At 44.3% G+C, this 72,089-nt stretch overlaps 1 protein-coding gene and 2 pseudogenes across 2 annotated transcripts; 1 reads left to right on the top strand and 2 right to left on the bottom strand.

Moving 5' to 3' along the window:
- Positions 1-3,805: 3,805 nt before the first annotated feature.
- LOC112632418 lies at positions 3,806-4,780 on the bottom strand (annotated as a pseudogene).
- Positions 4,781-27,667: 22,887 nt separating this feature from the next.
- LOC112611829 lies at positions 27,668-30,430 on the bottom strand (annotated as a pseudogene).
- Positions 30,431-41,125: 10,695 nt separating this feature from the next.
- CD2 (CD2 molecule) lies at positions 41,126-56,604 on the top strand. Of its 2 annotated transcripts, none has more exons than XM_025393509.1 (5): positions 41,126-41,294; positions 41,433-41,753; positions 47,438-47,668; positions 51,760-51,960; positions 55,838-56,604. In XM_025393509.1, the coding sequence occupies exons 1-5, from the start codon at positions 41,234-41,236 to the stop codon at positions 56,155-56,157; spliced, it is 1,134 nt and encodes a 377-aa protein (XP_025249294.1). In that variant the 5' UTR covers positions 41,126-41,233; the 3' UTR covers positions 56,158-56,604. The 2 variants fall into 2 exon arrangements, with proteins under 2 accessions (XP_025249294.1, XP_025249305.1); XM_025393520.1 differs by having other exon boundaries at positions 51,838-51,960.
- Positions 56,605-72,089: the final 15,485 nt, after the last annotated feature.

Consider the following 72,089-nt stretch of genomic DNA (forward strand, 5'->3'; position numbering starts at 1 on the left):
AAGGGGAGAGGATTGCTCGAGCCTGGGAGTTCGAGACCAGCCTAGGCAACATAGCGAGATGCTATCTCTATTTTACTTTTTAAAAAGTGAAAGAAAGAACAAGGCAGAGAATAACTAACAACAATTAAAAGATGTTGTGAATTTCAGGATCCTCAGACTCAGATTTAGAAATGCCCAGTGATGAAAATGTACCTACCTTAAGCAGTCTGATGGCTTGGCGTGCAGAATATGTCTTTGTGGGCAGAAAAAGCTTCTCTGGGCTGAAAAAAATAGAAAAATGGGTCCCCTCTCCCCACCCACAAGGCAGGCAGATACCTTAGAAGACAGCGATCCCAGTTGGTGGGCAGGTCCTTGTCAGGTAAGGGTTTGGTTAGTAGGTGGTACCTTTGTGTCGAGAAAAAGACATGCCTTTCTCCCAGCAAGGGCAGCCCCCAGCAGGATGCACAGCTTGGCCGCGCTCTGTTGGACAAAGCTGCACTGTCTTCCTACAGGGCTTCTATCTTGTCCTGTGGCGTGAGCCAACACAACTGCACGCAGTCTAAGTGCCCTCAAATCAGGTCTACTCTGCCTGGAATCCCAGCCCCACCCCTCCCAAGACCCAGAAAGGGGAAGGGATTCTCAAGCTGCCTCCCTGCACTTATTTCTTACCGAACACCTGCTCCTCCCTGGTGACCAATGATGGGACATCTATTCCCCCAGGAAACCCGGCCCTCACTCCAGGCCTATGATCTCATCCTGTGGCACCCAGTACAACAGTCCCATCAGAACACAATAGTCTCAAGGGCTTTGGGGTCATTATACTTCAATAATGCCACTTGAAGGGCAGAAACTGTCCATTGAACACACTTAGTTCTCTTTCATAAGCTGTCTTCTAGGGAGAGGTGAATATTCTGCCTGAATGTCCTTCTGTAGTCCTCTGGGCTGGCCGCTCTTGCAAACAATTGCTCTGGCAAAAAACATTCTCCACTCTGCAAGGATAAGCAAACACTGTAATTCACTACATTCCTACTGAGTTAAGAAATATTTCACTCCTTCCTGGAAAGCAAGAAAATTATAGAGACGTAGCTCAGGCTTGACCATATTCAAAAACATACACGACCAACACAAAACGTTTATCATCCAAACCTAAAATCATCATCCAGAATAATGATGACTTTATAATTGTTCCAAAGAGCACACTGGGCACTTGTTACAGGCACATGTATGTAACAAAAAGACCCATGAAGTGTGACCCAAGGGCTGACTGTCCAGATGAATTCTGTGATGGTTAATATTAGGTGTCGACTTGATGGGATTGAGGGATGCCTAGATGGCTGGTGAAGCACTTTTTCTGGGTGTGTCTGTGAGGGTGTTTCTAGAGAAGACTGACATATGAGTCAGTGGACTGGGAGAGGAAGACCCGCCTTCACTGTGGATGGGCACTCTCTGGTCGGCTGCCAGCGCGGCAGAACAAAGCAGGCAGAAGAAAGCAGGCAGAAGAAAGCAGGCAGAAGGGGCATGCAGCTTGCTGGGGCTTTCTCTTTCTCTCTCCCTTCCAGAGCAGGCCGTCTTTTCTCCTTCTGCCTTTGGGCATCTGACTCCAGGTTATTCAGCTTTTGCACTCTGGGACTTGTACCAGTGGCCTCTGGGGTGTTCTCAGCCCTTCAGTCTCAGACTGGGAGCTGCACTGTCAGCTTTCCCTGTTTTGAGGCTTAGGGCTTGGACTGAGACACACTACCGGTTTTTCTCATTCCCCAGCTTGCAAGCCCTATTGTGGGACTTTGCCTTTGTGTGAGCCAATTCTCCCTAATAAACTCATATATATACACACACACATGTATACAATTACTCAAGGTTCTCCAGAGGGACAGAACCAATAGGATACATGTATATATGTGTGTATATATACACAAATGTATACAATCCTATATATATGTATACGTATCCTATGTATATGTATCCTATTGGTTCTGTCCCCCTGGAGAACCCTGAGTAATTGACCATCTTCTTTCTGAACAAAAATTAATGCTGGTTTGAATGGCAGTTTCTTCCAGATTCTACTCATATGGTTCTTAATGACAATGATAGGGTTCAGAATAAAAAAGTAGTTAAAGAAATGTAAAAGAGCTTCATGCAATTGGAGGCGGTGTCAAGTTTCTTGGCCCGAAAACATTTTACCCTTGGGTGCTAAGAAATCTTGCAAATGTGTTGCTTAGTTCTACCAATGATCTTTGTGGGACTGTAGTGAGCAAAACTGGTGCCATAGCACTGGACCCAGGCAAACGTCCTAAGTGCAAGAAATAGAAGGTGAATCCTGGAGATTACAGAACAGCAAATGACCTAGATTCTGGGTCATATTTACAAATAAATTGTTTAAAGAGAATTTATGAGCACCTACACAAGGAAGTAGTGATTACCAGTGTAACTAAAATGCAGGTTAGTTGCTCACTGCATGTGGAGTCCAGCTAACAAGAGCAAGGTCTGATACAAAAAAAAGCGAATTGATTCCAAAGTTAGCTTGGGGAAGGCGCACAAAGGGTCCTACCTTAAAATGTGCTGCTTCACTTTGGGAGCAGAAAGCAGGGATTTTTATAGGGTAAGGGAGGAAATGAGCAAGGGCAGGGGTGCCCCTCCTAGCTTGGTGTTGAGTTGGCACCTTCCTGGGCAGAAGTAAGTTGAAAAAGTGGCCAAGCGGGTGTGCTTTCGATTTGCCCTCCTGGTGGATGGAAGCCCTGAGGCAACCCTGGGAAGATGGAAGTTCTGAGGCAACCTCTGGAAGGAAAAGTTCCTTGGTGGGTGTGCTTTGGTCTGCAAATCGACCGTCAGCTCTCCAGGAGAGATCTGTCTTGGAGCACACAGTTAGAAAAACTTGCCCTGTAGGGAATGTCGGGTGAGGGGGAGGAGAATGGTTGTATTTGCATTTCTGAAAGGCTAAGGGAGCCAGGGAAATGAGAAAAGAAGAGAGCGAGAAGGAAAAAAACAAACCACCTCTAGAAAAACAGGGGTGCTGGGTTATACTAGGAGCTAGTATAGATTCACCCATAATGTTAAAGGCAAAGTAACCACTTCTCCTTTTTGAGAGGACTGTTCAACTCGGCAGACTCTGAGGTAGTGTGTATGTTTCAAGGAAGAGAACAAGGCTTTCACTCCATTTCTGACTTTTTAAATTAGAGGTTGTACATCCATGGCTTGTGGTTTCTTGTGTTTTATTTGGCTCTGCCCAGCATTTATGACACTTTTAATTCAGTTGCCAACATTTAAAAACAGGGAGTGGGGCAAATCCTATTCTTGTGCCCAGTTATCCCTTACCCTTCCTTTGTTGCCTATGGGAGAGGTGCAGGTCCTCTCCCTACTCCCTCAGGCCTGGACAGGGGGCTTGCTTTGGCTAACAGGATGTAAGCAGAAGTGATCTGTGCCGCCTGGTGAGCAGTGGCTTGAAGAAGCACCACATGGGTCTGCGGGCCCTCTTCTCCCTCAGTCGCAAAACAATGTGTTCAGGATGGGTCTGCTTTACAGCTGGATCCTGGAACAAGAAGACATGCAGAGCAGAGCCACAGCTGCTGACAACATGAGCAGAAATGAACTTTTTTTTTTTCAATCCTATTGTAAATGGAGTTTTTTTTTTTCCTGAGCACAGGGGACTTTATTGATGATATATGACAAGGTGGGGCTCCCTAGGTTCCTCCCTCTTCAGGGGATCTGCGTGGAAACTGTGAGGCGGGAAGATTCTCAGTGTAGTGGGGTACTGAGTGTGGCAGAAACTCCCCAGCAGTGAGGGCCTGTCTTTTCCTCTCATGCTGTCACTGGGGCTGGTGGTCTGGGGGTCTTACTCCTTGGAGGCCATGTGGGCCATGAGGTCCACTACCCTGTTGCTGTAGCCAAATTCATTGTTATACCCGGAAATAAGCTTGACAAAGTGGTCATTGAGGGCAATGCCAGCCCCAGCATCAAAGGTGGAGGAGTGGGTGTCGCAGTTGAAGTCAGAGGAGACAAGCCTGGTTCTTAGCGTAGCCCAGGATGCCCTTGAGGGGGCCCTCGGATGCTACTTCACCACCTTCTTGATGTCATCATATGTGGCAGGTTTTTCCAGGCAGCAGGTCAGGTTCATGACCAACACGTTGTCACTGGGGACTCAGAAGGCCATGCCAGTGAGCTTCCCATTCAGCTCAGGGATGACCTTGCCCACAGACTTGGCAGTAGAGGCAGGGATGATGTTCTGGAGAGCCCTGTGGCTGTCACAACAGAGTTTCCCGGAGGAGTCATCCACAGTTGTCTGGGTGGCAGTGATGGTGTGGACTGTGGTCATGTGTCCCTCCACGGTACCAAAGTTGTCATGGATGACCTTGGCCTGGTGTGCTAAGCAGTTGATGGCACAGGGTGCGTTGCTGACTAACTTGGGGCTGTTGTCCTACTTCTCATGGTTCAAGCCCATCATGAACATGGGGGCATCAGCAGAGAGGACAGAGATGATGACCCCTTTGGCTCCCCACTGCAAATGAGCCCCAGCCTTCTCCATGATGATGAAGACGCCAGTGGACTTCACAACATACTCAGTGCCAGCATCACCCCATTTGATTTTCGTGGAATCTAGCTCCTGGATGATGATAATGGGATTTCTATTGATGACAAGCTTCCTGTTCTCAGCTTTGACGGTGCCATGGAATTCGCCATGGGTGGAATCATACTGGAACATGTAGACCATGTAGTTGAGGTCAATGAAGCAGTCTTTGATGGCAACAATATCCACTTTACCAGAGTTAAAAGCAGCCCTGGTGACCAGGCACCCAATACAGCCAAACCCATTTGAGTCCAGGCTTCAGCTTCACCATGATGTCTCAGGGATGCAGCTGGCGCTGCACGAGAAGATGCAGCTGTCTGTTGAATGGGAGGAGCAGAGAGCTGGGATTTTCTTAATTGCTTTTTCATCCCCTGCCCGAGACAGAGTCTTGCTCTGCCGCCCAGGCTGGAGTTCAGTGGTGTAACCCCCACCTCCCCGGTTCAAGCAATTCTCTTGCCTCAGCCTCCTGAGTAGCTGGGATTACAAGCATGTACCGCTACAATGCCAGGCTAATTTTTGTATTTTTAGTAGAGATGGGGTTTCACTATGTTGCCCAGGCTGGTCTCAAACTCTTGACCTTGTAATCTGCCCACCTTGACCTCCCAAAGTGCTGGGATTACAGGTGTTAGCCACCGCTCCCGGCCCTCTCAATTGTTTTTTTAGAAAATTTGTTGTTAGTGTATAGAAACACTACTGATTTTTGATGTTGATTTTGTATCTTGAAACTGAAAAATTTGTTTATCAGTTCTAACAATTTTTGGCAGAGTCTTTAGGATTTTCTCTGTGTAAGACCAGATTGCCAGCCAATAGAGGCAATTTCACATCTTCCTTTCCTATTTGGATGCCTTTTGTGTCTTTTCCTTTCCTAACTGCTCTGGCTAGAACTTCTAGCACTATGTTGAACACAAGTGTCAGGAGTGACGTCCTTGCCTTTTTCCTGAGCTTAGAAGAAAAACTCTCAGCTTTTCACCATTGAGTGTGGTGTTAGCTATAGCCTTGTCATATGTGGCCTTTATTGTGTTGAGGTACATTTCTTCGGTTGAGAGTTTTAATCATGAAAAGATGTTGGGTTTTATCAAATTTTTTTTTTCTGTATCGAGATGATGGTTTTTGCCCTTCATTCTGTTAATATGGTGTATCACATTTATTGATTTGTGTATGTTGAACCATCTTTGCACCCCAGGGGTAAATCTCATTTGATCATGGTGATCATGATCCTTTTATGTGCTGTTGAATCCAATTTGCTAGTATTTTGTTGACAATTTTTACATCTATGTTCATCAGGGATATTGGCCTGTAATTTTATTTTCTTGTAGTGTCCTTGTCTGGCTTTAATACCAGGGTAAAGGCAGGCTTGAAAAATGAATTTGAAAGTATTTCCTCTGCTTCAATTTTTTGGAAGAGTTTGAGAAGAATTGATATTTTTCTTCTTTAAATATTAGGTAGAATTCAGCTATAAAGCCATCTATTCCTAGGCTGTTCTTTGATGGGGAGCTTTTTATTACTGATTCAATCCCCTTACTAATTATTGATCTATTCAGATTTTCTATTTCTTCATGATTCAGTTTGGTAGGTTGTATGTGTCTAGAAATGTATCCATTTCAGCTAGATTGGATTTCAAAAAAATCCAATTTTTTGGCAAATAATTGTTCATAGTCATTTCTTATGAACCCCTGTATTTCTGTAGCACCAGAAATACAAACTAAATAGTTTCTACACAGCAAAGGAACCAACTAACAGAATAAAGAGGCAACCCATAAACAGGGAGAAAATATTTGCAAACAATTCATCTGTTAAGGAGTTAATATCAAAAACACATAAGGAACTCAAACAACTCAACGACAAGAAAACAATCCAATATTTTAAGTGGGAAAAGGACCTGAATAGACATTTCTCAACAGAAGATGTACAAATGGCCAACAGCAGGGAAATGCAAATTAAAACCTCAATGAGATATCACTTCACACCTGTTTCTAACAGGCTATTATAAGAGAGACAAAAAAGAAATGTTGGTGAGGATGTGGAAAAAAAAGGAACCCTTGTACACTGACTGTGGAAATGTAAATTAGTACAGCCATTATGGAAAACAATATGGAGCTTTCTCAAAAAACAGAAATTAGAATGACCAGATGACCCAGTAATCCAACTTCTGGGTATATATCCAAAGAAATTGAAATCAGTCTGTTGAAGATATATCTGCACTCTCCTTCTCACTTCAGTATCATTCACAATAACCAAGACATGGAATCAATCTAAGTGTCTATCAACCAGTGAATGGATAAAGAATATGTAGTATGTACACACAATATACACAATAGAATACTATTCAGCCTTTGAAAAGAAGGAAATTCTGTCATTTGTGATAACATGGGTGAACCTGGATAATATAATGCTAAATGAAATGAAACAGGCACAGAAAAGCACATACAGCATGATCTCACTTATATGTGGAATCTAAAAAAGTTGAATTTCTAGAAGTAGAGAGTCAAACGGTGGCTACAAAAGGCTGAGGAGTGCAGTGGGGTGGGGAACAAGTAGTGTTGATCAAAGGGTACAAAGTTTCAATTATACAAGAGAAAGATATTTTAAGACGGTCTCAGCATGGCACAGCGTGGTGACCATAGTTAGTAATAATATATTATAGACTTCAAAATTGCTGAAAGAGTAGACTTTAAATGTTCTCGTTATGAAAGATGATAAGTATGTGAGGTGGCAGATATGTTAATTAGCTTAATATAGTCATTCCGCAATATATACATATATCAAAGCATCACATTGAACCCCAGACCTTCTAAGCTTCTAACTGAAATCTCCATGCCACTCATGTATAACAAGAGGCACAGGGAACCTATAAAAGCCACTTATGGGCACCTGTTTCAGACATTTGTTCAAATATTTGACATGATTTGCAAAACTCTGTTTGACTTGGCCTCTGTTCTCAACCTCACTCATACACCCACCTCCTTGTATTTCTCATTCCAGCCACCCTGAACATCTGTAAACTCCTTGAATGCAGAATGTTCTCTCACAGCACAGGAGCTTTGCACAAACCATATGAGAAACAAGGGCTATCTTGAATCTTGACCTTCTCCCAGTTTTTATGACTCATTGTTGGAAGCCAGACCCCTAGAGTTCACCCACTGCTCAGCTCCAAGTATTTTTTACATACCCTGAGAGACCCCGCTCCATCCTTTCTCTCATTCCTGGAATTCTCAACAAGTGCCACATGGGTGGGTGAGCTCAGGGAAAATTATCAAGAGTTCTGCTGTTGTGTAGACACTGCCACATGAAAGCTACCAAGCATCTGGGAGCAAACCAAGAGTCTCGGAAGATCTCCTGTTGACATTTGGGTAGCTACAGATACCCGTTCCTGACATCTCCTCTGTCTTCCTTGGCCTCTCCTGGGAAGGATGTACCCCAATCAGCTGAAATGCAGCTGATTCTCCTGGAGAATGCTAACCCCAATCAGCTGAAATGCAGCTGCTTTGTCTATACACCCTGAATGTCCCCTCTCTGGCCACCCCTCTGATGCTAAGGCCCTAGACACTTCATTTAAAACATGATCGACCTGGTACCTGGGCCTCCCAAATATCCTCCCTTTTGGTTGGACCTCAAGGTCCTTGGCCTATGCCTCAGCACTGGCTTGTGGTAATAGTTCATCGGGGCTCCACCATCCCTATAGGAACCCCTCTGGATGGTGAAAAAAGGCAGAACATGAAGCCCAATCAAGGTTTCAAGATGTCATTGCATGAAACCTTTGCCTTCTCCTGGAGTCCGAGGTTTTAGGAAACTAGATCTAGATGGCACCCACCCCCTCAACTTGGCACAGGGAGAAAGAAAGTGAAAATAGCTTCCCAGGCTCCCATGGCTAGAGCTAGGGCACATGGTTTGCATTGTCTCACAACAATTTGGTGCTGGGTTCCTGGACCATCCCTAGGACATCTGGATAATATTTGCCTCACCTGGCCTCTAATCTCACATCCATGCCAATCTTTTTTACAGGCTGCTGCCAGAAAGAGCCTCATAAAATGCACATCTGATTGTGCCATCGGCCCGCTTGAACCTCTCTTGCTTGGTTCCCATTGCTTTCAGCATACAGTTCAAACTTCCTAGTATAACAAACAAGTCTGTTCATGATCTGGGCCCCACAGGCCTGTCTGCCGTCCCCTCCCTTCCCCGCCACCTTCCTCTAGGTTCATGCTCTATCATACTGCTCAGGGCTCCTCCAACCCACCAGGCTGTGGAACTTTACCTGCTCTTCCTGATTCCAGGAGCGCCTCTTCTGGATTCTCCTTCTTGCCGAGTCCTCCTAGGGATTGTCTAGCTTTCCCTGACCCACAGGCTAATCATGATGCTCATCCGTGAGCCTCAGAGATCCCTGCAGAACACACGGCCATGCTCCCAGTGTGTGCCACCTGTTTCCCAGTCTCAAGCCTCCATGGACTTGCAGCACCTTGACAGTTGGGCCCCCCCATGCCTGGTGCATGTATTGTCTCTGGCATCAAATAATACCTAATATTAAAAACTGCAAAACAAAATCACCCCACTTGTGTCATTCTGCTTTCTTCTCTCCTCTCTACCGCCTACCCTAAACCTTGCTATTTTCCCCATTCATCCTTGTGTACATAATCAGGAAGACAGCCAGCTTGCTGGTCTGTTCACTCATTTCTTTACGTGTCCATCAAACATTTATGGCACCCCCACACTGTGACAGCCACCATACTAAGTGGTGGGGGCATGTGGAAATACCCGACCAGATGGCAGCCTTCATGGAACTTACATTCTAATGGAGGGAGAAAGACAGCAAACAACTCAGGCACCGAGCCACGAGCTGGTAAAGTCTATGCCAAGCAAAGTGTACTAAACGGAAAAGGAAAAGAGGGTCAGGCAGAGAGGAATGCTGGGGTGGGTGAGCTGCTCTTTTATCTGGGGTAACCTGGGGAAATTGCTCGTATAAGATGCTGTCAGAACAGAGATCTGAAGGAAGTGGAAAGTCATGCAAGTATTTGCGGAAGAGCATTTCGGGCAAAGGGAACAGCAGGAGCAAAGGCCCTATGTGAGTTGCACTACTACTAACTGTCATGACAAACACATCCCCAAACTTCACAATAAGAGCACAGCACAGTAAATGTTTATTTCTTGCTCATGCTCCAGTTCAACATGATGTTGCTGGTTGATGGACAGTAGTCTTCATTTGGGTCCTGACATCCAAACGACTTCCATCTCGTGGCTTTCTCATTTCCAAGGGTCCAAAACTCCTCCCCAATAAGTGGGCAGATGGGGAGTAGAGAAGGCACAGATGGTTCTTAAGTCACCCCCTCCTCACACCCCCAGTAGAAGTGACAAGCACCACTTCGTGTCATGTTCCGCTGGGGAGAACCAGTCCTCAGCCACACCTGAATGCTGAGGCATCTCTCCGGGCAGCTGCCTCCAGCAGCAAGGGCACACTATGATGGGCATTTTTGGTGGTAAGTGAGCCACCTCTGCCTCTGAGTGGAGACAGTGCTGCCAGTTCGAGCTCAGCAAGAAGGCTAGGATGGCCGGAGAATCTGATATAGGGCCTTGCAGGCCACTTGAAGGCCTTTGGATTTTACTGTCTATGAAATGGGAAGCACTTGAAGGGCTTTGAGTAAGGGAGTGACATGAAATGGCTTATGTTTCAAAGGGGCGCACTCTAGCTGTGCTGAGGAGAATAGACTGCAGGTAGCCAGGAGGTAGATGGCTAGGCAGAAAGAAGGTAGGGCTGTCATGCAGGGCAGAGATGGTCAACTGGGCCAGGTGAGAGGGAAAGGTCAGTGCCAGCCCTCCTACAGAGATAGGGCGGAGACCTCTAATTTAGTCCAGCTCCTACCTTCTAAGCCAGGGGTCAATAAACTTTGGAAAAGGTCATCTATTAAGTACTTTAGGCTTTGCAGGCCATATAGTGTCTGCTATAACTACTCACCTTTACTGTTGTCTCATGAAAGCAGCCATAAATCATGAGCATGACAGTGTTCCAATAAAACTTTATTAACAAAAACAGATGGTCAACTGCAAAGTTTGCTGATTCCTGTTAAACCAATCACAAATGGTGCTGGTCTTCTCTCATCACACATTTCTAATCAAGGCATCAGTGGTGGCCACAGAAAACAGCTGAGAACTCTGGACTTTGTCACTGCTTGAAGTTTGTGCGCCAGCCACTCCCAGTGAACTGAATTTCTTGTAGTAACACTGTGGCACAAGAATGAATCACAGCTTTCCACTGTCTTTGAGCAAGTTCTCTCTTGACAAGGAAAATGACTTTTGGCAAGACCTTTTCATTACAGTTCAGGCTCATCAGCTATTTGTCTATAACTAAATACCTTTATTATGTGTAATTAAGGTAGCAACTGAGAAAAGATGCAAATGTGTTCTGAAAAACCTTACTTTGCAGCACCTACGAGCTTTGCAACCTTTTAAAAGTACAGGTTTACACTGAAACACATTTGGCATGTGCTGAAATAGGGCAACTAGAGAACAGCTAAAGAGCAGAACTAAAAGATAAGAGGGTTTTGTGTTCAGGAATTCATGCTGTCTAGTGCTCACCCTGTGAGCTGAGCTGACTGCAGACACCAGGGAACACCCTCCCCACCAAGCCTGCCGTGCCCTCCACAATGGTCTCCTGCCCCAGAGTGAAAAGTATCGTCGCAGCAGAAATATCACAAGCGGCCACTTTCACCTTTGGTTGGTATTTTCTTTTTCAGAATTTCTTCCGTCTCTTTGTACGTGTATGGCTGGGCTATATAATATAACAAGAAAAGGCAGCTGGAAAACAGGAAAAGAGGCTAGGGCAAGAAAAAATTTTCTCGTCATCCTATTTGTGATGATGAATGAAAATCAATAATGATCCATTCCTCTGGCACAGCATTGTCCAACAGAACTTTCTGTGATGTTATAAATGTTCTACGGCTTTGCTGCCCAAGATGGTAACCACTAGCCACAAAAAATGAAATAATGAAAAAAATAATAAAGTTATTTTTTTCTTCCACTGATCTTGTGTTCTACGTGTTCCACGGCTACTGAGCTCTTGAAATGTAAGCAGCATGGTTGAAGAGCTGAATTTTAAATTTGACTTTGCTTTAATTAATTTAAATCTAAGGGCATATAGCTACGTGGAACCGGTGACACTGTATGGGACAGCACAGCTGCAGTGGGTTGGTTAAGATCCTGGGCTCAGAAGTCAGATAAACACAGGTTTCCATCCTGGTCCCCACTCACTAACTGTGATCAGTTACGGTCACTTATCCTTAGCTCCCTCATTTTCAGGACGGGCACAATTGTGCCTACCTCGTGGAGCATTTATGAGGATGAGGTAAGAAGGTGGAGATAAAGCACTTCACGCAGTGCCTGGCAGAAGGTTAATGCTCAATAAATGTTCAGTGTGCGGTTATTTCCTAGGAAGCTAGCTCCTCAAAGGGCTCGTACCACTCTCTAGACATTGCAGAGAGGTGGTGCTAACGCCTCAGTGCTGGTGTCTTCCCTGGAAGCTTCCCTCGTCCTAAGTGATATCACATAAAGTCGACTCAGGGGAGGGACAGAGTTGGAACAAAGGGAGAGTCAAAGGCCACTAAATCAAACTTCTCACTATCTCTGAAACTTCCCTGGGGAGGCGAAGACTGCTAGTTGCTCATTCAATATTTGAGTGACCATGTACCCTAATAAAAGACCACAACGCCCAGGCTATCTTACAGTTAAGGGTGGTCAATAAGATGCAAGCAGACATTGTTAAATCTAAATGTAGATCTCAGGACTTCCAGGAAGTCTTAAGAGGGGTCAGATGGTTTATCTGTTCTCTCTTGTCTTTTTTCCCTTCACCTTTCTGCCTACCTCCCTCCAGCAGCCTTAAGGAAGTGTCTTTGAGGATGGGAGCCCTGTAATACTAATGATGGCAGAGCAAAAATAAAAGAGGCCCGGGCTCATGGACACCATGAAATCACGGCACCAACCTGGGCCTACCCACCTTCAGATTTCTTTTATGTGAAAGAAACCACTTGTCTTGGTCTGTTTTGTGCTGCTATCACAGAATACCTGAGACTGGTAATTTATAAAGAACAGAGGTTTATTTCTTACAGTTCTAAAGCCTGGGAAGTACAAGGTACAGGGGCCTCCATCGGATGAGGGGCTTCTTGCCGTAATATCCCATGGTGGAAGGTGGAAGGGCAAGAGAGCATGGACACGAGAGAGACCAGGAAGCTGTCCAAGCTTATCTTTTTATCCAGGAACATACCCCTGTGAGAAAAGCACTAATCTATTCACGAGGGCAGAGCCTCTTACAAATCCCGCCTCCCAATAATGTTGGTTTGGGGATTCAGTTTCTAACACATGAACTTTGTGGGACACATTCAAACCAATAGGACCTCCATACCATGTTTAAGGCATTATTACTTTTGTTTTCTCTTATGTGTAGCAGCTATGAGCTAGCTATTTCTAAGCAGTGATTAATTCTACAAGTCCAGATTATTATGACATATATTCAATGAAAGAAAGGGCTTGAGAAAATCAGTCCAGTCTTTATTCCTTCATCCTGCCTGCAGGGGGCGTCTAAGTCTGTGAACAACATTAGAGATCGCCTATTATAGTCAATCTTTTTTTTTTAATCTTTAAACCTGTTCATTATTTTTTCTTCCATTGATCTCATGTTCCAAAATATGTTTCTCTACTATCAGTTAAGTTCTATTGGTTTTTTGGTCATGAAAAACGTTTAACAAGCTGGATGTGGTGGTGCATGCCTATAGTCCTAGTCCTAGCTACTTGGGAGACTGAGTCAGGAGGATTGCTTGAACCCAGGAGTTTGAGGCTGTAGTGAGCTATGATTGCATCATTGCACTCCAGCCTAGACAATAAAGTCAGACCCTGTCTCAATAAAATAAACAAAAAACAAACATTTAACAACCATAGTGGATTTTGTTTTGTTTCATTTTGTGGGCTGGCCAGCAGCTGATCTCCTTCTTATATTTGGGGAATCCTAATAAAATAGAGTTTTTGACAGCCTTATACTTGTTGTCCCTGTCCTTCAGCAGCTGGGCAAGAGCACACAAGACTTAAGATTTGCCAACTCGGCTAGGCGCGGTGGCTAATGCCTGTAATCCCAGCACTTTGGGAGGCCGAGGTGGGTGGATCACCTGAGGTCGGGAGTTTGAGACCAGCCTGACCAACATGCAGAAATCCCATTTCTACCAAAAATACAAAATTAGCTGGGAATGGTGGTGCATGCCTCCCAGCTACTCAGGAGGCTGAGGCAGGAGAATCCCTTGAACCCTGGAAGCAGAGGTTGCAGTGAGCCGAGATCGCGCCATGGCACTCCAGCCTGCACAATAAGAGCAAAACTCTGTCTAAAAAAAAAAAAAAAATTGCCAACTGGATGGTCTCAACCTGGGACTTTGCATCTGGAGCAAGTAACACAAAGCAGCAACCATGGTTTGGAATGCAGTCTGCTGGGTAGTGGCATCCCATGTCCTGGTGGATTCCATGGGTCAGTGCCTGGTGTCCAGTGGCATCCCAACCATGCCACTTCTGTGATGTGACCTTGGCTGAGCTCCTCATTGCTCAGCTTTTCCTGGCTACTGCCCATGTCCAGAGTCTAGTCCTCCTGCCTTTTCGTTTGCTCTGGAGCTGGCAGACATTTTCCCGAAGCAATTATTTTCCGCTTAAGTCAACTAGATTTAGTTTCTATTGCATGCAGCCAAGAATCTTGATGGATACACATGCTAAGCAACATGATTTTATCTACAATACCCACAGAGTTGACATCATTCAACCAGAGCAAGAGACAGTGTTCATATTAGCCAACATAGCCTTAACTGGCAACACACACACTTTCTTTTGAGCTTTTAAAAACATTGCTCCATTTCTATCATCATAGACCCCCAAGGAGAAGGCACCCCAGCCTCCTGGAAACCACTGATATCATTGCATATCCTAATATTACAGATGAGAAAATGGAATCTCAGAGAGTTGAAGTGAATTGCTTGATGTGTCAGGCTATAGAAAGAACTTCTCGTGAGGGTCATTAGCCATTCATTCATATACTACTCTTGGCCTGTGGACATGATGTCTCAAGGAACTCAGAGTCAGGTAGGAGAGATGGGTGATTCTTGGGGAAACAAAAAGGATTCAAATAACATGGAAATGAGCAGGTTAGGATATTCAGAAAGAGATATTTAAATGATAATGAAAACAGAAGGGATGTTACATCCCTTAAGCTTAAGTTACTTAAGCTTCAAGAACTCAAGCATAGTGGTAAAAGCAGGGACACAGCAAGATGGCCACGAACACTGCAGATGTTCACCTCTGCAAATGAGAAAGTCAGCCCAGACAAGATGGGGTTCTGGAGGCGTGAATCCAAGAAGTTTGGTAGAAAGCTGCCACAGCCAGACAGCAAAGTCATTATATGCTTGTGTTCTCCTTTAAGAACATGTGATGTGAAAACATCTGAACTTGCAAAATAGACTTTTGAGACTATTATTGTCTTTAAAGAGGACTCTTCACTTTAAAGATAAGAAGACATCTATTTTTTAAGTTGCACTAATTTTTTCTTAGCTTATTTATTGTCTACAACAACATATTGAGAAGAGGCATTTTTATCCCCATTTCATGGATGAGAAACTAGGGCTCAAGTACATTAAGTCACCAGTAAAGATCACGCAGCTTGTAAGAAGAAGACCCAAAGGTCCTGTGTTTTCTGTTCTACCAAGCCAACTCCCACAGAGTGACTTTCGATAATGAACATTTGAAATGCATTTGGAAGGCACTTGTGATTGAAGAGACTCAATTTGCGAAGATTAGATTTGCACACGATTTTGAGAACACATCCATCGCACAAAGCATTATGCAACAATATAAGGATAAATGCCATGGATCGCATGCAAAAAAGAGGAAAATAATAGAGGAAGCGCAGTTAATTAATGCAGTAGGAGCTGAAACACTACAGGAGCAGATGAACATACACTCCCAGAATATGATACAATAAGCGGCTTCATTAGGAAGACAATTTATGTGGTCGGAAAGATAATAGCAAGAGAAAGAGGAAAATGTAAAAACAAATTAGTCTACTAGAAAACACTGATTTGAAGATATTTTATAATGATTGATTTGTAAGAAATCTCTCTGCAATAAACATCAGTGGAACCCTTGCTTTTAGAGGTCTTAAAAAATAGGTCAGTATCTCTGGGTTAGACAGGTTTAGGTGTGATTTTCCTCTGCAAGGAAACAAACCAGCTGGGTGTTTTCAAAGGCTCCCTTTAGTTTATGATTCTAAGGTTCCGCTTATGGGAGCTTTCTATGACAGTCATTTTTTAAAGCTGGTTAACTCGTGGCTTTATTTTTATTCCCCCTCTAAATTCCCCACAGGGCTTTAACTAAATCAGACCACATTTGGAGTTCTGTGTTGCTTTCTGGGCACCACATTTTAAAAGGGACATTGACCTACTCTCCCTCCAGAGAATGGAACCAAGACAAATGAATGGAAGTTGCTCAGAGATAAATTTCAATTCAATACAAGAAAACCCTATCTCCTTCTATCAGAATCCTCTGACAATGGAACCGGCTGCTTTTTGAGACAGTTTGCTCCTAGGACTGGAAACACTGAAGCAGAGGGTATCTGAACTACTGTCAAAACTGCTCTGGAAAAGATTATTTTTTTAACTAAGTTTCCTCCCAATTTCAACACTTTATGATTGATTGATCATGTAACTCTTCAATATGTTTTTGCCAAGTCGAAGCTCCTTTTAGTTCTTTTATCTTAATTATTAGCCTCTCCTTCACTCCACCCCCATCTCCATCCCCAAAAGTTAGTAAACACAATACAGAATGACAAAAGTTAAAACACCAAGGCCACATTGTCTGACAGTGCCATGTCCCTCCACTGGGGGAGCTGGACATGACATGGCCTGTTGACTGTCAAACTAGCAGTTTGTGGGTCAATCAGGGTGATGGTGGCAGCAGTGGTACCTCCAATGGCCCCTTGGGCACATCTACATGCAAGAACAAGGTGAGTTAAGGGTTGGGTGAGGCTCACCATGGGTCCTCTTCTAGGGCTTTCCATCTTAGTTAGTGCATCCCCATCCAGATACGTGATCCCAAACCCCAAGGTGTTCCATTTGATACCTTCCTCTCCATACCCTGACTCCACACCATCATATTCAACTCATCACTACATCCTGCCCTTTTTTTTTTTTCTGTCTTCACTGCCTCTGCACTAATCCAAGCCCCAGGCTCATCTGTCACCTGGACCTGTATTCACGTCACATGACCCACTCCAAATTATATACACATCGAAACCGGAGTGATTTGTTAAAAATTCGAACCTACCTGCTAAGCAGGTCACCTGCTGCTTAGACCTCTCAGCAGCTTCCCATTGCTGCTGAGGTAGAGAATAGGACTTGGCCTCCTTGGCCCTGCCTTCCCCGAGACTGAGACCACGTACTTCCCCAGCTCCCCACTGTAGCCAGTCACTGTCAGAACGGCCATCAGCAGTTACCTATTGCTTTGGGTAAGCAGTGTCCTCACATTTCAGTTTTCTTTTGTAATGCAATTAAGGGACGTGAAAGTGGCCTAATCCTTGAGGTTAGCCAAAAGTTGAACCTATTCCTACAACTCTTTCTCTAGCAAGAAATATCCGAATTATGAGGGAATTTTAGGCAGCCAGAGGGTTTAGCTGGAAAGATTTAGAAAGAAAAAGGAATGATTTATATGCTGGATATTACAGGCGCTTTGTGCCTCTTGGCCTCTGCACACTGGCTTCCTGCTGTCTGAAGAGTGCACCTTTGCCAGTTGTCCAAATTCTAGTCATCCTTCAGGAGCAAGCACAAGAAACTCTTAGAAGCTTTCTTCACTGGCCTATGGGAGCAACACTGCTCACTCCTCCTCTGAGCTGGCAAGGCACCTTGTCCATACATCCACCATTATTGCATGCACCACACCATATTGCAAAGGTGTGTGTGTGTGTATGTCTCCCTCCTGGGCTGTGAGTTCATGAAGAGCAGCACTGTGTCTCACATCTTTGTATCCCCAGTGCCTGTTGTAGAACAGGGCTTTATGAGTAAGACTTTTGGTTGCAAGTCACAGAAACCAATGTGATCTCCCCTCAAGCAAAAAAAGGACAAGCCATTTTTGTTCCCTCAGCATGCTCTGTACTTCCTTCCATTTCTCATGAAGCGTGACAATCTTGTCGGTGCGCTTTTCATAGGGAAGAACTCAACAGATGTGCACTGAACACAGGGTGGTGAGCGCTGGAGGCAGAAGGAGAGAGAAGGAATGGGAAGAGAGGGGTGATGTGGAAGCCCAGTGGAACCTGCCTCTCTGTTTATCCTGGAGCAGTCATGATGGCTCCAAGGTCACCATTCTCTGAAGACCCTGGCCTGGTTCTCCTTCCCATTCTCCCCTCCTCACTCACTGTCTTTCCCCAGAAAGTGGGGAAGTTCTGTCAATTGGTTGCACTCAGAATTTCAGGCATCCTGCCCACCAGCCCAGTGCCAATGCGGGGCTGGGCTGTTCCCTGAGCCCATGGCGGTTACGTCCCAGGAAGGTGCCTGGAGAGTTTGAGGACCGCACGGTGCAGACACCTCCTCCCTGCCAGTGTCTACTTAACTCTTCTCTCAAGTTGTTCTTACTTTTTTTTTGGGTCCTTACTCTTTAATTGCTCAGTTTCTTTCCTTTGTTTTCCTAGTTAAAGGCTAACAAAAAAAGAACTGGGTATTTTAGCCATTTGTGGTCATCATTAATTTCATGGTCCTCTGCATTTATTAAGTCTTATTTCCTCTCCATAATCTTCTTTCCCCCTGATATTTGTAAAAGCACATCGTATTCTCCTTAATTGCTTTGGCTGGCATGATCTAATTCTGATTTTTCACCACCCTTATCTTTTCCTGGGAAGCTTTAACCGACGCAGCACATTCTTGTTTAATTCTTTCCTTTTTCTCAGTAGACAGGAGAGTATTTCTTTCTCCATAGATTTCCTACCAGTCTTTGGGAGAAGTTGTGCTGATTAGATTTTGCCTCTCCTTTAGGAGTCCTGGGCTGGGGCCGGGCGCGGTGGCTGACGCCTGTAATCCTAGCACTTTGGGAGGCTGAGGTGGGTGGATCACTTGAGGTCAAGAGTTTGAGACCCGCTTGGCCAACATGGTGAAACCCCGTCTTTACTAAAAATACAAAAATTAGCCAGGTGTGGTGGCGCACACCTGTAGTCCCAGCAACTCAGGAGGCTGAGTCAGGAGAATCACATGAACCCAGGAGGCGGAGGCTGCAGAGCACTGAGATCACTCCACTGCACTCCAGCCTGGGCAACAGAGTGACACTCTGTCTCAAAAAAAAGAAAAGAAAAAAAAAGGCCTCAGCCGGGCTTCCCCTCCTTTCCACAGGCTCCTCTCCTGAAACCAAATCACCCAGTCTTCCATTTGCAGACAGACAAAGTACTCTTTTGCCCCTCAGCGGCAGGTAACTCTTTCCCTTGCTGTTTCACTGCTTAAACAGAAGGCTGTGCCTGGGGCAAGAAGGAAGAAGGGAAACCACGCAGTGAGATGGACTTCCTCTTAGCAGCTCTGGTACACAGACTGAAGGTGAAGCAAACAACAGCAAAGATGCTAGGGACGTCAAGGGATTGAGGGCCATGGATAATTAAGTGCTCCTAGTCAAAGACCTTCAAACTTCACTTTTGATTTGTTCAGAGCCAGATGCCAATGCCCGTCCCTCTGTCTATGACCTGCAGGCACCACAGCTATAGTTTCCCCTGAGCATTGTGCTTATTCTTCTCATTTAACGCCTATTTGGCACTGCCCTGACTTTTGGTTAATCATTTCTGTGTCTGTCTCTCTTACATCGTAAATTTTTTTTTTTTTACATCGTAAAATTTAACTCATCTCACTCCTTTGCAACCCACGCATACTTTGAATCCCATAGTCTCTATTTCTATTAACATCATTGCCTAGATTATTCTGGAACCATCTACAGCCTCCTTTCTCCCTCAGCCTTCACATGTAATAGGTCACCAAATTGCATTCTTATGAGTACCCTCCTTTCCATTCACATTAGATGCCTTCATTAAACTTTCTCTGGATGCATTGGACATTGTGGTGGCCAGCTTACACCCAGCCCCCTTTCTCTCAATAACCACCCTTGGCTTTCTTTCCATCACCACATCTCCCCATTTACTCAAGGGAGCCAACTACCCAGAACTCTAGGAATGAAGGCTGTGGTTTAGGCCTAACACAGTCAGCATAATTCCACCCCACTCCCCGACCTCCCTGCTATTCTTATTGGTTCAGGCTGAGCACATGACCCAGTTCAAGCCAATGAGGCTAGAGAGGACATTTATTGAAGACTTTGTGAACAAAAAGGTTCCTTGCTCTTCTGAGCACTCCCAGAGTTGAGCCAGGTGCTGGAAGCCATCTTCCTCACTGTATGGGAAGAGGCTATCTGAAAATGAAGCCAATGCGGAAGAAAGCACAGACAAGAGATATGGAAAGATGAAGAGTCCCCATTTTATTATTCAAGTGCATGGATCCAGCTGTGCCTGAACCACTCCTACATCTTTGTTGTGCATCCACATTCTACATCCAATCCATAAGAAGATCCCACCAGCACTGCCTTTGAGAATATTCAGAATCCATTCTATGCCTGCTGTTACCTTCCTAGTCCTTTTGCTGAGACTACTGCGGTAGCCCTCACACTGGTCTCCCTGCTTCCACAAGTGGCCCAGGAGATCCTTTTAAAACCATAAGTTGGATCACACTACTACTCTGCTCAGAACCCCCTTACAGCTCCCCATCCAACTCCAAGATCCTCACCATGACTCTCAGGCCCTGCATGGCCTGGCTGCTCCCCCATCCTCCTCTCTTACCACTCTAGCCCTCGCTCAGCCCACTACATCCTCACGAGCATTTTAGCTCCCACTTCAGGGCCTTTGCACTTGCTGATCTATCTCCCTGGAATGCTCTTCCACCAGATAGCTGCATGGTTTGCTCTCTCTTTCTTTCAGGGTTCTACTCAACTGTTACCTTTTCTGTTAGGCCATCCTTGACTCCTCCTTCCTACAACAGCACTTCCTTATAATTCTGTATTCCCTTGCCTTGCTTTATCTTATTTATAGCACTTACAACCACCTGAAAAAATTATATATTGTCAACCGAAGAATGACAAGATTCATACATTTGGAAAGGAGAGCTGTATTTTTCTGCAGGTGACCATTCTGACAGGCTGGAAGTGTAGCCTCTGGCCAGAAGTCAGAAGCAAGGATGGGAAGAATAAGGGTGGGAAGAATAAGACAAGGATTTATGCTGAAGAGGGGGGTCAAATATACATAATCAACAGGTTATAGGAGGAGCTATAAATAGTCGCAAACGGGAGGCGTGGCATGCATAGCAGGCTAATGTGTGCAACATGCACCCCATGTTCACTCTGGGGTGGAAACTCAACATTTAAATGTATTACAGTTAGGTTCTATAAGTCAAAAGGTGAAGCAGGGGACACAAAGGCCCTCTGTGTGCAACCTCTATAGACTGGCCAAAACCACCCCATGGTCAGTGGTCTCTAATGAGGAAGGAACACTGATCAGTTGTTGTATTGAAACAGGGCTGGTTTCTGTTTAACCCTTAGGGAAAAAAGCCTAATAGTAGTTAGCAGAAGGGGGTGTAAGGAGATGTGTCTGACTTCCCACTCTGTCATGGCTGGGAAGTCAGTTTTTAAGGTTTCTCTGAGGTCTCTTTGGCCAGGCAGGGGTCCATTCAGTTGGTTGGAGGACTTGGGATTTCATTTTTATTTCTCAGTGTATATGTGGTTATTGTTATCTGTATCTCCCCTTTAGAACATGCACCCTTCCTAGAGCAGCAGCTGGCATGTGGCAGGTACTCAGCAGAGTGTTGTCAACTTACTGATTGGATGAATTAACACATGAGCTAATCATTTTCCTATTTTTGCATGAGGTATTTTCAGTTGAGTTTCCACCACTTACAAAGTATTCTCATACAGCATTTAATTAATGTGTTTGCTTAAAAAGTGGACCAATGAATACCTTAGCTTAGGTTGGGTTGTAGGTTACATCCTCATAGATAGCAATACCTGACATGTGACTGTCCCTTTTGAGTGCCAAGACACCACATTCAGGGCCTTCTTACATACTTACATTGGTTTTACAACATCAACAGGGCAAATATTGCCTTCCCCCCATATTTCAGGAAAAGCGAAGTGGTTTGGTGGAGTTAAGCAGCAAAGCAGGGACTGGAGCCCGCATCTTGTCCCCAGCCCACAGCTCTTGCCACATCTCAGTTTTGCATTTCTGTCCATAGTTCTGCGGCTTTATAGCGTGGCATTCACCCACAGGCCTGGGGGAGTGCTATGAAATACTGTTCCATGTGATACCTACTTATCTAACGTTTCCAATTCCCTCTTCCCTGAAAGCCAATAAAATTCTAAATTTTTTCCACATGCCACTGTGGGCTTTTTGGGAAAAAGAAAAGCAAGCATATGGCTCTCAGAAAATCAAACTGCTTTGTGAAATAAAAATCTCCCTCCTTCCCTCCTTCCTTCCACCCTCCCAGCTACCCCATGGTATAACATTCTTTGGAGTTTCATTTTACATGTTGAGGCTGGGACAACAGACACACGTGTGTGCCTGCCTTGAGTGGTCATAATACATTGCAAAAAATCCTTCTGCAACCCCTCTCTTCCAGAGTGGTTTTTTCCTTCCTCAGCTATTCCCCACGGATGACATTAGCTCCCTTTTTAATTCCTTTCCCCTCGCTGCACGCTCTGATGTTACTTACCAACCCCCAGTGGATATGCAGAGGCTTATTCAGTGTCACATGTAATAGATAAAACAGCGGGGGCTTCTAATCGGAAAATGTTTTGCAGGCTGCAAAAGACTATGGAAAACCACAAAGCTACCAATATGGTCCAGAGTTTATTAATACATATTTGGCACAAGTGTGGCACACAACACTGCCCTGTCCCCCATGGGGAATTAGTTACATGTTTACAGATATAGCCCTTGGTGGAAGGGGGGCGAGGATATAGCCTCCTTCCCAGGAACCTCCTGCAGAGCTTTTTTATCTGAGGTTCAGCGACACCCAGGTAGGATGCCTTTTCATGTGGGCACAGCGTTAGAGGTTGCTTGAGTCTTCTTCCTATTTTATTTTTTAAATTTTTATTTATTTATTTATTTATTTTTATTTTTTATTTTTTTTTGTAGTGATGGGATCTTGCTCTGTTGCCCCAGCTGGTTTCACACTCTTGGGCTCAAGTGATCCTTGCACCTTGGCCTCCCAAAGTGCTAGGATTACAGGTGTGAGCCCGGCTTGTAGTGGTATTTTTAAGAGGCTACCAATTCCTTTACACACTCCCATCAAGAGGTGGGATCAACGTCTCCTCTGCTAAAATCTGGGCTCTGTGACCCCTCCAACCAAGTGAGTGCAGTGGGAGGACGCTATGGCCTCTCAAGGCTGTGTCAGAAGGGGCCAGGCCCACTCCACCTGTGGCTTTTGGGATGCTCGCTGCGGCCCCTTTTCTGGATACTCCTAAGCAGGAAGCTTCCACATTGCAAGGAGCCTAGTCTCATGGAGAGGCCTTGTGGGGTGCTCTGGGTGACTATCCTCCAGCCTCCAGGCACAGGCCCCAGGCATGCAAGTGAGGCCACTCTCTCGGAGGCACCACTCACGCTCGGAGCCCCAGCCCACCCAGCGCTCAACCATTTGCATCACCCTGGCCATTCAAGTCTTCCCCGCATCACTCCAGACACAGTAGAGCAGTGAAGAGCCGGGCCCACAGGTTCTGTGAATGTAACAAGACAGCCGTTTCATGCCCCTGAGTGTGTGTGGGGTGGTTGCAGCAGGAGGAAGCACAGCACACAGCCAGGTGAATGCTGAGCGTTAAAAGGGCCCTGGGTGCATTCCAAGAGCTAGACCTCCCAGGCCCCCTGGCTGTACTGCCCACACCTCATCAAATCTATAGGACCAGACTGCAGAAAAGACTCCTTGTCCATTGTTAAAACCCTGCAAAAAGAGCCAGACTGTATGGAAGTCAGCACTGACTCGCTCCCACTCTGAACAAGGCCTGCTGTGACCTCCTACTCGACCTGCCTGTCCCTCCTGGGCCTCTCTGGCCTCCTCTCCTTCCACCTTCCCTCACTCACTCCCCAGCAATGCTGGCCTCCTCCTCTGGCTCCACACACACCAGATATGGTCCCACCTCAGGGCCTTTGTTCCTGCAGTTCCCCCTGCCTGGACCGTCCCTCCTTGTGTATTTGCCTGTCTGTCTCCCTCAATTCCTTTAGGCCAGGGATCCCCAAGCCCCGGCCGCAGACTGGTACCTGTCTGTGGCCTCTTAGGAACTCTGCCACAACATTAGCTTCCCCAAGGAGTGCGAGCCCTATTGTGAACTGTGCGTTTGAGGAATCTAGGTTGCGTTCCTTATGAGAGTCTAATGCCTGATGATGGGAGGTGAAACGGTTTCATCCTGAAGCCATCCTCCCCGAACTCCCCCGGTTCCTTGGAAAAATTGTCTTCTACAAAACTGGCCCCTAGTGCCAAGAAGGTTGGAAACTGCTGCTTTCGGCCTTTACTGAGAGCCACCTCCTCCCTCAGTCCTTTGTGGCCATGCTCTCCAAAAGAGCAAATCCCCACCCACGTCCCCAATTTGCATGACTCTTTTTCTACTTTATTTTTCTCTTGAATACTTGTCACTATCTAAATACTTCTATTTTACTTATTGTTCTTGTTTGTTATGCCTTTCCCACTAAAGCATAAGTTCAATATCCACAGAAATACATCCCCAGGGCCTAGAAGAATACCTGGCACAAGGAAAGTAGGCAGTCAATATCCATTGAAGAAATAAATGAATATTATGTGACAAAGTTATGCTTTTGCTCTTATCCTGAGAAGGAGAGTATATGCCTATTACAATAAATATTTGTTAAGTGAATAAATGGGAGACATGCAGGATGGCTGGTTTATTGCTGCCTTTAGAAAACAGGATGAATTCCATCTTGCCGAGATCTCCTCCAACCTCCCTCCCTCTCCAGCTTCACCACCTGCCTCCCTCCTCTGCCCAACCAGAGCAGGTATCCTCTGGTTCAGTGCACTGAAGCCTGGCTTCTGCCAGTTCCTCTGCCTGGAAGGTCCTGCATCTACCTCTTTGTGAACTTACATCCTGTTTGTCTCTTCAGGAGCAGCTCAGGTACCACCTAGCTGGAGTCCCTTTGACCTCTGGTGAATTCCATGTGCAGTTCTCCCAGGTCCTGAGGTCCCTGGTTATCTGGCTCATCTCCTTCATCAGTCTGAATCCCAGAGAAGAGCAGGTGCTGCTCTGCCCTGTTCGTATCTGTAGTCCTTACTCCCCTTCACTCATAGGCAGCTACAGGTACAGATGGGGTCTGGAGAATTTGGGGATGTGTTGGAGGGATGGGGTGAGAGAGGAGGTCAGGAGAACTCCATGTTCATATCCGCTTCTGTCAGAGTTTGAGAAGTGCAACAATAGCAGTAGAACTAACTGACATGCCCCTGTGACAGTGAAAAGAACACAGGACTTGGAATCAGAAAGCCTGGTCTCATCTCCTTTCCGAGTCTCTTTAGACAAACCATTTACCTTTCCCAAACCTTGGTTTCTTCATCTACAAAAATGTTTATGCCACAAGGATATTGTTTGGATGAAAGGGCATCATTCTTGAGGGGGGAAAAGTGTAAACTGAAAAACACTATGCAAATGTAAACGAATGTGCAAAAGTTAGGTGTTCTAACCAGTGAAATTGACAAGAGTGCGGCTCAGGTTGCTGCCAGAGGGTGGCAGCAGCAGGCAGGGACTTTGGCCCACCGTCGTTTGAAAAAAAGCAACCCTGGAAGCTGCCAGAAAGGGATACTTTCACTGGGTTACCCTGAGATGATCAGCTCATCTGACTGTGAAGAGATTGCCCTCTCTCCTGGAGTGGGATCCGGCCAGGGCTGAACCAAATCCCAGAAGTCTTCCTTTGAGTGATTTTCCCCAGATGATTCTTATGGCCACCCTCACCATCACAATGCTGTCCTGAAAATTCCAGCATTCGGTGTAGGATTTTTGTTGGTGACCTCATCTAGCCTTCACCACAAACTTTTGAGTTTAAGTGAGCAGGCCAGATTATAACTCCTTCCCCCAGATCACCATTTTATTTTTTTAATTTTAAAAAAATTTTTATTTTTGTAGAGACAGGGTCTCACTCTGTTGCCCAGGCTGGTCTTGAACTCAGGCCTCAAGCGATCCACCTGCCTCGACCTCCCAAAGTGTTGGGATTACAGGCGTGAGCCACAGCACCTGGCCGTACCTCACCATTTCAGACACGACAAAACTGAGGCCCAAAGAGGTTGCTTTGAAGATCACACAGATACTAAATAGGAAAAAATTAGAATTCACATTTTAAGCCTGGGTTTTTTTTAGCTTGAATTCCATTACATCATCACTTCTTTCACCTGCTTGCTCAGTTATTCATACAACCAGCACTTTTTGGGCTCTTGCAGTTTGCTGGAGAGCTGCATAGACTTCCTACTACTTAGCCATGGTGGCCACTCTCCTGGCCTAGGAGAGCCGACGTCTCCCATCTTTTCTGCTCAGAGCTAGGGCCTCAGTCTATCTTCCTCTACTCTGGGCAGCAGGCGCCACCTCCTTGGTGTTCTGGGGCTCATATCCCAAGCCCAACAGCTGAGAAGGGCCCTGTCTCCCCCTGCTCCCTACATCACAGCTTCTTAGATCACAATCTCACAGGCTCTGCTGGCTTTCTATTTAGGCAATCCTGAGAAATAACTAGGAAGAGGAGGGTAACAAAAACAAAAGTAAAAAGCAGAGAAAAGTAATGCATACCTAAGGAATCATATAAAGTTTCCTAGTTCTTCTCAGTCTACAGTCCATGACTTATTTGCTACGAAGTCTCCAGGCCCTGAGCTTGAACTTTCCTGGCTTATTTCCCAAGGTGAAACTTCTCTATTATTTTGTCTCTTCTTTTATTCTTTTAAGTTGGCCTCATTATCAGGCACATAGAGGCAATCTGAGAGGAAAGCTGACATTTGTCGAGCATCTCCTAGGGGCCAGGCATTGTGTTAGACCCTGGACACACATCACTTCATTTGACCTCACAATAGGCTTGAAAACAAAGCATTTGTCTTCTTTTACAAATGTGGAAACTGAGATGCAAAGACATGAAATGACATGCCTAGATTCGTGTATCTAGTATGTGGTGACTCAAAGCTCTTTTCCCTAAAAGCACATGATTATACAGCTAGCAACAAGCATGTACCCCTTCTTCTCTCAGAGGTGTTTACCGCTTGGGGGACTTCCAAGGTGAGTGACTCTCACATCCGGAACCCAGGCTTCACACAGGAACTGGCACCGTGGGTCAAGTCTGAACTCTCTGCTTTGTGGGTGGGAAGCCCAAGAGGAAAAGAAAACTCAGTTTTTGCCTTGGAGGAGACACCACCTGACAACAGAACAAGCTCTCAGAGACGGGCTTTTTGGCTGGAAAAGAGCACGTCTGCCGCCATGGTGCATGCATTGGTGGCTGATTACATTAGGCTGCTTTTATGAGAACACCCACCTCTTTGCCTGGCAGTGGCAATGTTTGTGGAATCATACTGATACTGCAATTCTGCTGTGATCATCTAGATACAACCAAGCTAAACATCAGTAGGACCTGGCCACAGACACACAGTGTAGCCTTTCAGATCATCACTGAAGCTCTGGCAAATGTCAGGGTTTTTTTCTTTTTTAATTCATTTTATAAGCACTTTGTTTTATTGCACAGAAGCAATTGAAACTGGACTCCAGTAGCAAGTGTGCCCTGGCATCATTCAGTGGCCAGTGCCCAGCCCCACCTGGACCACTCTTCCAGAATAGAGAGCTCTGGGCAAGGGCTTGACCACTGCTTTGAAAAATAGAAGGCATTTGGGAATAGGTTAAGACATCTCAAGCATAATGTGTTTCTAGCTGCTCATTCATTATTGCGGTCATCTGTCAGTTGCACATAGAGGCAATAAATGCACTTATTTGGAAAGGAGGGGGGCAGATTTTACAGTCAAGTGTTTACGTATGGCATTTGGCATGTATCACATTCGGCTACATAAGCCATCATAACATAATTATCCATCGCCTGGGGAGGGCATGGGGGCAGGGGGCTGGGAGTGCCCTCTCTTGCTAACATATTGCTAACAGAAGTTCCTGTTTCAAGAAAGAGGCCCTGTCATCTAAGCAGTTTCTTCTTACATAAAGAGAAAAAAAGTGAAAATTGCATTACTCCGATCCTTGAGCTCCGGGACCCTTCTGAGTTTCTTTGGCTGTTCCAGACATTCCTTTCTCCCTGCCTTACTTCCCCTTGGCAGCCTTGTCTTCTGTGGCCTTCTCTGGAGGCCTGCTGTCTTTTTGGTCTGTGCTGGAGGATTTTTCAGCCTTTTCCGCCTTAGGTTCGCTGAGCTCCTTTGAGAGGGTGGGTCGTCTTTGGCTTTGGTCTCTGTCTTGGGTTTCTCCTCAGGCTTCTTGACCTCAGTGGCGTTCTCCTCCTTGGTGTCTTTTTTCTCCAGTGCTGCTGCTGCCTCCTCCTTCTCTGCTGGTTTTCTGGTTTCTTTGGCCTTGGCATCATCTGGTTCCTTCTTGACCACCTCTGTCTTCTCTTTGGGTTTAGCGTCTTCCTCTACCTCCACCTTGGCAGGAGCTTCCTTCTCTGGGGTGGCTGCTTTTTTCTTATCTTCAGCCTCTTCCTTCTTGGCTTCAACTTTGGATTCTTTGGGCTTTTCGATGGCAGCTTCCTTCTTCTCCTCCACCACGGGCTTTGGAGCCTCCTTGTTGGGTGCCTTCTCTTTCTTGCTGTCCTTCTTCTCCGTTTTTGGTGTGACAGGAGCTTTCTCTTCCTCTGCCTTCTCTGGGGTCTCTTTGACTTTCACCTCCTGGGGCTTCTCCCACCCCTTCACTGGGGACTTCACCTCTTCCTTCTATGGGATCTCCTTCTCAGGGGCCTTGGCATCCTTTTTCAGGGGAGACTTCGCCTTCTCTGGGAACTTGACCTCCTCCTTGACAGGGCTTTTGGCCTTTTTGGGGGATTTATCTGCAGAGGGCCTTGCTTCCTCCTTTGCTGGAGTGTTGGCTTCTGGAGATTTCACATCAAGAGTCTTGGCCTTCTCAGGGGACTTTGCTTCTTCCTTCACTGGGGACTTGGCCTTCTTTGGAGACTTGGCCTCAGCCAGTGACTTTGCCTCTTCCTTTGCTGGGGACTTGGCCTTCCCGGGGGACTTGACCTCAGCTGGAGATTTTACTTCCTCTTTCTCTGGGGGCTCGGCCTTAGCCAATGACTTTGCCTCTTCCTTCGCTGGGGACGTGGCTTCCTTCTCTGGGTATGTGGCCTCTTCTTCTGGGGGAGACTTTGCTGCTTCTTCTCCCCCTTTTGTCTCCTCCTCTTCACCCCCTTCTTCCTCCTTGCCCTCCTCGTCTTCGGCCTCTTTCTCCTCTTCAGTCACTTTTTCAGTCACTTGGGTCTCCTCCATCTGTTCCTCCACAATCACAGTCTCCTTCTCAGACTTCTCTACCACTTTGATCTTCTCTTTGCTTTAGACCTTTATGTAAGTGGACGTGGAGGGAATTTTGGGGAGTCCTTCTGGAAGCGAGAAAGGAATCGGGCCAAAGTCAATCTGACATTCCTCACCTTCCAGGAGTTTTCTGTAAGCGGCTATCTCTATATCCAGAGCCATCTTGACATCGAGCAGGTCCTGGTATTCTCGCAGCTGGGCCCTCGTCTCCCACTTGGTGTTCCTCAGCTTGGCGTCCAGCTGCTGAATGACTTCCTGGTAGGAGGCAATGTCGGCCTGATAAGGGTCCTCCAGCTCAGAGGGCTGCCTCTCCAGTGAGTCCATGGTGCTTTTCAGTGCGTCCAGCTCTGTGGTCTGGGCCCGAAGCTGACGCTGGTACTCAGTTATCTCCCCCTGCACTGAGCGCATGTCGTCTGTGTTCACCTTGGCTGCCTCCAACTGTCGGTCCAATCTCACTTGGAACCACTCCTCGGACTGCAGCGTGCTTTGCACTGCGTGGCCTTCGAGCTGCCGCAGATCTCCTGCAGCGCTGATGCGCCTACATCACGCCACACTTGAGGGCGTCCCCCAACGTGGCCTGCACCTGCGCCTGTGCCTGCCAGGCGCTGCAGCGCTGATCTCGCCGGGCAGCTAGCCCACCTCCTCCTGATGGTGGCGCCGCAGGTAGCTGCTACTCCTCCTGCAGTGCCTGCGCCTTCTTCTGCAGTTCCACGCCCGCCGCCTCGGCCTCCCGCAAGAAGCCCGCGAGTGGGCCACATCCTTGGCCTCCTCGCGCTGCTGGGCCTTTATGTGGAGGCACTGATGCACATGTGCGAAGTCCTCCAGCAGGTGCTCCTGCTCCAGGCGCAGCAGATAGCGCGGTGCCCAGGTACAGCACCTTGCGGCGCATCTCTCAGACCTCGCGTTTATACAGCTCGCCCGTGGCAGTGCGGCCCACCTGCTGCTGTCGCGCGCCGCCGCCTCACCCTCCAGGCTGCAATTGTTCACGACTGGCTGCCGCACCCTGTCGATGTAGCCGGTGAAGCGGTGCTTCAGCGCCTGCAGCTGCTCCTTCTCACTGCGCACCGCGGCCGCAGCCGAAGCCACCACTCTGCCCTCCCATCCCATCCCATTGCTCAGCGTGTCCAGCCAGTCGGTGCTCCGGGCAGCAGGCGCCCCAGAAGTGGCTGGGCGAGGCGGACACGGAGCTCATGGACATCCGCGTCCACGAGTAGAAGCCACTGGAGGAGTCGGCGGCCAAGCGCCTCCCGCTTGTGCTGCCCTTTAGGGCCAGCTTGTAGCGGAGGGTGCCCCCGCCGTGCAGCCTCACGAACAGGGCGCCCAGCAGTGCGTTCGAGCCACCAAAGCTCATCATCTCATCATGGTTTGAGCAGGTGCCCGGGGCCAGGATAGGGTGGGAGGCACTCAAATGTCAGTTTATAGTAAAAATGAGGCCGGGCGTAATCCCAGCACTTTGGAAGGCCGAGGCTGGCGGATCATTAGGTCAGTAGTTCGAGACCAGCCTAGCCAATATGGTGAAACCCCATCTCCACTAAAAATACAAAAATTAGCTGGATGTGGTAGTGCACACCTGTAGTCCCAGCTACTCAGGAGACTGAGGCAGGAGAGTCGCTTGAATCCATAGAGGGACGTTGCAGTGAGCTGAGATCGCACCACTGCACTCCAGCCTGGGCAACAGAGCAAGACTCCATCTTAAAAAAAAAAAAATGCTAGACACTTGACTCCTTTTTTGTGTTTGTCCCCTGAATCTGTGAGAAGGTGTAATAAGGGTGCAAGTGGAGGCACCAAAGAGAGGAGATGGAAGTTAGGCAGGAAGGTGAGGTGGGATGCAGGGATTGCTGCAACTAAGGACAAGTGAGGTGTGTGAGGCAAAGGTAACAGTGAGGTCTCAGGAAGAAGCAAGCAGTGTCTCCGAGTTTGGAGCACAGGTCCAAGGGGCTAGGGATTAGGTGATAAAAGTGTGGAGGGAGGAGACAGGCACAACCCAGAACCTCCCAGGGCTTAGAGTCCTCCACTGAAATATGAGGAGATCTAATCCTATTTGGAATTTCTTTCTCTTCCAAAATCTCACAGTTGAAAAGATTCAGTTGGGTGTGAAGTACAGAAGTGGCAATTTTGACCGTAGTCCTGCCAGAAATAACATGTTCCTCTTCAAAGCTTCCTTGGTCTTTCTTAACCAGTAACAAGCACTTCTTTCTCTGCTTAATCTGTAAGGAACACTTGTTTCTCTACTTAATCTGTAACTAGCAAACCTCTTACTCTGTAAATAACCCTTCCCACCTAGTTGGTAATGGAAAGCCTCTCTGTTCCCACCTAATTGGCCTTACTCAATTTCAAACACTAGCCAATCAGATCAGCTTAGACTGTGCCTGACTCCACCCAGTGGGGAAAGGACACAGAAATAGAAACTGTGTTAGGGATAAAAACCCCTGCCCTACCCCACTTGGTGTGCTCTTGCAATCAGAGGGATACAGGCAACACCCTTCTGCAGAAGTAAATGTGCCTTGCTGAGAAATTTTTTATCTAAGTGCTGTTTTTTCCCTGTGGCATCAAGCACTTGTTTCTAACAATTTCTCCGGGATCCCATTCTCCTCGGAGGAAGTGTCTTAATTATTTGCTTTTTGGGGGAGAAAAGAGCCATGATCTGCAGGACTGCTGTGATAGTCTGGGAGCATGAACATCCTCCCGGTCAAAATATCCCTGCATCCCAAGACCTCCAAAGGGATAATGACAATGCAGCCCACTGAGAAAACATGAAAGACCTTAGGGAAAGGATGGTTAAAGGGATTTGGGAATCAGTGCCTCAAACCCCAAATACTTCCCAAGCATTTAATATACAGCAGGGAAAAAACGAAGGGCCCATGGAGTTTTTAAACAGACTAAAAGAACAGATGAGAAAATATGCAGGCTTAGACATAGAGGATCCCCTTGGGCAGGGGATGTTAAAGCTCCATTTTGTCGCTAATAGTTGGCCAGATATCACAAAGAAATTACAAAAAAATAGAGAACTGGAAAGATTGGCCTATACAGGAACTTTTGAGGGAGGCCCAAAAAGTGTATGTAAGAAGGGATGAAGAAAAGCAAAAACAAAAAGCAAAAATCATGCTCTCTGCTCTACAACAACATACCCAAGGGGCCAAAACCTGTAAAGAATTTAAGTCCCCACTTGCTAGGCCATATAAATGGTATGAAAAAGCAAAGCAAGGGAATTTAAAAATAAGGAGAGAAAGAGAGCCGAACAAATGTTTCAAATGTGGAAGAATAGGTCACTTCAAAAGGGAATGTCCTGAATGGGAAAAAGAAAAGGAAGTCATCCCATTTATGGCCTTTGAGGAAGAATAGGGAAGTCAGGGACTCTGTTTCTTTTATCTTGAGTCCCACCAAGAGCCCTTGATAAATTCAGAGGTGGGACCCAAACCTGAGCTCATTACCTTTTACACTTGATCTTAGCCAAAAGGCCGAGAAGCGATAGCTCATTACCTTTTTAATTGACTCGGGGCAGCTTGCTCCTCTGTTTGTTATCCTCCATCTGGTATACTTTGTTCACAAGAACTCCTGATCTCAGGAGTAAAAGGAGAAGGATTTAAAGCAAAAATCTTAGAAGAAACAAAAGTCATGAACTGTCACCCCAGGACCAACTCCCACCAGAGTAATGTTAAAGAAAAAAGCTTAATCTGACTGTCCCTTTTTCCTCTTCTCTTTCCCTTAGCTACCCCACATCTCATTATTAATGTAACCAGGTCAAAGTCACCCCGAATCATTACTTTTGATGCTTGTCTTGTTATACCCTGTGGAGACTTGCAAAGTCAAAGGCAGCTCTTTACTTCAGAAAAGTGTCTTTGCCCTTCTTGGAAATTCTCAGATTGGGCAGATTCAATTAACTGGACAGTTCCCTTAGACTTGGGATATTATAAAGAAAATTCTGTTAACTGGGAATCTTGTCCTCTGAAAACAGAGCTTCTCTGCCATAGCTGGTCCAATATTCTATGGACTACCAAAAATCAGGGTTGGACCTCCCCAACAAGTCTGTGTGTCCCTAAAACCATACATTCCTTTCACTAAAGGAAGCACCACCCCCCCTCCCCCCAATTGTCAGCAAAACCAATATAATCCAGTACAGATATCCATTACTATCTCAACTTCTCAGAATTCCTCCCCTTCATTAAGTTGTTTCTATGGTATAGGAGCAGAGGTCACAGGAGCAGACTCTATAGGATTTGTCAAAATGCATTTCATCACCCCCTCATCCCCTCCTCCCTCTCCTTCTAAACCTTCTAATCAAACTATTAGTTTCTCCCTACCCAATAGTAACACCAAAGTAGCCACTGTAGAAGTTAAAGATTTAAAACAAACCCTAGCTATTGAAATGGGCTACCAAGATGCAAAAGCCTGGCTAGAATTGATTAAATATTCCATTCACACACTAAACAAAGCAATTGTTACGCTTGTGCAACAGGCAGGCCAGAGACCCAAATTGTCCCCTTTCCACTTGGATGGTCCTCTGACCAACAGGGTATGAGTGGTATGGTAGCTCTCTTCCAAAACCCCACAGCCTGGGGCAATAAGGCATGCCAAACTCTAGTGGGATGCAGTAAGTCTAAGCCTTTTCAGGAGCTAACGAATCAGTCTGCCCTTGTTGCAGTAGACCACTACTAGGTACTTTGTCAAGTGACTGGATCGACACTTGCACCCTAATTCAATTGATCATCCCTTTCATCCTGGCATTTCATCAACCAAGCAAAAAAGACAATCATAAAAAAGAAGTACCCCCCCACCACAGGTCCTTTGACTCTCACATTTATATAGAGGCCATCAGAGTTCCACAAGGAGTGCCAAATGAATTTAAAACTCAAAATCAAATAGCTGCAGGATTTGAATCTATTTTGTTCTCATGGGTGACTGTAAACAAAAATGTAGACTGGATAAATTACATTTACTATCATCAACAGTGGTTTGTCAATTATACTAGGGATACCATTAAAGGAATAGCTGAACAATTAGGCCCTACCAGCCAAATGGTCTGGGAAAATAGAATAGCCCTGGACATGATATTGGCTGAGAAAGGTGGGGTCTGTGTCATGATTGGGGTCCAATGCTGTTCTTTTATCCCTAACAACACAGCCCCTGATGGAACAATTACAAAAGCCTTACAGGGCCTTACCACTCTAGCAAATGAATTAGCTGAATTCTGGAATAGATGACCCCTTCTCTGGTCTCATGGAAAAATGGTTTGGAAAATGGAAGGGACTCATAACCTCAATCTTTACCCCCATTGCAATCATTATAGGTGTACTCATTCTTGTAGGTTGCCACATCATACCTTGTATTCGTAGATTAGTGCAAAGGCTTATAGAAAAAACCCTCACAGGCCGGGCGCGGTGGCTCAAGCCTGTAATCCCAGCACTTTGGGAGGCCGAGATGGGCGGATCATGAGGTCAGGAGATCGAGACCATCCTGGCTAACACGGTGAAACCCCGTCTCTACTAAAAAATACAAAAAACTAGCCGGGCGAGGCAGTGGGTGCCTGTAGTCCCAGCTACTTGGGAGGCTGAGGCAGGAGAATGGCGTAAACCCGGGAGGCGGAGCTTGCAGTGAGCTGAGATCGTGCCACTGCACTCCAGCCTGGGCGACAGAGCGAGACTCCGTCTCAAAAAAAAAAAAAAAAAAAAGGAAAAGCCCTCACAAAACCCCCTCTATTCTCCCTCATCCTACTCAGATAAGTTCCTACTCCTAAATGACCAAGAGGACTAACAAAGCCAGGATATGTTAAGAAAATTTGAAGAAGAAGAACTATAAAGTCAAGAGGGGGAAATTTGCCAAAAATAATAAGTTCCTCTTCAAAGCTTCCTTGGTCTTTCTTAATCTATAATGAGCACTTGTTACTCTGCTTAATCTGTAATGAGCACTTATTTCTCTGCTTAATCTGTAACTAGCAAACCTCTTACTCTGTAAACAACCCTTCTCGCCTAGTTGGTAATGGACAGCCTCTCCCTTCCTGCCTAATTGGCCTTATTCAATTTCAAACACTAGCCATTTGGGTCAGCTTAGACTGTGTAGTCTGACTCCAGCCAGTGGGGAAAGGACACAGAAACAGGAACTGTGTTAGGGATAAAAACCCCTGTGCTACCCTGCTCAGTGTGCTCTTAAAATCAGAGGGACGCAGGCAGCACCCTTCTGCAGAAGTAAATGTGCCTTGCTGAGAAATCTTCTAAGTGCTGGTTTTTCCTTCTAGCATGGAGTACTTATTTCTATCAGTCCTGACTTGACCTGAGCCTTGTTAAGGCTCTCCTTTGACAAAGGGAAAGGGAGGTAGAAGTCAAGACCATCAATATTTTACTAATCAGGGAATAAGAGGTCAACCTAAAGTAAGACCTCCAAAAATGTTTTCTTCCTTCTCTGCTTCTTATTCTCCTCCCTGTAGTGTACTTCTGCAGGAGTGTGAGTTTAGGTAAGAAAAAGAATCAGTGAAGATAGAGCAAGAGCCAACCCGTACATTGCAGCAAGAGTGGCGAGGGAGGAACTGGAATGAGTCACCAAGTACATGGTCCCCTGAAATGCAAAGACTCAAAGGCAGGGACTGCACCTGCCTCAGCACTCAGAACGTTTACTGAAGTGGTAGGTCCACTTAATTAAACAGAATTCAACTGAAGGACAATACATGTTCAATCTAGATATATTAGAATAGCAACAGCAAGCAAGGAGAACAGAATAGTATCTATTATTCCACCACACAGGAACCAGCACCCTGGGGACATTCTGCAAGAGACTCACCCAACACATGCTTTTCGAGAAATAAAATGGGACTATATTGTTGATTGTGAAGGGTACCAGAAGATGCTGATGTAGGACAGGTAAGCCCCATTGGGGCTTAGCCTGGGAGTGTTCTTGGCTTCACTCAGGAAAGAATAAAGGGTGAGCTGGTGGTGTTAGACTGCAACTTTTATTGAGCAGCAGCAGAGGTACTGCTCCTTGCAGAGCAGGTATACACTACAGTCAGAGCAGGTATACACTACACTACACTACTGCCTGGAGTATCAGCTTAAAGGTAGTTTTGCAGTCCCATTTGTACCCATTGTAATTATATGCAAATTAAAGGGCAGATTATGCAGAGATTTCTAGGAAAAGGGTGGTAACTTCTGGGTCTCCAGGTCATTGTCTTGGAAAAAGGTGGTAAAGGTTGGGTATTGCCATGGCAACAGTAAACCAAAATGGCACACTGGTGGGCATGTCCTATGGAAAGCTGCTTCCACCCATCTCTGTTTTAGCTAGTCCTCAATTTGGTTCAGTGTCCAAGCCCCACCTCCAGAGTCAAGTTCCACCTCCTACTTCAGTGCCACCCTAAAACATGCCTTTTTAGCATATGGGTTATTTTGAGCAAAAGGCCATCATGAACCAGCAGAGGCAGTAAAAGCTTTAAAAACACGGCACGAGATTTTTCTTTTGTAAAGAAAATTTACAATTTCTGAAGAAAATACCCATTTGTAAAAGGTATCTCCCTCTCCTGTATCCAGAAGAGGAGGACTCTTAACAACTCTTATCAATGGAGAAGGCATTGGCTTCAATCTGCCAACAAACCTTACTAAATAACTCATTGTTTACCACACTTTTCCTGGTTATTCAATAACCTGCCCCTCCCACCTAGAAGCCCCAAATCCCTTTTTGTTTGTTTAGCCTAAGATACTCTACAAGTCCAAGTTCTAACATCCCTTTGGGTTACTCACCACTGGGTGCTCCCATGTTTATGAGGGATACACATCTTAATCAACTTCAATGTTTCCCTTGTTAACCTGCCTTTTCCCAGTCTAGTTTACAGGGTTCCAGCCAGAGAATCTAAGATGAGCAGAAGAAAAAGATTACTTTTCTCCTCTCCTACAATTGGGATCTGTTTTTGTCATATTCCACAGCTTGTCTATGTCATGATTTACTTAACCAATTTCCTTCTCTTAGACATTTAAATTGTTTCCAATTTTGGCTTTAAAATACTGCAGTGTATAAATTTATAGCCAAGTCTAGTACATAGCCTTCATTATTTCCTTATGATAAAATCATCCTTGTGGACTTGTTAGAAATCCACATATTTTTGATACTTCTAATTCACACTGACAAATTGCCCACCAGAAACTATACCTATTTGCAATTCTCCTATATACGAGAACGCTATATACAAGAACGCCCACTTTCACCATCATCAACACTATGTTTTCATTTTTCAAATGAAGATGAAAAATGCATCCATGTTAAAACTGACATTCCTTTATTCATAAATAGAAACAAAATTCTTCTTTTGTGGATTGCTTCTTTTATGACTTTGACCTATTTTAATATTAAGGTGTCTATCTTTTCTATGTTTACAAGAAAAATTTAATATTAAAAATTTAATGTTTACCAGGCACGGTGGCCCACATCTGTCATCCCAACACTTTGGGAGGCCAAGGTGGGAGGATCACTTGAGCTCAGGAGTTCAAGATCAGCCTGGGCAACATAGTGAGACCCCAGTCTCTACAAAAAATTAAAAAAAAATAGCCAGGCATGGTGCCACATGTCTGTATTCCCAGCTACTCAGGAGGCTGAGGCAGGAAGATCACTTGAGCTCAGGAGGTCAAGGCTGCAGTATATTGTGATCATGCCACTGCACTCCTTCCTGAAACAGAGCAAAACCCTGTCTCTAAAATTAAAAAAAAATTGTTATGCCTTTGTCATGTATCTTGCAAGTAATTTGCTCCTTTTAGTGCATTCTTTTAATTTTTTATGGAAAAATACAAAGTTTTCACATTTTACAGAGTCAGATCTACCGATCTCTTTCTTTTTCATGGTTTCTGCCCTTGAAGCCATGCTCATCACTCAGAGTAGAATTAGTTTTAGAGGAGCAAAATCAATGTTTCAAATAGAGGAGCAGAAAGCTGCTCTTCACATGCTCCATGAGGAAAGTGAGAGGAAGAGAGGGCAAGCGCACTCAAAAGCTGAGACGGGGGAGAGGATGGCCAGCGCCACCTTCTCTCCACCAGGCCTTGACAGACTGGAGTTGGACAGCGGCTGGTGGGTCAGCCACTCACAAGCAGGGAAGCTCTGTGCTGCTCCTCTGGGTTGGCAGATACTTTTGAAAAAATATGTGTGCCCTAAGCATCCTTTCTTAAAAAGACATTTTTTATTACAAAAAAAGTGTTTACTTCCAAAATTTTAAACTTCACAGAAATTAATAAAATGTGAAAGAAAAATAAAATGCCAGGACCCCAATTCATTATGCCAAAAGGAAAAAATAAACTGAAAGTTGAGTCACGCAAGAAACTGCCTTTCCTTGAGTTCCTAAGCAGACAACTACAGACAAAAAGCTGCTGTCTCCAGGGGTAGCTACTCTATGTTCACCTTATCTTATGAAAGTGCCAATTTACTGAGCATGAGAAGAATACACAATTGACCATTCCCCTACCTGCTTCTTTTCTCTTGCAACATATGGATTCAGTAATGTGACCGTATCCTCCCTCCTTCCCCTCTGACCGGCTTTTCCCCTTTAAATACTGAAGCCTTCAAAATCATGTTGAGAAAAAGGCACAAACCACAGATTGTTCCTGTGGTTCTGTGTTCCTTTTTGTCCTTAATGTTGATGAAGTAAACTTCTAAATTGATTGAGACCTGTCTCAAGTATTTTTTGGTTTACAAAGGTAAGAAGTGAAGATTTCATTTCGGTTCTCTCGCAGTCTAATACCTGAAAGACAAGCACTGTAAAAAAATTCACCATCAGCCCTTTCAGGCTTTTTTCTCACACATACCTTAATGACAACAGAGTATGATACAGTATACTGGTATACCCGTAGCATAGTATAAGCACAGTATCATATATAAAAAGGACTAATCCTATAGATATTGTTTTGCAATTTACTCTTTTCATGTGATTTTCCAAAAGCATCTTTCCATGTCTTACTTTTAGGCCTATGTTACACTATTTTGATGCTTATGCAATATTTCATAATATGAATATACTATAATTTTACTGGTTTGCAATTTTTTATTACAAAAATGATACAACGAATGTCCTTGAACAGCATTTTAACACAGCCGTGCTTTCATTTGTGTGGGATGGATTTCTGAAGTTAAAATCACTCAGTGAAAAAAAGACAAATTTTAAAGTTTGGTGGAAGTGATAAATTCCTTTCCCCAGAAGGTATTGATTTATATTCCCTCTGATGTTGTATGAAGGTTCATTTCTCCACACATTCATGTTAATCATGTAAATTATCATTTTTCCTAATTTTGCCAATCTGATGGTGAAAAATGGTATTTTATAGCTAAGATATATGCATATAATTTTGGTGACATTGGACTCCTCTTGCGGGTTTGATATTTCTTCTGTGAAGTACTTCTTCTGTAAGCTGATCATTTATATCCTTTGCCCATTTTAAAAACTATTTTGTATTGATTGATAAGAATTATTTCTATGTTTTGAATATTAATAATTTTATACATATCGCAAGTATTTTGTCATGCCTTTTCATTTTGTTCCTTATTTCTTCATCTGCACATAAATCTTACTTCTTTACATCATCAATTGTGTTCATCCTTTCCTTCTTACTTTGGATTATGTGTTATATGTAGATAGGCCTTCTGTACTCAAGCTATAAGAATATCTTTCTGTATTGTCCTTTTAGCATTTTAATTAATTAATTATTTTATTTTATTTTATTTTTTTGAGACAGAGTCTCACTCTGCCACCCAGGCTGGAGTGCAGTGGCACCATCCTGGCTCACTGCAACCTCTGCTTCCCAGGTTCAAGCACTTCGCCTGCCTCAGCCTCCTGAGTAGCTGGAATTACAGGCACACGTCACCATGCCTGGCTAATTTTTGTAGTTTTAGTAGAGATGGGGTTTCACCACGTTGGCCAGGTTGGTCTTGAACTCCTGACCTAAGGTGAGGAGGTCCGCCTCGGCCTCCCAGAGTGCTGGGATTATAGCTGTGAGCCGCCACGCCCGGCCTCCTTTTAGCATTATTGTAGTATTTTTGCATTTAAAATTTTAATTCAACTCTTGTGCATTATTGTGGAAGATGCTCATACAACCATGAGGTAAATATTTGGGCTTCCTTTTACCCGGTAATAGCAAACAACTGCTTTGACTTAATTTCATTTCCTCGGCAACTTTCTGACAGATAATATCCATATTTGTACTTAGAGTTGAAAAAGAAAACGAGCACCTCTTTTACAGTTTTTACTCACTGTGACCTAAAGAATTGTAACGCTGAAAATGTGCTTTGGAAGTCTGTCATGGTTATTCCTCTTTTTAGGCATCTTTTCAGGGCACATGCATCTCTGCATCATTGTCTCTTTCCTTGTGTCACAAATTTCTGTTCTCTTTTTCTCTCCCTCATTTCTTTTTTCTCCTAATCTCTCCTTTTTCTTAACCACCTATAATGTTAATCACTTTAAATGCTTTTGACTCGTTTGTTTTGGTGGTTTAATTGTATTTCATAGTCTCCATGCTTCTTTGTTTTGGAACAAGTTTCTATTTACCTAACTGTGAATTTCACTAGAGTTGTAAAATGTACGCTGAACATAGGATTTGGGGATTGCAAGCATTTACAGCTGATACTTAATTTCTTTCTTTTCATCACAAAAACGATTTTAGAACATGAAAAATATCTTTGGAGTAACAAAAAAATCAATTTCCTAATCATTTTATGGGCATACTTTTCAATATTTATAATCATATAGGATAAATATTTGCATTCTGCTATTGGCTTGTGAACATTTACCTATATTTCTCTGTGGTCTTGTTAGGGACAGTATACCTAAGTGGATAAAAGGCTGGGTGGTTGAATTTGGCTTCTTGTTTACAAAAGACTGATCCTTAGTCATCTACTTAGCCTCTATGTTCTTTTTCTCTTTCACTGAGATGAGAAAATCCATCCATCCCAATTTTTTGTGAGGATTAAAATGCGGTAAGAAAACACACACTCATAAACACATCTGCTTTGGTAAAGGAGCACATCAGAAGGTCTGGCTTGTGCGCGCTCTCGCTCTCTGTGTATGTGTGCTGTGTTTTATGTTACTGTAAAAGATGTAAAGAGAGGCACGTGGTTAAGTTCTCGGGGTGTGGACTCCACCAGTCTCACTTCAGTTCCTTTTGCATGAAGAGCTCAGAATCAAAAGAGGAAACTAACTCCTAAGATGAGCCTTCCATGTAAAATTGTAACCAGCTTCCTTCTAATTTTCCACGTTTCTTCCAAAGGTAAGTTGGTGGATGGGTCTCCACTGTCACGGTTAGAAGCTTCTTCTTCGGAGACCCTGAAGTAAGCATAAGAGCCAAAGAAGTCCCAACCCAACTTTCCCTGGAGGTGACTCTCAGTAACTCTTTTGCTTTTTCTAGGTGCAGTCTCCAAAGAGATTAGGAATGCTTTGGAAACCTGGGGAGCGCTGGGTCAGGACATCGACTTGGACATTCCTAGTTTTCAAATGAGTGATGATATTGATGATATAAAATGGGAGAAAACTTCAGACAAGAAAAAGATTGCACAATTCAGAAAAGAGAAGGAGACTTTCGAGGAAAAAGATGCATATAAGCTATTTAAAAACGGAACTCTGAAAATTAAGCATCTGAAGATCCATGATCAGGATAGCTACAAGGTATCAATATACGATACAAAAGGAAAAAATGTGTTGGAAAAAACATTTGATTTGAAGATTCAAGGTAAGTGTTCATTCCCTTAATTGCTTTATTTCAGTGTGGGTGCTATTTGGCAAGTTGGAAAATAGCATTTATAATATTCCCCAGCGCTGACCTCTGCCTCCAGGGGGGCTGTACAGGAAATCAGATGCATGTCTCCTGCCTCAGTGGAGACTGTGGTCCAATGCTGGAATGGGATCCACACATCTGATAGACACATCTGAAGTCTACCTGCCTACAACTCTCTCTTCAGGTGGTTACAGGAATGTGGGGCTGGGTGAAGAACCTGGATTAAGGTGGCATTAATCAGGAGAGGGACACAGGTGGGCAGAGAGAAAAGGCAACTGTTCCAGGTTGCTGATGAATGGGCAAGTTAAGAGTGGGACGGGAAGAGGCTGACTGGAGAGCAGCGGGCCTTTCATCAACAGAGCCCATTTCAAACCAGGGTGCCCTGAAGGAAGAGTTATATGGCAGAAAAGGCCTGGAAACAACATATTTAAGGATGAACAGCCCTCGTTTTGGATCTGCTTGTCAGAGCGATCCAAGGTGATAGGTGATTTTTGCTAATATGTGTAGAAGATGCACAAGGTGTGGCTTTATTTATCTCTACCTGTACTGGGAGGGCAGGAGTGGATATTGAGGATGGGGTTAGGGAGACTAGTCAGAAAGCTGCTGCCGTGATCCAAGGGAAGTGAGGACCAATTAAATCAGATGTTTTTGCATGCGGCCTGGGTATCATTAGGTTATAAAGCTCCCTGGGGGATTATAATGAGCAGCCAAAGTCAGTCACCACTGGCCGAGACCAAAGGGTGCCTGTAAAATGGGAAGAATGAGGATAATAAGGGTCAGGCATAGAGAAAGGTGGCTTGGGCAAGGGAGAGAAGGAAGAGAAAGTGGAATCGAAACGCCATTGAAGTTGAAAGCCCAGGGGATGCTGGGGAGGGAGTCATAAGAAGGAAAAAGAAGAAGCTGCGCTTGACTTGGGGAGGCAGACAGGAACCCCAGAATGAACACAGGCCAGCCATTCAGTGAGCAAATAAGCATTTCTGTGCTTCACACAGAAAATGTCACCAGAAACAGGGTTCCCTCCTTCTTCCTCTCTGTCTCCAGCCCCGTCTTCAGCACCTGGGCCTACCAGCAATCCCAGATAGTGTCAGATTGCCCAGTCCAGCAATCCCAGACACTGTCAGCTCCCCTGCAGTGACAACTTTCCACACCCTAGTCCTGCAACCCTGAGTGGGAGCACCTTGTAGAAATGTAGTGGGGTTGAGCATGGTGCTCAAAAGGGCCCCTGATTATAGGCTCTGGAAACCACAGATCTCAGGACTCCAAACAGCACAAAATTTGAGTGTCCTGTTTTGAGTGTGAGCCCTACGCGGGAGACCATGCTGGTGTTTTCACATTTGGGTCGCATTTAGCATTGCGGTGGAAATAATGGCTACCAGCTAAGAGTCAGGTGCTTGCTTACATGATCTTACTTAAAGCTCCCAACAATACTGAGACATAGCTGTTATTATCTCCTTGTTATATGTAAGAAAACAGAGACCCAGTCAGAAGCAGCTTGTCCAAGGTCTCATTGCTTGACAGGAGCAAAGTCAGGATTCAAACTCAGAGGTCTTTTTGGCAAGGATGATGGCCTTTTCTCTTTTTTTCCAAGCAGCTTCATTGAGATAATTCACCTAGCATTCAATTTGTCCATATACTAAAATGGCCTTTAGTATATTCAGAGTTTTGTAACCATCACCACAATCAACATTTTCATTGCCCCCAAAAGAAACCCTTCACCTTTTAGCCTAAAGACAGCGACTTGCTTTGTGTGTGTGCACACCAATGTCATACAACATCTTGATTCAACTTGTAGCTGGGCACTATTACCAGACTTAAGGTCACCACGGCCTTGGGCAAATTCCCTATCTGCTCTGAGTCTGATTTTTGAATGACAACTTCAAGGGATATTCAATGAGACAATGTGTGTACAAGTGCCCTGCAGTGCCTGGGGCACAATACCTGTTTGCTCAGTGCTAATGCCCTCCCACATCTCTTTGTTTCTCCAAGCTTCTCTTTGTTTTTTTTTGTGTGTGTGTGTGTGTAAGATGGAGTCTTGCTCTGTTGCCCAGGCTGGAGTGCACCAGCATGATCTCTGCTCACTGCAGCCTCTGCCTCCCAGGTTCAAGTGATTCTCCTGCCTCATCCTCCCAAGTCGCTGGGATTACAGGCGTGTACCACCACGTCCAGCTAATTTTTGTATTTTTTTTTTTTTGCGGGTGGGGGACGGAGTCTGGCTCAGTCACCCAGGCTGGAGTGCAGTGGCGCAATCTTGGCTCACTGCAAGCTCCGCCTCCCGGGTTCACACCATTCTCCTGCCTCGGCCTCCCAAGTAGCTGGGACTACAGGCGCCCGCCGCCACTCCCGGCTAATTTTTTGCATTTTTAGTAGAGACGGGGTTTCACTGTGTTAGAGATGCCATGTTGGTCAGGCTGGTCTCAAACTCCTGACCTCAGAGGATCTGCTTGCATCAGCCTCCCAAAGTGCTGGCATTACAGGTGTGAACCACGGCACCCAGCCTCCAAACTTCTCAAACTCCAGTAGTTGTGCCTGCATTTCCTTCACGAGGGAGTTGCTGCTGCAGGCTGAAGAGGCAGTGGAGGGCTCCTTAGAAGCAGATGCTGGTAGGGAAGGGGTTAATCCCAGCAACTCAGAATTAAGGAGTTCTCAACCATGGAAGGCCTTAGGTTGGATCGGTTCTAAGATGCTATCTTAGTGAATGTATACGGAGGTACCACTCCACAACTCCCGTCACTGCGTTGTTCATGTTAGCGAAATGCTAGAACAGTCAGCAGTCAGAAATTTATTAATCAATTAAATTAAGAATGCATCCTTTAAAAAGATGGAGATATGCATTTATTGATGTTCATTAAAAAAAGAATGTCCAAAAAAAAAAAAATGTCATAATATAATTTCACAATAAAGGGAAGAAGGCAGACTATAAGATCACATAAACTAGTTTTAATTTTAAAAATATTACATATATATATATAGAGAGAGAGAGGGAGAGAGAGAGAGAGAGAGAGAGAGAGACAGGGTCTCACTCTGTCGTCCAGCCTGAAGTGCAGTGGTGCAATCTTGGTTCACTGCAGCCTCTGCCTCCTGGGTTCAAGCAATTCTCATGCCTCAGCCTCCTGAGTACTTCGGATTACAGGCGCATACCAACACACCTGGCTAATCTTCGTATTTTTAGTAGAGATGGATTTCACCATGTTGGCTAGGGTACTCTTGAACTCCTGGCCTCAAGTGATCCGCCCACCTCAGCCTCCCAAAGTGCTGGATTACAGGCATGAGCCACCTCACCCAGCTGAAATATTACATTATTTATATATGTACACATAAATAGAAAATATCTGATAAAGATATACATGAAAATATTATTCATTATTGACTTTGAGTGGTGGCATTGTGGGTAATTTTTAATCTGCTTTAAACTTTTAAAAATATTTTATCAACTTATACAATGACTGAAGTTGAAAGCCCACGAATGCTGGGCAGGGAGTGATAAGAAGGGAAAAGAGGAAGCTGCACTTGGCTTGGGGAGGCAGACAGGAACCCCAGCATGAGCACAGGCCAGCCATTCAGTGAGCAAATAAGCATTTCTGTGCTTCACACAGAAAATGTCGCCAGAAGCAGGGTCCCCTCCTTCTTCCTTTCTGTCTCCAGCCCTGTCTTCAGCACCTGGGCCTACCAGCAATCCCAGATAGTGTCAGATTGCCCAGTCCAGCAATCCCAGACACTGTCAGCTCCCCTGCAGTGACAACTTTCCACACCCTAATCCTGCAACCCTGAGTGGGAGCACCTTGTAGAAATGTAGCGGGGTTGAGCATGGTGCTCAAAAGGGCCCCTGATTATAGGCTCTGGAAACCACAGATCTCAGGACTCCAAACAGCACAAAATTTGAGTGTCCTGTTTTGAGTGTGAGCCCTACGCTGGAGACCATGCTGGTGTTTTCACATTTGGGTCGCATTTAGCATTGTGGTGGAAATAGTGGCTACCAGCTAGGAGTCAGGTGCTTGCTTACATGATCTTACTTAAAGCTCCCAACAATACTGAGACATAGCTGTTATTATCTCCTTGTTATATGTAAGAAAACAGAGACCTAGTCAGAAGCAGCTTGTCCAAGGTCTCATTGCTTGACAGGAGCAAAGTCAGGATTCAAACTCAGAGGTCTTTTTGGCAAGGATGATGACCTTTTCTTTTTTTTCCAAGCAGCTTCATTGAGATAATTCACCTAGCATTCAATTTGTCCATATACTAAAATGGCCTTTAGTATATTCAGTTTTGCAACCATCATCACAATCATGTTACTGTGTTACTGTTATAAGTAGAAAAAAAAAATCCATTCTGAAGAGACAGGCAAACTTCATGACCCAACCCCTAGACTATGTACTAACTGGTTGCTGAGTGTTGATACTTTCCATTTTCTTCCTTCTCAGTAACGCCGATAGCATCTTAGAACTGATCATCATGGGATGAGAAGAAAACTTTTAATTTAATTTCTGCATGCCTATATATATTGGGACATAAATGAAGTTTGACTGTGATGTTCCATGGGGAAGATATTGGTGTCTGGAAGTCAGAGTGGGAGGGAATCATTGAAAAATAAGCTAGTGGGTCTATATTATGAATGGAGAGAAACTGAGAGGGAAAAGTGGCAAGTCTGGGGGAAACAAAGCAAAGAATTAGAAAAAAAAAAAAAAACACCAGAGGAGGAGGAAAAAGAGAAGGTCACACAGCTAGGAAGTGATGGGGCTAGGATGTAGACCTGAGCCATCTAATGTCAAGCCCAGGCATTTTCCTTTTATGATGCAGTCTCTCTCCGGGAAAGGCAAGAAGTTTGTGATTATTGAACGCATGAACTACCACTAATAATGTCAGTGCCTAATGATCTGCCCAGGACTTTGCCACATGTTGCTCCTTTTGTGACAGGTGGGGCATGTTTTTCTGATCCTTTTCCGATGCTCTGAGGAGGGCCAGTGTAGACCCTGTGAGCAGCTGAGCAGCTCTGGGCTGGGAAAAGGCAGAACCAAGTCTCTGGTTCCCAGGCAGGTGCTCTTTTTCCCCAGAGCCTTGAGCTCCTTGGACACCCACGTGCTCACATGTACCCACCTGGCCCTCTGCTCCAGGAACTTGGTTGGGGCAGAAGTATCCGAGGTCCCTGTTCACATGTCAATGTGGCGATTCCTCCAGGATGGGGTTCCTGGCTGCTCTTAAAGCATTGCCCTTCTCAAACTCGCGAGGCACCCTCTTAGCCATATTCCTAAACCCTGACTGCCATGTTTTATTTAGATGGTGCCCTAAGGCCACCCACTGAACCTCTCAGAGCCTTGAACATTTTTTTCTGTAAATGGGAAGAAAAACATCAGCCTCTCTGTTAGGATTAAGTGATATCATACACGTGAAAGCATTTTAAGGTATAAGACAGCATATAAACATTACATATGATACATTATTTAGTGGCAAAATGTATCTATGAATGTCATCAGAAATAATTTTTTTCTGAATGCTCTTTGTAAATAAAATCATTTCCAAAAGGTGCTAGAGGTCTTTGACATGGTTCCCTTGTCCCTAACTGACTCCATCCCCCACTGTGTAAATAGATATGCTCATTAAAATCAGAAAATTGCCTAAATTGAACTGGATCTTTATTTTCTTTTTAGAGAGGGTCTCAGAACCAAAGATCTCCTGGACTTGTATCAACACAACCCTGACCTGTGAAGTAATGAATGGAACTGACCCCGAATTAAACCTGTATCAAGATGGGAAACATCTAAAACTTTCTCAGAGGGTCATCACACACAAGTGGACCACCAGCCTGAGTGCGAAATTCAAGTGCACAGCAGGGAACAAAGTCAGCAAGGAATCCAGGGTGGAGACTGTCAGCTGTCCAGGTGCGTGGCAGGCGTCACTTCACAAACACAGCTCTCCAGGCCCTCAGGAGGTAGAGGCACGCTGCTCCAGGTCACAGGTGCACATGCTGGGAGGCAGCCCTGGCTCAGGATGAAGCGTGAAAACATATCTCTTCCTCCTGGAAACCTTCAAGGGAAGCCTCGGGGGGGTGGTATTCTATGGTTACCCATCCTGGGAGTCCTCCCACTGAGCACAATTTGACCACAAGCAATTTTAAAGATCCTCTTCTAGGAGAAAGAATTGCAAAACTGAAGAGGGAGGAGCTGTAGAGAGTATCTCATGCAAAACCCCATTTTCCAGAGAGGGAAACTGACTTGCCCAAGGTCCCTTGGCTAGTTAGTGACATGATTCCAACTGCTCCCCTAAAGATCATCAGTGGTCAGCGCCTCCTATCAGGAATAAAGGTAGAAAGGTTGCAGAAACCCTGAGGGGCAGGGACATGGGGGAATGGAGCCCTTGAGGCCAAAGAGGACTGTGGACAGCAAGGCAACACTCCTGGCACACAGCAGGACGGCAAGGCTTGGGGACTAGCTCCAGAAAATCTCAAAACTCCAAGACCATAATGGATCCCCAGTGTCCCAGCCTGACGTGACCTCCAGAAGTATTTCTGAGAGGCAGCCTGCTGTAGTGCCCAAGCTCTCGCCTGGGAGTAGAGGTCTGGACTTCTAGTTTGGGTCTGTCCAAATTTAGCCAGAGAATCTTGAAAGAGTTTCTTCCCCTCTCTAGGCTTCAGCTTCCTGGCCCACGAAGAAAATAAGCACCATGTTCACAGACTATTAGATGAGTAGGCTCTTGGATCCACTTCCAAGTTCATTCATGTGGGCCATTGGGCTGCCTCACAATATGGCAGCTAGCTTCCCTCAGAGCCCTGTAAGAAAGAGCAGGAATAAGTGTCCAGGACAAAAGCCATGGTCTTTTTGTAACTTAATCTCAGGAGTGATATCCCATTCACTTCTGCTGTGTTCTATTCATTAGAAGCAAATTAATAAGTCTAGCCCACATTCAATCAAAGGGGATTGCATATAGGTGAGAATACCAGGAAGCAGGGGTCATTGAAGGCATCTGAGAATCTGCCAATCACCAACTTGACCAGCATCACTTCACCCCCGGTTTTCCCACCAGTCATTCTCCCACATTCCCCTATCACTAAGGCACAGTGAGTGAAGTTGCCTCTCCTTGACTTCACAACTTCTTTTTTTTTTTTAAGACAGGATTTTGCTCTGTTGCTAAGGCTGGAGTGCGGTTGTATGATCATAGCTCACCGCAGCCTCGACCTTCCAGGCTCAAGCGATCCTCCCATCTCAGCCTCCCCAGTAGCTGAGACTACAGGAGGATGCCACCAAACCCAGCTAATTTTTAATTTTTTTGTAGAAATAAGGTCTCACTGTGTTGCCCAGGCTGGTCTCGAACTCCTGTGCTCACACAGTCCTCCCACCTCAGCCTCCCAAAGTGCTGGGATTATAGGCATGAGCCACTGCAGTGTCCTCGGGAGATCTTTGATTAGAGTTGTCAGATATAGCAAATAAAAATACAGTATAAGTATGTTTCAGATATTGCATGGAACATACTTAGGCTAGAAATTATTCATTGTTTATCTGAAATTCAAATTTAACTGGGTGTTTTGCATTATATCTGACAACCCTACTTTTCATGTTTATTTTAACTGGAACCCACAAGTGTAAAAATGTGTGTGTATCAGGGATGGAAGGAGGGAGAGAAGGAGGACCTTGGGAGCAGCCAAGGTTTGAAGGCTGGAACACTTATGTCCCTTATTCTATGGTGCAGATCAGAAGCTGGTTGGGAGAAGGACCACTAGGGAGATGGGAAGAATACCTGGGGAGAGATTAGGGTGGAGGAGCTGCTCTTAAAGACCTGAAAAGGGATTTGGAAGTTTTATTCTGAAAGGCCAAGACAGAGAGGAGCAATGATCAGAGTCTAACCATTTGGTTCAGATTAGGTGAGCGTTTACATACTTAAAACCAAAACACTAGGAGGAAGGAACAGATTCCGATGCGCAAAAATACTTTATCACACAAACTCATGGGCATATGATCTCCAAGAGAAACTGTAGGAAGATAGTATGCCTGGATTTAGGAACTGGGAGGGCATATGTTTGACTGACAGTGCCACCGCTGCTTCTGAAACATAATGGAACATTCCCCACCACGAGCACTACCAGGTATCCCACAGCGCCACACTGGACAAACTGGAGAGCAGGCTGGGTAAAGCATTGCCTACATTCCTGCATGTGCCCAAGATAAAGTTGTGGCCACCCTACCTGACAACTCAGAGATGGAGCTGGTGGCTGCATGACTTAGCCATGTGCTCCCCAAAGCATTTCAGGCCTGCCCTGCCCCACCCCGGGTCAAATCTGAAAAGTTCTCAAGCTCAGCAGGAAGTGGCCTCTGGTATCTCCTGCCCCTCCTCCAAGCCAGTAGGGCCTAAAGGGCCCTGAATCCTTTACTGACCTAATTTCAATGGTTTAAGATTATGCCTGCTTCTCTGGTGGAGGCCTCTTCATCAGTAGAGCTTAAGAGATGTTGTGTAACTGGCAGGCAAAGAATGGGTCGGAGAGAGACTTGAGGAAAGAAAGCCAAGATGAACAAACCACTGCAGTCTGATAATCTGTTAAACTTGGTTTCTGAGCCTCTGACCCTCTCCTTGGGGCCCATCCTGGGCTTCATGTATATTTTTATTTATTTATTTATTTTTTTTGAGACGGAGTCTGGCTCTGTAGCCCAGGCTGGAGTGCAGTGGCCAGATCTCAGCTCACTGCAAGCTCCGCCTCCCAGGTTTACGCCATTCTCCTGCCTCAGCCTCCCGAGTAGCTGGGAGGCACCCGCCACCTCGCCCGGCTAGTTTTTTGTATTTTTTAGTAGAGACGGGGTTTCACGGTGTTCGCCAGGATGGTCTCGATCTCCTGACCTCGTGATCCACCCGTCTCGGCCTCCCAAAGGGCTGGGATTACAGGCTTGAGCCACCGCGCCCGGCCCTGGGCTTCATGTATAACAGTGTCTCCCTAGGATCTTTTTTGCCTGGAGGAGCATTTCTTTTGTGATGCTGGGCCAAGTTCTAGTTTGTTCTTCAGATGACTCCATCCCCTGACCCCAGCCCCACTGCTGCTTCTCTAACTGCTATTGACTCACAAAGGGCAGACAGCCCTCCCGTTTCCCCTGTTTCTGGGAAACAGCTCCCAGAAATACCAGTGCGAGAACACTAGTAAGAGTGAGACCTCACATTTGTGTTGTTTTACAGTTTACAAAGCACTTTCATATCCATTATCTGATTGACTTCCAACAGCCACCTTATGATGTAGGTTTCATTATCTCCACTTTACAAAGAAGGAAACAGGCTCAGAGGGGTGAAGTAACTCTCCAAAGTTCACTACAGCTCTTGCCTAGAAAAGCCTAGACCAAACCCATTTCCTTTAACACCGAAGTCACTGTTTTCCTCATTGCATTACAGTGACTGAAGGTCCAGAAACTGAAGACTAAGTCTACTGCTGTTACTAACGCACTGTACGCCTGGTTTCTCTCGTGGCTCCAGGGAAACTCTGTGAGGGGGTACTGGCCATGAGGTCAGAGTGCTGGGCCGGACAAGTGAAATATTTACCCTGAGTGTTTGGAAACTGCCTGGTAGAGAGGGTGAGAAGGAATCATGGTGCAGGGGGCGGGGTAGCCAGAGACGAGAGCAGGATCAACAGCGCAGAAACACCGAGACAAGGGGTTGCTTAAGGGAACCGCTCAGCAACAGATATTTTGTGGCTTCGGGCAACTCATCCTCCCTCTCGGGGCCTCATGTTTGAAACTAGAGGTTCCTTTAGAGTATCTCTAAGATCCTCGGATCTAAAAGTTTGTGATGCTGTCCATGACGGGGGCGGTGGGCAGGCAGGCCTTGGTGCATAAGCAGTCAGGCATTTCTAGTCCCTGAGAGCAGTTTCCCAAGGAGCCTGCAGATGCAGCTTCCCCAGGACCTTGGGTCCTCCCAGGGTTGACACCACTCACCACCCTTTGTGAGCCTGGGAGCTATGGGGTGAAAGGTCCCAACAAGCTCTCTTATCTGCTGGATGCAGGAGGCAGCGTCCTTGGCCAGAGTAACGGCCTCTCTGCCTGGACCCCTCCCGGCCAACCCACTTCTCTTCCTTTTGCAGAGAAAGGTCTGGACATCTATCTCATCATCGGCATTTGTGGAGGAGGCAGCCTCTTGATGGTCTTTGTGGCACTGCTCGTTTTCTACATCACCAAAAGGAAAAAACAGAGGAGTCGGAGAAATGGTAAGCTCCCCTTCTTTTGTCCCACCGCAGGCCCCAGCAAAATCCCCATGAAACAGCTCATGGGGATGACACCTTGAATCTGCAGAGAAAATAATGGAAATAGGTAGTTTCGGAATGTCAGGGTTGTAGCCAGCGGGTATAGCTTGTTTCATTTTGTGGTTAGCTTGATTTTTGAAAAACAAATTCTTAGTGGTGACAATGTGGGAGCTTTGAGACACTGAATCCAGTTGGCCTCATTGGAATCCACCACTGAGGCCTACTTGGTGACAGGCTAATGTGAACATCTTTTGAATGAGCCACACTTCTCTACATAGGTAGAAAGGTTAGCTCCAAAACACCATTTCTAGCAATAAATGTCCTGTCTATGGGTGACCGAAGACTGTGGACTTAGTCTTGGGTTCAGTCTAGGAGCTTGGTTCAGGATCAAGCTCCTAGAAACACAGGGAAAATCATTCAGGTCATCAGGTACTCACAGGAAAACAGCTAGCAGGGTGACTGTGCCCCCTTTGCCAATTCTCTGTTTGAGGGATGTGTTAGGGTTGAGAGTTTCTCCTCGGATCAGGCCTGTCCGACAACCTATCAGCAATGAAAAGGGGAGCTGGCTCAGGGAGCATCCAGGCCAGCCAAAGCAAAACACTTCAGAGAATGGCCAACCCAGGGTCACTGTCGGAGCACAGATGAGGTTGTCAGCCATTGGCGGGACTTGCAGCCAAGGGAACAGGCCCTGGGGTTCTCTGCAATTCACGTTCACAGCAGGACTTGATCTCTCCCTAGAACCTGCAGGCATAGCCGCACCACCTGCTTCCAGTGCTGCCCAGGGAGGTGGTCCAGATTTCCCCAGGCAGCGGTGGCCTTGGGCTCTGTGCCCTCTGGATTTGGTTTCTTTACCTCAAACTTCTTCCTCTGTTCTCCCTCTGCCTCCCCGTCGGCTGTGGTCCCTCAGCCCCACGTCCCATCACGCCACTGCCCCCAGCCCAGGTTCCGAAACATCTTCCTGAACTTAGCCCCATTCTTCCCACCACCATTGTCCCACACTTTCCACCACAGTGCAGCTGAATCACTGGCAGGGCCCTTAGGCATGCCTGGCTTGCCCTCCTCTGTGCCCAGCTCTGGCTGTTCTCCATGCTCCCCTCCAGCAAAGACCCCTTCTCCATTGACTAATAGTCGAAGACCACATCTTCTTCCAAGGTGGACCTCACTTGTCACCCCAAGACAAGGTGATTTCTGCCATCGCCAGGCTGAGAAGACCAGCATGGTGGTTAGCTCATGCTGATAAAAGAAAAAAGTCATTAGTCCCTGTGTTTTATATCTATTAGTGCATCCAGCTTTCAGAGTGATCTTAGGAGACAGATAACAACATAGTTGAGTAAACTTAAATTCAGTGAGGTTCAATTATTTGCCTTAAATCCTATCACCAGTAGGTTGACTCAGGCCTAGGCTGAGGCAAGGAGCCCAGAATTTAGGGCACAGAATTTAAGGAGGCTGACCTGCCCTCACACAACCTGAAAGTTGGTGCCTCTTTAAACTGCATGCCTGTCAGCCTCACTTGCCTCATCCCAGTCACGCCTTGGGTTGAGTGACCAGGAGATGCAAACAAGGGAGAAGGACAATGAGCCTGGAGGAATTCCTGGGAGCACACGTTTAGGCGCCAGCTGCAGCTGCTGGGGGGGGCAGGCTGAGACCCACTGTCCTGCTTGAACCAGGCAGGGTGCACAGAGTCATAGCCAGCCTTGTCTGTCCAACCCTGCCTGCAGTCTCAGCCATGTGGTCACACCCCATTCCTCCTACCAGAACACATGTGCCTCTGTCTATACTTTCCGGTGGCCCTGGGCTCTTCACAGAAATTGACATTGCAATTTTCAGTTCTTGCTCGCCTCTTACTTGATTTTAGTCTTCCTGAGGACAATTTGTGTCTAAGTCACAATGACACTTAACACTTAGAAGATGAGGAATAAACATTGGAAGGACAAATGAACAAAGTGGTGGATGGGCCAGGTGTGGTGGCTCACACCTGTAATCTCAGCACTTTGGGAGGCCAAGGCAGGAGGATCATTTGAACTCAGGAGTTTGGGACCAGCCTGGGCAATGTAGTGAGACCTTGTCTCTACTTTAAAAAATAAATTAAAAAATTAGGCGGGTGTGGTGATGTATGCCTGTAGTCCCAGCTAGTCAGGAGGCTGAGGTGGGTGAATCATTTCAGCCCAGGAAATTGAGAATACAGTGAGATGTGATCAACCACTGCACTCCAGTCTGGGCAACAGAGCAAGACATGTCTCAAAAAAACAAAACAAACAAAAAACAAAAATGGTGGGTGAACAGAGTAGTAAACCAATGGCCGGTGCAAGCTTGCCACATAGGAGATGAAGAAGGATCACCCACTGTGCCATAATTCAGAACTGGGGTCAGGGGTTAGAGCCCTCTGCACAGTCTACTGGACATAACCTAAGCAACGACTGCAGGGCATGGAAGATGGCATAGAGGATGTGTTTTGCCCTTTCTGGAGGCCCTTTCCTCTTTGTGCTCAGAGCACATGAGCCACTTAGGTATCAAAATCACATTGTCTAACTTTGACTCTACGCTCAAAGCCACCTGATGCTCACATTTCCTGTAGTCAGAGGAGGCCATCTGGTTTGAATCAACATCCGGAAGTTACAGGGTGATGCTTAGAGAGGGCTTGTGCTTCCCCAGCCACACATCTCCATAAAGATGTAAGAGGTAATTGTTTCAGCCGGGTGCGGTGGCTCACACCTGTAATTCCCGCACTTTGGGAAGCCAAGGCGGGCGGATCACCTGAGGTCGGGAGTTCGAGACCAGCCTGACCAACATGGAGAAACCCCGTCTCTACGAAAAATACAATATTAGCTGGGCATGGTGGTACATGCCTGTAATCCCAGCTACTCAGGAGGCTGAAGCAGGAGAATTGCTTGAACCCGGGAGGTGGAGGTTGCAGTGAGCCAAGATTGTGCCATTGCACTCCAGCCTGGGCAACAAGAGTGAAACTTTGTCTCCAAAAGAAAAGAAAAGAAAAGAGGTAATTATTTCACCCCAGGGAAATCTTCTCTTCCTACCTCCCTCTGCTCCCTCTGGAGCTACTGTACTGAAATACCTAACTTACAGCCTGAAGGAGTCCAGAGGGGCCAGCAGGGTGCTCCAGGTCTCTAGCAGCTAGGCACCCTCACAGATTCCCTGTGATTTTAAGAGTACAGGAAAAACTACATTACGAGTAGTTGTGGGCATGCTTTCATGGACTCAAGTCACACAAAGAAGAAAATCCTGATGGATGAGGAGAGGAGGAATTCTTTCCCTCCTATGGCCAAGAGGATAGGTCATGAATTTCTGAGGAGTTAGTAAATTTCTAAGGACAAAAAGTCCCCTGCATATTCCAATCTCTTGCCAGTAGGTGGGTTGCATGACAGTAGAACTGGGGGAAAGGCAGATCTAACATAGAAATGCCTCAGAAGGAATGTAGTTACTAATATCCTCCATAACTCCTCATAACCCCTTCCCATGCGCTCTAACCACGAGGTTCTTGCTCTCAGGGAACAATCTCTAGGTCAGCACAGAGGTAGGGTTCCAGGTCTGAGTGCTCTCTCTGATCACAGGAGTATCAGGCACAAAGCCCTCCACTCGTGTGTCTTCTTCCTGTTGGTTCCTTGAGTTCTCTAGTCCTAGGCTCTCCCTCTACCTTATGGTGAGCACTTATTTCTCTCCTATAAGCTTTAAAGTTCTCAGAGAGTAGGGTCAACTTCTTCTTCCTCATTGCATCCCCCAAAGCAGTACCTTTTATGTGCAAGTCGCCTTGCACATGAAAGGTACTCAATATTTACATCAATTTCACCTGGCCAAGATGAACTCTATTGAGGTTTTGTTGTTGCAGATGAGGAGCTGGAGATAAGAGCGCACAGAGTAGCTACTGAAGAAAGGGGCCGGAAGCCCCACCAAATTCCAGCGTCAACCCCTCAGAATCCAGCAGCTTCCCAACATCCTCCTCCACCACCTGGTCATCGTTCCCAGGCACCTAGTCATCGTCCCCTGCCTCCTGGACACCGCGTTCAGCACCAGCCCCAGAAGAGGCCTCCTGCTCCGTCGGGCACACAAGTTCACCAGCAGAAAGGCCCGCCCCTCCCCAGACCTCGAGTTCAGCCAAAACCTCCCCAAGGGGCAGCAGAAAACTCATTGTCCCCTTCCTCTAATTAAAAAAGATAGAAACTATCTTTTCCAATTAAAAAGTACTGTGGATTTCTGCACTCCTGATGTGCACACCCATACTTCCATCAGGTGTTTTCTACATGCAGAACATTGTCACCTCCTGAGGCTGTGGGTCACAGCCACTTCTGCATCTTCGAACTCAGCCATGTGGTCAACACCTGGAGTCTTTGGTCTCCTCAGAGAGCTTCATCGCACCAGTAAGGAGAAGCAATATAAATGTGATTGTAAGAATTGTAGAGCACCGAGCACAGAAATCTTAGAGATCTCTTTTCCCCTCTCAGATCATGTGTAGATGCGATAAATCAAGTGATTGGTGTGCCTGGGTCTCTCTACAAGCAGCCTATCTGCTTAAGAGACTCTGGAGTTTCTTATGTGCGCTGGTGGACACTTGCTCACCATCCTGTGAGTAAAAGTGAAATAAAAGCTTTGACTAGATCCGAGTCTGCTCATTGTGTGAAGGACCCCAGTATCAAGGAGAGAAGGCTGCCGAATAAGAAAGAGCCTTGCTGGTGTGACAGCAGGATCAAATTCAGTCAACTCAATCCAGTTCTCACTAGAATGACCAGAACATTCTCCCCAGGTCTCAGCTGCAAAGCTGGGTCCAACAACCTATTTGTAGATTTCCATAACGAATTGAAGCCTCCATGCCCAAATGTTAACAGGAATCACCAGAAAACTTAACCTTTTGGGTCTTACTTCCTTGACTGTTCAGACACGGTCATAATGATCTGTACTGTCATCCTTGAAAACAGGGGACTCTATGGATACTGGAGGTGTCATGAACTCATCAGATGACATACAAAAGGATAGGCTAAGAGACAACTCAGTTGAATCAAATCTTAAGTGTCTTAAATGACTGTAATTAAAAGGTCAGACCCCATCCCCAGCTAGCAGTCATGCTAGCTGTACTTTGGGGGAAGTGGGGAGAAAAAAATAATTTTCAGTTGGAGTTCTAAAACAATAGGTGGTGAGAAGGCACCTGCTTTGAAATGTTGGTGCCATGTCTGTGGTCCTGTCTGCCCGCCTTCTCCTTGGCTTCTTAGACTTGCTAAACCTTGTTACACTCTGGCAGGAAGCTCTGAGGGCTAAACCACAAAAACTAAGTATATTCAGGACTTCCTGTGACAGCTCACTGAGGATTGAACTACTTTTTCCTCTGAATCTGAGAGGCTATTGTTCCAGCACCCAGAGTTAATTACTAAGGGCAATGATGAATGAAACCTCATCACCTCCCAACATTCAAACACAAAATCCAGCTAGGTAACAATTGCCACAAGATCTACCCAGTAGAGGGATGAGGGCTCTGACCGGGCATGGTGGCTCATGCCTGTAATCCTAACACCTTGGGAGGCCGAGACAGGTAGATCACCTGAGGTCAGGAGTTTGAGACCAGCCTGGCCAACATGGTGAAACCCCTTCTCTACTAAAAAAAATTAGCTGGGCATTGTGGCACACACCTATAATCCCAGCTACTCGGGAGGTTGAGGCAGGAGAATTGCTTGAACCCGGGGCTGTGGAGGTTGCAGTGAGCTGAGATCACATCACTTCACTCTAGCCTGGGCAAAAGAGCGAAACTTCGTCTTAAAAAAAAAAAAAGAAAAGAAAAAAGAGGTGAGGGTCCCAGCCCTGCCCCTTTCTCATTCTTCATGACACCTATGAGTGATTTCATTGGCTATCTCACCAGAGTAGCTCATATGCCGTTCCCTTAAGAAAATCTTCCCTGGCTATCCAGCCCTGAGCTCTGCCTTTCTTCTGAAGTCCTGTGGCATTACATGTGGTACAAAACACATACAGCCTATTCAATCCTTCAGCGTTCATTCATTCAACAAACATTTATTGAACTTCTACTACTTGTCAGGCTCTGTGCTAGGCACTAGGAAAACAGAGGCGTACAATTGCATCTCTGCTTTCAAGGAGCTCACCATCTGGTAGGCAAGAAGCAGACCGACCATGGGACAAATGTAGTGCAGTGTGATAAATATAGGTCAGAGGCAAGTACGTGAACCCGGAGGAAGGACTTTGAACCCAGACTGAGTGGTAGGACTGGGGTGACAAAGAGGGCTTCCTAGAGGAGAGACATTTGGGTTGTGTTGTAATAGATTAATTGAGCTGGTGAAGCAGAGGTACAGAATTACCCATGTAGAGGGAGCAGCATGAGCAAGGCTCATTTGGCTTTCTGTTTACACAAACATGTAGTTTCTTTTTCAACTACTGTATTTAACTAATTTGAACATGTCATTGATTTTTCAACTACTGTTTTCAACTTTTTGCATTTCTTTTCTTTTTCTTTCTTTTTCAACTACTGTATTTAACTAATTTGAAGATGTCATTGATTTTAAGTGGCACCGTTCTTTTATATGCCACTAAGAAAGAAAACTTCTCAGTTGCATTGTAACAAATGCTAAGATACAGTCAATTTTTAGTCACGGTCCCATTCCTGAGATGTTACAATGTGAAAAAATATGCATTTTAGAATTGATGAAATGCATAGTAAAGAAGAGTTTTGAGTACAATGACCATTTCTCAATATCGCTGCCAGCACTTTATTGAAGCTATCATTAGCCAATTGATTCGATGGGTTAGCACAGTCCTGATGAAAGGAAGGGAAGTGAACATACACAACATCCTTGTCATCTTTATCCAGGGAAGATAAGATGGATTCTCTGCCCTGCACCACCATTAGGTGGGAAACATGAACCTTGCTTAAGATTTGTGCTGCTATCACCCACCTGTCTGACACTGTGTGACACTGAACCTGTCCCAGAGCATGGACATTCTGAGAAGTAGTCAGGCCAGCTGCATAGGAATAATTTGTAGAGCTTGTGAAAAAAAAAAAAGGCTGACAATTCTGTAAGTTAGGTTGGGGGCCAAATAAACATATTTTTAAACAACCTCTCCAGCTGATTCCAATGGGCATTCAAGTCGTAGGCAACATTGGAGACTATAGATAATGCAGTATTGTAAGAAAAATCAACAGTTGTAGCCCAGTTAACTATTCCTCCACAGGGAAATCTCCAATAAGAAGGCCAAGCATGTTGGAAAAATATCCACATAATTTAAGGCACTGGAACATCCTAGAGGGTTATATGAAGATAGAAAATTTAGAGGTTTCTGATAGCCTATCTGCCCACCCTAAATAGTAGTCTAATCATAGCAGCTGGACCAGCTTAGCTCCAAAATGGTCTCAACTGTAAACTGGCAATTTCATCTCAGTCCTCCTGCTCCTTTTCCTTTGCTCATTTTCTAATGTTAGGCTCCTTACCCATGCTCAGTGGGTTGCAGTTACTCAGCAACTCAAGTTTACCAATAAATTCGCCACCTCAAGACCACTGTGCACGCTGTTGCTATTACACATGCTGTTCCCACTACCCAACACTTTTCACCTGGCTCTTCACCTGTGCACATTCTTCTTTCAGAGCTGAGACAGAAAGTCATTTCCTGGGGGAGACCTTTCCTAACTCTTGAACTCCACTGTAACGTGAATCTTGTGTGAGACCATCTCTGTGTCCAGTTCTGTGCCCATGAAGTTCAATGTTGTGGAAGACTCACAGGTATCGAAGACAGGAAGTTCTGACTCTCTCTGTCTCACACTGGCTTTGCAAGCTTGAGTAATTTATTCAGCTTCTATGAACACTGATTTTCTCATCTATTAAATGAGGATGACACCTCACAAGGTTAGAGTGAGGACTAAATGGAAATAATATATGTAATGTAACTAATATATCCTTGTGTACAGAATGCATCTGAAAACTGTGAGCTTTATTTCTGGCATGATACTCAAGAAGGAATATCCTGGATGGCACATATAAATGGGCTAGTTATTGAAAAGAGACACAGCTCATCATAAATTGATAAATAAGCACTCTGTAAGGTGACTTAGTCTGCTATGAGTTCGATTCATCTGAGTCAGTTTCCTAATGTTGGCTCACATGGAAGAAATGAATGATAAAATCCTACACCAGAGGCATTTAAAGATAAAGAACAGACCTGTGAGGCCACCTCGTAAATCCTAGATTGAGTCACAAGTCTTCTGTCACCTCCGTGGCCTCATAAGCAAGGTTTTCCTGAAAACAATACCAGGACATTACTTCACATGGCATCTTGCTGGCTTATTTATAGCAACACAGAGAAAAGGATGAGGAAACAAGGGAAAATTCTGGTCTTTTTAATTGCCTACCAGACAATGACATTACAAAAAAGAAACTACAGGCCAACAACTCTCACAGATACAGATGCAAAATTTTTCAAAACATATTAGCAAATCAAATTTGACAATGTATAAAAAGAACTATACATTACAACCAAGTGGTATTAATCTCAAGTATGCAATGCTGGTTCAACATTTGTAAATCAATTAGTATAATCTATCATATCCACAAGCTAATGAAGAAAAATCACATGATACTATAAGTAGATACAAAAAAATAATTTGACACCTGTTTATCAATGCCTGTTTATTAAAAAAAACTTTTGGTAACTGGGAATAGAGGGAAACTTTCTCAACTTGATTAAAAAAAAAATTCTACAAAAAAGACATGCACCTAACATTTTACTTAACAATGAGAAACTAAACTTTCCAGTAAGATCAGAAATCAGGATGTTTCCTCTCACCACTGTTTCTCAACATCATATTAGAAGTCTTAGCTAATGCGATAAGACAAGAAAAGGAAATAAAAGGTATGCAGGTTGGGAAGAAATAAATAAAACTGTCTTTGTAGATGATGTGATCATCTGTGTAGAAAATCTGAAAGAATCAACAGCAAAATAATACTGGAACTAATAAGCAATTATATTAATAGCAAGGTTGTATTAAATAATTCTTACAAGGTTAATATTAAAAAGTCCATCAGTTTCCCATATACCAACAATAAACAAGTGCAATTTGAAATTAAAGACATAATACCATTTACATTAGCACTCAAAAAAATGAAATACTTAGCTATAGATTTATATGAAGAAAACTACAAAACTCTAACAAACAAAACTAAAGAAGAACCAAATAAATGGAGAACTATTATGTTCATGGATAGGAAGACTCAATGTTGCCAAGATGTTAGTTCTTCCTAACTCAATTTATAGATTCCGTGTAATCCTGGTCAAAATCCCAGCAAATTGAGCCAGGTGTGGTGGTAGCTCATGCCTGTAATCCCAGCATTTGGGGAGGCCAAGGTGGGCAGATCACTTCAGGTTAGGAGTTTGAGACCAGCCTGGTCAACATGGTGAAACCCTGTCGCTACAAAAAATACAAAAAATTAGCCGGGCATGGTGGCACGCACCTGTAATTCCAGCTACTTGGGAGGCTGAGGCAGGAGAATCACTGGAACCTGAGAAGCAGATGCTGCAGTGAGGCAAGATCGTGCCACTGCACTCCAGCCTAGGAGACAGAGTGAGACTCCGTCTCAAAAAAAAAAAAAAAAAAAAAAAAATTCCCCGCAAACTATTTTGTGGATATTAAAGTGATTCTCAAGTTTATATAGAGAGGCAAAAGTCCCAGAATAGCCAACATAATATTGAAGGAGAACAAAATTGAAGAACCAAACTATCCCACTTCAAGATATACTACAAAGTTACAGTAATCAAGGTAGTATGGTATTGGTGAAAGAAGAGACAAATAGATCAAATGGAACAGAATAGAGTGCCAGAAGAGACCCATATAAATGTCATCATCTAACCCAAGCTTGTCCAACCCTTAGCCCACGGGCAGCATGCAGCCCAGGATGGCTTTGAATGTGGCCCGACACAAATTTGTCAACTTTCTTAAAACATTATGAGATTTTTTTTGACTCATCAACTATTGTTAGTGTTAGTGTATTTCATGTGTGACCCCATTCTTCTTCTTCCAATATGGCCCAGGGAAGCCAAAGGATTGGATACCCCTGATTTGACAAAGGAGTAAAGGCCATACAATGGAGAAAGAATGGTCTCTTCAACAAATAATGCTGGAACAACTGGACACCCACATACACAAAGAGAAAAACAAATCTAGACACAGATTTAACAGCCTTCATGAAAATAAATTCAAATTAATTACAGGCCTAAATTTGGTGGCAGGGTACCAAATTTATTTATTTTAAGGAATGGTACAAATCAAAGAACTTAAGTGGATGTTTTGGTATAACTTACAGAAAAGGTAAAGGAAACCCGAACATGCAGGCACTGCTTTGGTCCAGAGAGGTCACCCCGTGGCTACAGGAAATGAGCCTAAGGCTTAGCTGTCCTTATCCCTCTCTCCAGGCTTGATTCCCAGCTCTGGTCCTGCACAAGTTGGTCACGTGGTCACTCAATTCTTTGATGGATTTCTCCGGTTCATTCAGGTAATGTGTCTCAATGAGGTGACAGAAGCGGGGGTCGTTTTTATGCAGTTTCAGTAGTGACCGATTTACGTGTTTTCCAAGTGTAAGGCACACTCCATCGCATTCAGCCGGCTCTCCGCCTGGTGTATTGACTCCTGAAGGAAGACTCCGCCCCCTCGTTGTTTCTGCAGCTTCATCCGTTTCTCAGCGGGCTCCCTCTCATCATGAGATTAGTGAAGAAATAAGTGTTTGCCGAAGTTCCTGAAAGCTACGTTGTGGAGGTGAAAGCAGTAAGATGTGGACAGGTAGATGGAGGAGGCTGGAGCTCCAGGTTGACAGGGGGCCTCAGGGCGGTCCCAGCCCACAGTAAGAAGGTGGAAGCTCTGGCTTTGAGCTGCCAGCCGCCAGGGCACGGGAAAAGCGCCAGTTCCCTCCAAGCACAGGTGAAGCGGGAAATCGCAGTGACTCTCAGGGAAGAACATCTCCGGACCTAAATATTAGATGCAAAACTATAAAATGCCTAGAAGATAACTGGAGAACATCTGGAGGACCTTGGTCTTGGCAGTGACTCTTTAGATGCAACATCAAAGGCAAGATCCATGAAAGAAAAAAGTGATAAGCTAGAGTTCATTAACGTTAACATTTTCTTGGGTAAGTTTATTGGATCACACCTGTAATCCCAGCACTTTGGGAGGTCAAAGCGGGAAGACTGCTTGAGCCCAGGAGTTTGATACCAGCCTGGGCAATATAGTGAGACCATGTTTCTATAAAAATTTTCTTAAAAAACTAGCCCAGCAGGGTGGCACACACCGGTAGTCCCAGCTACTAAGGAGGCTGTGGTAGGAGGACCACCTCAGGGAGGCAGAGGTTGTCATGAGCTGGATCATGCCACTGCACTCCAACCTGGGCCACAGAGCAAGACTGTGTCTGAAAAATAAATAAAATTAAATTAAATTAACATTTTTTGCTCTGTGAAAGACAGTCAAGAGAATGAAAAGACAAGCCACAGACTATGAGAAATTATTTGCAAAAGACATGCCAGTTAAAGGATTATTATTCAAAATATACAAAGAACTCTTAATACTCAACAATAAGTAAACAAGCAACCGGGTTAAAAACGACCAAAGATCTTAACAGACACCTCACCAAAGGAGATATACAGATGGCAAACACCTAAGCACATGAAGAGATGCTCTATACATATGTCATCAGGAAAAATGCAAATTAAGACAACAATGAGAATACTACTACATACCTATTAGAATGGCCAAAGTCCAGAATGCTGATAACACTAAATGCCAGTGAGGATGTGGAGCAACAGGAACTCTCAAACATTGCTGGTGGGAATGCAAATGGTACAGCCACTTTTAAAGACAGTTTGGCAGTGTCTTATATAACCGTACATACTTCCCCCTTGCAATCCAGCAGTCATATTCCTTGGTATTTACTGAAAGAAGTTGAAAACTTATTCATACAAAAGCCTGCACACACATGCCCAGAGCAGCTCTATTTATAATGACACCACTTGGAGGCAACCAAGGTGTCCTTCAGTAAGTGAATGGATAAATAAACTGTGGTACATCCAGACAACAAAATATTAGTCAGTGCTAAAGAAGTTAGCTATCGGCCGGGCGTGGTGGATCACTTGAGGTCAGGAGTTCAAGACCAGCCTAGCCAACATGGTGAAACCCTCTGTCTCCAAAAAATACAAAAATTAGCCAGGCATGGTGGCACACACCTGTAGTCCCAGCTACTTGGGAGGCTCAGGCAGGAGAATCATTTGAGCCCAGGAGGTGGAGGTTGCAGTGGGCTGAGATTGCACTACTGCACTCTAGCCTGGATGACAGGGTGAGACTCCATCTCAAAAAAAAAAAAAAAAAAAAAGTTATCTATCAAGCCATGAAAAGACACGGAAGAAACTTAAATGCATATTACTAAGTGAAAGGAGCCAATCTAAAAAGTCTACACATACCATATGACTCCAACTATATGACACTCCGGAAAAGGCAAAACTGTGGCAATGGTAAAAAGATCAGTGGTCGCCGGGTGTCAGATGGCAGGAAGGGATACATAGCATGAGACAGATACTTTTCAGAGATTTGAGAATACTTTGATTGATACTATAATGGTGGATACTTGGCCTTACACATTTGTTCAAACTCAGAATGTATGTCAAGAGTGAACCCTATTGTAAACTCTGGGCTTTAGATGATACTGATTTGTCAATGTAGACTCATTGATTGTTAAAAAATGTACCAGTCTTGGTTGGGGATGTTGATAATGGGGAAGGCTATGTGTATGGGGGAATGCAGGGGGGATATGGGAAATTTCTATAACTTCCTCTGAATTATGCAGTAAATCTAAAACTGTCCCAAAAACTAAAGTCTATTTTTTAAAAGTGCTTACCAAGGACCTAGCACCATGAAAGAAAATGTATTAACACCAAGATATATGATTGTAAAACTTCAGAACACTGGGACAAAGATTAGAAGGGAAGAGAGGAAAAGGGGTAAGGGGAAAGAAGAAGAGAAAAGGCAGTGGAGAGAGAGACAGAGAGAGACATTATACCTAGTATCAAGAATTAGAAAGAATTAGGATAGCACTGGATTTCTCAACAGCTATGCTGGAAGCTAGAAGACACCAAAGCGACGCTTTCAAATTCTGGGGAATTTTCAGCTTAGTATTCTAGGCAAACTATCAACTATGCATGTGGCTGATAGAGAAAACATGTGTTCTACAAGCTTTTCTGAGGCATGAGTCATAGTGCTGTTGGCCATGAGTTCAATGTTAATGAATCAAAAATATATCTCAAATAAGATGTCTTTAAACAGAAACACACATAAAATTAGGTTTTGTATTGATCAGTTGACTCACTGTTTACTCACTCAGTGGTAAGGCTCACAGGAATCTAACCCTGTATTTCCCCTGGGAGCAATGTTTCAGTTTCCTAAGTCAGTGTTTGCAATAACTTTACAGAGCATAACTACCATGAATAGTGAGAATCGGCTGTATTGACTTTTCCTTTTCTTTCTTTTTGCTCTGCCATCAGATTACCTCTTCTCATATCCCCTTTTCCACCACTGGGCCAGCTACACTGTTGCTGATGATTGCTGTGGTGATGAGGCAGGAAGGGGGTAAACAAAGAAAGAGTTTACCAGCTTTCTCTTGGCCTGCCCTTCTCCACCCCGGTTTGCAGACACCCATCCCCCAACACGTGCTTGCTCACATTGTGGTTCAAAAGAGCCTTCAGTCTTCTCAGAGGGTTCTCAATTATGTGTTAGTTTATCATGTACATGATTATTTCTCTTTTGTAGCTTTTCTCTACTATAGTTCTGTATTTACAGTTTTGGAGGAAGGTACCAGCAGTACAAGCTGGTTCACTGGCTTGTCAAAAACTTGATCAGGGAGGATGTTAGCAACATGATGCAAGAACAACCACGAGGAAATATCAGATATGAAAAATATAACTGTTGAAACAAAAGGCACAATAGCTGAAGTATGAAGCAGGATAGACACAGCTAAGGACTGAATTAGGAACCTGCAAGATCATTGCAAAGACCTATGCAAGAATGCAGGGGAAAGTAAAAGAGCTTTTTTAAAAAAAAAAAAAAAAGAAAAGAAAAGAAACAATAGGGATATGAAGGATAAAAATAGCAGCATTCAGATAATAGAGATTCCATAGGGAGAAAAACATAAAGTTGAAAATTGAGCCTATAATATGGAGCCAGAGAGAGAGAGAGCAAACCCCAACATTTTACTGTGAATTAGAATCATCAAAGACTGCAAGAAATTTTCAGAATGTTTTCAGAGAGAAAAACATACAAAAGAACAAGCACTAGATTGACATGAGACCTCTGAGTAACAACACCGGACGCAACAAGACAAAGAAGTAGTATTTTTAAAGTGTTGTGCAGTCATCCCTAGGTTTATGTGGGAGATTGATTCCAGACCCCCATGTATATCCACGTTTGCACATGCTCAAGTCCTGCAGTTGGCCCTGCAGAACCCACCCATGTATGTGAAAAGTTGGCTCTCTGTTGATGTGGGTTTCACATCCCACAAATACTCTATTTTTTATCTAATTTGGTTGAAAAAAATCTGCATGTAAGTGGACCCCTGCAGTTCACACTTAAGTTTTCCAAGGGTCTACTGTACACTGAATTTTACATACAGACAAATTGATAATGAAACATGAAGACATAATTTAAAAATTCTGGGCATAACAACCATAGTTTCTGGTATACAAAATCTCAGAAACTATGTCATATGAAGACTCACTTTGAAAAACCCTTGGAAGAAATATTCAAATTAGAGGAAAATAAATACAACAGATGTTGTATAGAAACGTGAAGTTAGGGTGATTCAATAATTTAGCAAATTAATTGTTATCTTAAAACATCAAAGACTGATGAAAACACAAATTGAAAACCATATTCATAAAAACCCAGAACTAAAATTCTATCTAGACCATATCAGTTGTGTGTGTGCTGTTGTTGTTGTTGTTACATGTATTGGTGGGGGAGAGAGAAAGAAGAGCCCAAAGACATAAGAGAACATGCTAAACTACTTGCCTTATTGGAAGAAAGAAATAGGTATTTATAAGTTTAGTAAGTCAGGATGAATAAATAAATAAATGTGTGTCTTAAGAGCAACCGCCATAAAAACAAAAATGGAATATATTCTTTTAAACCAGCAAAAGAAAATCGTATCTAGTCAGTGAAGAGTAAAATTAGAAAAGAAAAAAAGGTATCAGTAATGAAAAACATGAAATAAAATGGAAGAAATAAGTAATAATATAAAGTGATAATAAGAAATGTAGACAGGTTAAACAACCAATCAAAAGAGAGCATCTCAAATTGAACATTTTGAAAGATCCAACAATATATTGTTTACAGAAGACAACTTTACAACAAAGAATACAAAAAGGTTGAAAATAAAGCAAATATGATCCAAAAGAAAGCTGAAGCAACAATCTTAATATCTAATAGAAAAATTCAAAGGACAAAAAAGGAAACCATACTTGTTGAAAGAATAGTAGAGCAAACACATATGCACCTGATAATATTGCAACAAAAAGTAAGGCAATCAATAGAACTTCATAGCAAATAAATTAATTAATAATTTTAACTGGAAGTTTTAACATAAAAAACTTACTGAGGAGGAAATGGAGTCTTCAGAAATGAATAGGTTAAGCAGAGAAAAAACAGTGATACAGAAATCTGAGTATTTTAATTAATAAGCTTTATTTATATTCAACAGAGAACACATGCTCTTTTTGGGCATATATGAAACAATTTTAAAAATTAATCACATATTAATCCCCAAAGAAAGTTACAAGAAAGTCTAATGAATGAATGTTATTAAGAATATATTTTTCAATCATAATAATTAAAATTATAAAATATTTTTCAATAGGGTAGTGACAAAACTGTTAGATTACTAGAGAATATTTTTCTAAAACTACGTTATTTCTAGAAATACAATTTTTTTCTAGAAATGTGTTATTTCTAGAAAACCCAGAAAACAATTATTAATAGTTGGCCTAACAGTAAAATGAAAGTTTTGATAATAAAATAATAATAACAAATGAAGCTAATAAATATATAAAACGGGTAATGAAAACACTACCTATCAAAATTTGAAGACCACATCTACAGTAGGTTTTTAAAGACAGATGTATAGCTTTAATTACATTTATCGAGATATAAGACAGATTGAAAACAAAGGGTAATACTCAAGAATACAGAGAAAGGACAAGCAAAGAAACAGAAAGAAAGAAATAATAACAAAGATAGAACAGATATCAATGACCTAGAGAAAAACAACAACAAAACAGAGAAGATTAATAAAACCTTAAACTGGTGTTTCAGAAGGATTAATAAGATAGACATGTGGCAAGGCTACTAAAGTGAAAAAAAAAAAGAGGTAGAAAGTACAAATTTAAAAACTGAACGCAAATGGGGAAATAGCCACAGACATAGCAGAGGTTTTAAAATTAATTATTAATATTGTGAACAATTAACTATAAATTAGCACATTTTTAAAAGTACAAGCCAATTTTACATATAAATGTAGATGCAAAAATTCTAGATGAAATATTAACAAACAAATTCAACACTATATTTTTAAAAACATATCATGATGAAGTACAGTTTATCCCGGCAATGTAAGGAAATGGCAACATAAAAATAATCTACCAATAAAATTACAACTTTAATAGTCTAAAGGAGAAAAATCATGATTATATTAATGTATGCATGGATGGAAGGGGTAAAACCAAATATTTACTCAAAAGCATTAACAGGCTAGGAATAGAAGCTCTTGCCATCATTGCTAATTGGCCCCCTGCTAATGATAAAAGTTTACCTGGACACATGGTTGTGAAGTTAAGACCACGTTTTCCATCCACTCTTTTTTTTTTTGAAACTGAGTCTTGCTCTGTCACCCAGGCTGGAGCACAGTGGCACAGTCACTGCAGCCTCGACCTCCTCAGCTCAGGTGATCCTTCCACCTCAGTCTCCCAAGTAGCTGGGACCACAGGTGCATGCCACTGCATCTGGCTAATATTTTAATTATTATTATTGGTAGAGATGGGGTCTCCCTATGCCACCCAGGCTGGTCTCAACCTCCTGGGCTCAAGGGATCCTCTGCCTTAGTTCCCAAAAGTACTGGGATTACAGACTTGAGTTATTGTGCCCGGCCCCATCCACTCTTGCTATGTATTAAATATTTAGACTCTGGTCAAAGAGATACATTTTGAGCATCTGGCACTGCTGAATCAAATCAACAAATCGTATAGCATTTGTCACCAAAAAATTCACTCCTGGCTGTATATTAATACATCTTAGAGAAGTACCCACATGGGCCCATAACGTCTGTTCTTGTAAAGAATTGTAGGTACTCTAGGTCATGACCAGGAGAATGGATAAAGTAAAATTTGGTACTTGCATGGAATGTTTTCTGTTTTTTGTTTTTGTGAGACACTGAGATTCTTAAATCAGAGACTGTTGTTAAGTCACGTCCATCAGCTGTACCATCCTATACCTTATTCAGAGTAGGTGCTTAAAGCAATACTTGATGATTCACTGATTATCTTTTTTTTTTTTTTTTTTTTTGAGATGGAGTCTCGCTCTGTTGCCCAGGCTGGACTGCAGTGGTGTGATCTTTGCTCACTGCAAGCTCTGCCTCCCAGGTTCACGCCATTCTCCTGCCTCAACCTCCGGAGTAGCTGGGACTACAGACACCTGCCATCATGCCCGGCAAATTTTTTTTTTTTTGTATTTTTAGTAGAGACAGGGTTTCACTGTGTTATCCAGGATGGTCTCCATCTCCTGACCTTGTGATCCGCCCGCCTTGGAATCCCAAAGTGCTGGGATTACAGGCGTGAACCACCGTGCCTGGCCACTTGCATGGAATTTTAGTAGCAACTAGAGACAACAGATTAAAAGAGTACCCAGCAGCAAGAAGACACCTTAAAAACAATGCTGCTAATCAGTAGCTGCCCAGGGAAAGCAAATAGAAAGGAGTAACATGAGGGAGCTCCTTTATGGTGATGGACCAGTTCAATATCTTGATTGTGGTGGTTACATGAATGTATACATGGGATTAAATTGCATAGAACCACACACACACACACACACACACATACACACGGGGCGGGGGGAGTTCATGTGAAAACCAAATTAAAATTTGTGATTTAGTTAATAGTATTGCACCAATACCTATTTCCTGGTTTTGATATTGTAATGCTGTATATAAGGTACCACTGTTGGAGAAATCTGGGTTAAGGGTTCACTAGACTCCAGGTCCTATTTTTGTAACTTCCTTGGAGTGTGTAATTGGGTGGGTAAGTCTATTGACTATTCCAGGACAAATTAGACATTCTGCAGACAATTAGAAGCAGCAGCCAAAAGTAAGCAAAAATCATCCATACAAATATTATAGAACCAGAGTCTTGCAATACTTGCAGAACTAGGAAAAATAACATGAGGGATATCATTAAAAACAATACTTAGATTTTTATTCTCTTAATTTCATTTCCTGATCATGAATTTTGTGGTGTATTTGTGTGGCATGAAGTTGATATTTGGCTTATAAGAATGTGACTGTGAAGAGCTTGGTGCTCAGGAATTTCTGTAACATCACAACAAGGTATCTTCTGCTCTCTATTATAGCAGTGAATAAACTCTAGTCTTTAATTAAAAAAATTATTAAAAAACACAGCACTGCTTAAAATTAATCTTATTTCTATTTCTCTAAAGAAAAAGGACCAACTTCTTACTGCCATTGTTTGGAGCACTTCCAGCGTGGCTCCTGCATGCCTCTCCTGTGGCAGCACTCTGCGTGCCTACCCCTGTGTCTAAGTTCCAGGCATAGTCAACTTTATTTGGTTCTTTAAACATGCCACTTTCTCTCATTCTGGCCCTATGCCCCTGCCATCCTTACTGCCTTATTTAGCTAACTACTATGTGGTCTTCAGATCTCAGCTTAAACACCATTCTTTTTGCCTAAAACCCCCACCATCTTCCTAACACTTAGAATAGAGCACTAGCTGGGCTGATTCCTGAATTCCCCATAGCACCCTGATGTCTGGCCCCTTTTGCAACCATCCTGATATTTCAGAGCGGTTACTTGCCTATTGCCTGCCTTCTAGGCTGGGCTATGTTCTAGGTCTGTCTCGTTCGCTTCAGAATTGTCAGTACTTAGCATGGCGCCTGAAACATAGTCAATGCTGAATAAATATTTTTAAACAATATATTTGCCTGGGTGACTGGTTGGGAGCAAGGGGTCTGCCTTAAGAACCAGATCCCTGACCTGAAGTATGAAAATAAGGCTGGTCAGGACTCATATGAGAACTGGCACAGGATTGTATGTGCTGGGAAGTTGATGACTGGGACCATCCATGAGAAGCAGGGCAGATAGGAGCTGGAAAAGAGCCCAGGGGGCTGAGGCAGGTTCCCCATTCACACTACATGATCCCTGCATGAAGTGGCTTGGAGAAAATACAGAAAAAAAAAAAAAAAAAAAAAGACATCACTTTGAATGTTTGAATCTTCTTCCACCCTCACAATCAGCAGGCTGCCCATTCACCTTCAGGGGACTTAAGAAGAGGCTGGGTGCAGTGGCTCACGCCTGTAATCCCAGCACTTTGGGAGGCTGGGGGGTGGATCATGAGGTCAGGAGCTCAAGACCAGCCTGGCCAACATAGTGAAACCCCGTCTCCCTAAAAATAATACAAAAATTAGCCTGGCATGGTGGCACATGCCTGTAGTCCCAGCTACTCGGGAGGCTGAGGCAGGAGAATCGCTTGAACCCAGGAGGTGGAGGTTGTGGTGAGCAAAGATCGTACCATTGCACTCCAGCCTGGGTAACAGAGAGAGACTCCATTGAAGAAGAAGGAAGAAGAAGGAAGAAGGAAGAAGAAGAGGAAGAAGAAGAAGAAGCAGGAGGAGAAAAAGGAGAAGAAGGAGAAGAAAGAGGAAGAGGAGGATAAGGAAGAAAAGGAGGAGGAGGAGCTTTCAAGAAGTGGATTTTCTCCTGTCAGAGAGAGCAGCCCACAGAGTCTCTAGCTGCTTCATTTACTCCTGTCTCAAGGTCAAGGGCATCAAGATTAATGTTATAGGAGGC

This window comes from Theropithecus gelada, chromosome 1, assembly GCF_003255815.1.
Source record: "Theropithecus gelada isolate Dixy chromosome 1, Tgel_1.0, whole genome shotgun sequence".
NCBI lineage: Eukaryota > Metazoa > Chordata > Mammalia > Primates > Cercopithecidae > Theropithecus > Theropithecus gelada.

Coding starts and splice junctions, on each gene's coding strand:
- CD2 (XM_025393509.1), top strand. CDS start 41,234: ATGAGCCTTCCATGTAAAATTGTAACCAGCTTCCTTCTAATTTTCCAC. Junction 47,669..51,759: donor GGAGACTGTCAGCTGTCCAG/GTGCGTGGCAGG, acceptor TGCTGGATGCAG/GAGGCAGCGTCCTTGGCCAG. Junction 51,961..55,837: donor ACAGAGGAGTCGGAGAAATG/GTAAGCTCCCCT, acceptor TTGTTGTTGCAG/ATGAGGAGCTGGAGATAAGA.